This window comes from Cupressus sempervirens, chromosome 9, assembly GCF_028749045.1.
Source record: "Cupressus sempervirens isolate cs-2001-9-10 chromosome 9, ASM2874904v1, whole genome shotgun sequence".
NCBI lineage: Eukaryota > Viridiplantae > Streptophyta > Pinopsida > Cupressales > Cupressaceae > Cupressus > Cupressus sempervirens.
In genome coordinates, this window is record NC_143126.1 from 776,366,922 (window position 1) to 776,439,010 (window position 72,089).

The 72,089-nt window shown below is 33.6% G+C and overlaps 1 pseudogene; it reads left to right on the plus strand.

Annotated features, from left to right (window-relative positions):
* The first annotated feature begins 15,585 nt into the window (after nt 1–15,585).
* Nucleotides 15,586–27,706, plus strand: LOC149541027 (uncharacterized protein At4g15970-like; annotated as a pseudogene).
* Nucleotides 27,707–72,089: the final 44,383 nt, after the last annotated feature.

Sequence of the window (72,089 nt, forward strand, 5' to 3'; positions counted from 1 at the left end):
TTAAACCTATCATGAAATACTTGATTCTCAAACAACTTGATGCAACTTTGATTTTCATAGTGTATCATAGTAGTATCAACCTTCTAACTAGAAATAAGACCACTAACAAGTTTCGAAGCCATATAGCTTCACATGTTGCCATACTAGCTACTATGTATTTTGCTTCTACTGAACTCATAGTCATAGGCTTCTGCTTCTTGCTAAACCAAGATACAACTTCGGATCCCAAACTGAAACAACACCTTGAAGTGCTCCTTTTATCTATTGTAATACCAACCTAATCTACATCAGTATAGGCTATCAATTTGATACTTTCACCTCAAACATATATGATCTCATACTCAATTGTACCACATAAGTAACATAACACATGCTTAGTTGTTGTCCAATGCATTCTCTTTGGATAAACCATGAACTGACTAAGAGAGTTTACTGCAAATGCTATATCTAGCCTGGTCTTGACCAAATACATATTTGAACCAATCAACTGCCTATATAAGGTCGGATCTATATCCTTTTCCTTGGATGTATCTATCTTCGTCCAATTCGTGATCATGGGTGTAGAAATGGCTTTTCAATCCTCCATCCTGAATCTCTTCAAGATTTCACTACAATATTTCCCTTGACCAAGGAAAATCACTACATCTATCTAACATAACTCCATGTCTAGAAAGTAGTGCATAAGTCCCAAATCCTTCATCTCAGACTCTTTTGCAAGATCCCTCTTACAAACCTCTATGATTCCTAGTGAACCTATAAGAAATAAGTTGTGCACATAAAGAACAAGAATGAGAACCTCACACCCAACCACCAAGTAGTAGAGGTTAGCATCCACTTCAATCTTTACAAAGCTCATTTCATGCAAATATTTATCAATGTGCTCATACCACACTTTGGGAGCTTGCTTGAATTCGTACAAGGCTCTTTTCAATCTACACATGTGGGTCTCCTTGTTGTGTGCTACAAAGCCTTCTAGTTACTCTATTTATACCTCCTTCTTCAACTCACCATTAAGGAATGTTGTCTTGACATCTATTTGATGGATTTTCTATTCCATCTATATATATAGCAAATGAGATTATAGCTCATATAGAAGTATATCTAACCACTAAAGAAAATATCTCCTCATAGTTTATTCCCTCCTTCTAAGAGAATCCCTTTGCCATGAACTTTGCCTTGTATTTCTCGATACTATCATCTTCATTGTGCTTTATCTTATAGTTCCAATGTGATCCAACTACTACCCTATCTGTTGGTCTAGGAACTACCTCCCACACATCATTATGCATTATTGAGGAATATTCTTCAACCATAGAATCTCGCCATACTTGATGTTCTGCAACTTCCTGATAGTTGGAAGGCTCACTATCTACCAACTGGCTGACTAATGCCACATAGTCATTGAACTTGGTTGCTTGGCTCTGTTGTCTAGTACTCTTCCTAGGAGCTCCCACAAACTCTTGAGTATCCCTTTGTGTATCTTGAACCTCACAATTCTTACTACCAACTGTAGAGGATGAAATGTCAACCTCTACATATCTTCTTGATGTATTTCTTGTTGCACCAATTGCTTCACATTCTGTGAATCTTCACTGCTTGAACCTACACTTGTACTAATAACTATACTTGAGCTTTGCTACCCTTGACTAAGCCTTGGAGCTTATGTTGGTTGCTCAATCTGCTCATCTACTAGCAAATATATGGACCTTCTCAATTCCTTGTCCTCCATGAACTTGACATCATGTCTGGCAATAATTCTTTTGGTCTCGGAGATAAAAATCATATATGCCTTTGACATTTCATTGCACCCAACAAGTTACCATCTATCTACAGTCTAATCTAACTTTGTACATGTATCATTTGGGATATTACAATATGCCAAATCCTAAAATATAAAATTAAGATTTAAAGTAATTTGAAAATTTTTATTAAGGAAGATAAATTCATGTACATTTGGAAATATTTTTCAGATTTAATCTTAAAGTGGATAAGGAAGATAAGTTTTTGAAGTTTTTATGCTATAAATGGAATTTAGTATGCAATAATTTTATATTTATTTAAATATTAATAATTATAATTTATTAATAACTTATATTACACTTCTAATTACATAAAATGAAATGATATGAACTAATATATTTTTTGAAATGATAAGGACTAATATATTTTGTGAGAAGATCAACTATAGTCTATATTATCACAATTAATACACTATCAAATTTTTGCATTTACTTTAAGCTTGTTTCTTCCTCCCAACAATGGCACATATTATAGAAGATAAGATGCCAAAATTGAATGCCATTAAAGGATGACCACATTATACAAGTTACACATCATCAAATCCCAAAACAAGATAAATGATATCCATCAAAAATTTCTGGGGTATTTTAAAAGTAGATGTCAGTTAAAATCTTTTGCATTGTGTTAGGATCTAATTATAATTTTAGCTTCTCCCATGATCAAAATCATATAAATTTGAGTCAAAAAATTTAGTTGGGTATATTCACCTATGACCACTATTTTTTCTTAATTAGTCATGATTTTTGCTTTTGAGTTAAGATTTTAAATCATTTAATTGGACATACCCTAACTTTCTTCAAGTCAGAAGGAAAGGAAATTTGAGTCTAATAAGAATTTTTAATCAAACAAAATAGAATTGACGTGTGTCAGATAGTACAATTGGTAGAGACCATGTCTAGAGACATACCTATAATAGATTGCCATAGGCCTTATTTAACATTGGACTCGGCTATCCTCCCTACAAACTGTTCAATTGACCAATTTTCAAAAAATCAAAAACATCACGAATTTTTCTAAATTTTTTTGCATTTGATCTTCATGATCTGCATAGTTTGTAGTCAAAAATAACAAAAAAATTGGAAGAAAGTCACTATGTTTTTTCTTAATCTAGAAGAAAAAATTGACTTTATTTTTGGCTTTAGTGCATTTTGTCTACAGATTAGCCCATCCCTTTAACATTTGCATTGTCTTTTTCAATGGAAAGAAATAAACTTTTTTTCTTTTGAAACATTGCAAGAGCATACGTTGACAGAGGAAGTTAGACCAGTTCTCATGAATGCATTCTAGCTAATATGTTAGATATGTCATCTTTGACCTTTCAAGTTTCCTTAAAGAAGAGGTGAAAGGCTTTTACATTTCTATAAAATACATTGTATATTTCAAAACAAGAACACAATTAAAATGGAGACATAAAATAAGAACAACATAACAAAAGCTAAGACAAGCTATTTTAATGGTGGTTCTACAATTGCCTAATCCACTTTAAAAAAGGAAATCCATCTATGAATCAAATTTCTAATATTTCAAGACGACAACACAATTTGAGCAACATAGTTTAGATCCTTTCTTAATATGTAAAAAGTAAAAATTGTGCCAAAAGCTCCTTCTTTTTGCTTTGTTACAGGGAAATGACTGGTATACTCATTTGTCCATCATTTGCTAATTATGTCAACTGAAATTCCTTTTCACAATTACTAAGTTTTAACTTTGATTTTTTGTGCACTCAGAAAATTTTCTTATATCAGAAACAAACTAGTTGGATACTGAAAAAGGTGTGTGCTACTAGAAAAAGTGGTAAGTATCATAATGCCCTGCCATAGAGTTTCTTTCCTAACACAAAATAACTTGGAGAAGATCTTCTCAATGTCATAACTCGCTAGAGCTTGAAAATTAATCTTTCTTACATGTGTGCTTCACCTTTGGCTCATTTCGTGGAACCAAATTGACTGATTTCTCCATTCTCTACAACCAATGTATATCCAAGCAATGTGGATGTAACATTGCTAGAGCTGCATAGGAAAGATGACACTCCATTAAATGCTATACATAGCCATTAGCTCACAGAGAAAATCAACATTTAGTTTACTTCTTCCACTTCTCTTTGCATTACATCAGTGCCAATTTGTGTTCCAAATGTGTTGCAATCTTTGAAGGAAAATAAATTTATCTACTCTCAAAATATACAATTTTGTTAAAGTTAGATAATATCTCTTCAAACTCAATTGTGTATCTCATGCAAATCACTTTCTCAACTCTTACAACGAGTGTACTGAAACTTCATAATCTTTGTTTGTTCTGGAAAACTCAGATTTTCTTTTAACTACTCTAAGAACGTAATAGTATTTATAGCATAAAAAGTAATAAATATTAATTTGGGTATCTCTTTTCTTTTACAAGAAGTTGGAAGAAAAGGCATTTTCAAAATGTATAGGTTACCTTGTGTATTAGATATGAGTTCAAGTATTAGCACATGCACATTATTGTGCTTTAACCTTATATATGGTGGAGTAATACAAGAAAAAAGGGAGACAATATAGATCCTTCTAATTGAGTTTCAAATATGATTGATCTGTATTGCAGGAAGTTTCAGAATTGAGAGGATGGTGAAGTTTTAGAAGTGGGTAGAAGCCCAACTTGTTGCATAATGGAGAAATTCTTATGTGAATTACAAGAAGTTAAGAAGGACATCAAGAAAATTAGACGTAAAATTGTAAGCAGAGAACAACACCATGTCACCAACATAGTTGCATTTAATAAGCATTATCCTTCTTCTTTGGTAAAATTATATATAAACGGTTCCTCTTTAGTAAAATTGTGTACAAAAGGATATCTCTTGTCATATATTTTAATGTATAAGTTGATTGTATAAATTTATATTCATATGATTTGATCCTGTAAATTTATATTCATATGAATTTGTAACATTATTAAGAGATTAATCATCATCAAATCAGAAAAAATGGGGTAAAGAGGATATTGTGTATGAAACAAAGTTGGTTTGTGGGAAAAAAAAGTTTTACAGAGCCAAGAAAAAGGATAGCTAACTAGAGGTAAACGATTGCAAGTACAACTAGAGACGAGTCATAGACACCAAATGAGCTCTTTCCATGTGTAAAGTATATGACTGCTCAAGTAATCAGTAGATTGATATAGGTATTAGGACTACTAACATTCCATTTACTTAATTCATATCATTATTTTTCTCAAATGTATGCAATTGACTCTCACATAATGGTATATGAAGATACCGCCTTCTAACCAATGTTAGGCATTTAAACAAACAAATTACAACTATGGGCAACGTCTATCAGAGGCATTTGATTCTGGAAAAGTAAAAATTACCTCATATTTGATACTATGTGTATAAGAAATGACTAATTGGGTGAATTTTATTACCCATAATTCCTTTAAATGCCCACTCTTTGTTTCTATTAACTGTAAATGTTGACACAAGTTATGTTGGTAGTGGAATTGCATATGGGAGTCATGTTAAAAAATAGACAGCTGAACATTGTCATATGATTTCAAATATTCAATTGTAGGTTATAAATTGACCACAAATAATTTTCTCTATCAAACTTACAAGGTTTTAGAACATGAAGCTTTATCATATGGTCTAGATAATCTCATCTGCCAAACCTACAAGGTTTTAGAACATATCATATGATCTAGATGGATATTCTAATCCCAACAGCCACTTGTATGCATTGCTGATACTGTTCACTCACTTTTCTTACACATTGTTTATACAATTCACATACTTTTCTTACACAAAGGGTTTTTGAAGCTTAACTTAGATTCTTCAAAGATCGGTAAAATCTAAAATGGTAAAAAAAAATTAGTCTTCAAATTAATGTCAAATTGCATTAGTGGCAACCATTTTCATTCTAGTTATTGTTGAAAGGGTGTTCTACTCACATTCTTAAAAGGATGTTGTCTTATATTTGAAAAGGTATGATTGATTTAAAGATCTCATCTATTTCACAATCATTTGAAATTAGTATGGTAAAAATAACTTTTGAATGAACATATAAATGATGATTTTAAAAGCAGGTTATGAAAAATTTAACATATTTTGGTTTGACAATTGAATGAACCCCTAAACCTCCTGCAAATAAGTGCTAGAATTAGACTCTCTAACCATTTTCCAGTAATGCACCATGGTGGAAGCTAATTGCATCAGATACTTTAATCTCCAATAGTGCACTCATGCGATCGAAGAATGGCACATCTATGAGAGCATACAACAATGATTGAACGAGGTGGGCCTCGCCATTTTCCAAGTTAAATTATTCCTCCTTTACCTGGGTGCCTTCGTTTTCAAGCTTCACGCACATTTCATCGGCATTAACATGAGTTTCCATCAGAAGTCTTTGAGGGACAATTTCTTCGAAATTTCTCAACGAAGACAACGAAGTTTCCGTGATGAGACAACCACGAAACTCATGAGTCGTCGGCCATTATCTCTCCAAACGCATCACCATCTATGCAACGGTTCCTTCAAATTATCTTTTCCTGGATGCGAAACAAAACAATTGAGCAGCGTAGTGGTGATTTAGGGTTGAAAAATTGCAACAGTTTTAATGGCGCTGGATGACTACGAATTGAATCTGCAAACCGATATCGTCAACTGGAAATGTTCTCGCTATGCGGATTGCAACATGAAAGTCATTCGCAGGCCACGACACATCAAATTGGGAATGAGAGGCCTGGTATGGTCGATTCAAGCCCTTCCCTTGCAAAACCCTAGTGAATATTCCTTCAATATCATGCATGTCAAACGATCAGATCAAGCCACTCCGTTTTCATCAGAACCTGCCGCACCGCCCAGTTTGCCTGCAAAGTTTGAGATTCTGCTTGAAGAGTATAAGGCATTCATGGAGTCTATGCGCAAGATGGACGAAATGCTGGATAAATTGCATGCATTTTCCCTTTTGTTTTCCCTCGCCGGAGAAGATAAGCGGTGGTGGATTGTTGTTGACGCCGCGCTCATGGCGACGGCTTGTGAGTCTGCGAAAGAGGCGCTTCGCGAGGCAGCACAAGCAGCGGTGGCCATTCTCGTTGACCAAGTCAACTCTCCTATTTTCGGCGGCCTTCTCTGTGAAAAATCAACTATTGCAGTCACTAATTATTAATCTCCTATCATAAACGATTATTAAACTGCTGAAAATAAATTCTTAGCTAATATCGAAAAATAACACAACTGCAACTTCACTTATAAAATACGGAAAGAAATGCGCAACACAATGAACACAATATTTTTAGACAAATTGTCCCTGGAAAAACCCCTAAGGGAAAACCAGTTCTACAGATGAGGAATTATATTAAACTTCAGCAAATCAAGAGATACAAAATTTATTGCCTCTCACTGGCAGAACTCCGACAACCTCCTAATTTCTCCCGCTGATATTCCCCACTGCTATTCTCCCGCTAACACTGCGCCCTTGCTAACATTGCAAGACTGTTTGCTAACACTGTAAACTGCTTCTCCAAAGCTTCGTAAAACTTCTTTTCACTTTGTGAATTTGATCCTTTGCTAGATCCCTTCTTTGCTTTCCCTTTTTTGCTTTCCCTTTACCTACTAGGGCAACGTTCTCTTGTTCCACCTCATCTTTCTGACTCTTGTTGGCCCCATTGACAAGACTTAGTCTAAACTCCTCCTGAGTGAAATTAGTCCATAGTCGATCCCAACTCGATAAAGTATCTTGTCCACTGACAACTTGAACAAAGACACTCCATTGTTCGGTAAACCCATTGAGGGCTATTCTCACTAGCTCATCATCACTAGGGCTATCTCCAATAGCTGCTAACTCATCCTTGACAAGTCTGAGCCTGGTGAGGTAACTTGTGACATCTTCTCCCTGATTCATCCGGGTATTCTTTAGCTTCTCTCTGAGAATCAACTTTCTGTTGGTGGTAGCATTCTGGTACAGATTTAGAATGGCATCCCACATCTTCTTTGCTGTATCTAGCTCCGAGATATGTGGAACAATATGATCCTTGACACCATCAAGGATAATCCTCCTCACTTTGGCATCGTCCTTCCTATATGCTGCAAGCTATGTTGCATCCGTTGGTATAGGTACACCACTGGTAGCATAATCCTTGATACCATTCTCTTCCAACAATTAAGAAATTCTGGCCTTTTAGACACCAAAATTTGAGGCACCATCCAATCTATCCTGATCTCTCAAACCAGCTGAAGCCATCTCAAGGGTTTAAAGCAATAATAAATCTAAAGAGATCAAAATTTCTTTCCTAGGGAAAAACTCTTCTACCCTTAACAATGCTCTGATACCATGTGAAAAATCAACTATTGCAGTCACTGATTATTAATCTCCTATCATTGTGTTGCTCATTTATTTTTGTATTTTATAAGTGAAGTTGCAGTTTTGTTATTTTTCGATATTAGTTGGAAATTTATTTTCAGCAGTTTAATAATCATTTATGATAGGAGATTAATAATCAGTGACTGCAATAGTTGATTTTTCACTTATAAAATACAGAAAGAAATGATGAACACAATATTTTTAGACAAATTGTCCCTGGAAAAACCCCTAAGGGAAAACCAGTTCTACAGATGAGGAATTATATTAAACTTCATCAAATCAAGAGATACAAAATTCTTTGCCTCTCACTGGCAGAACTCCGACAACCTTCTAATTTCTCCCGCTGATATTCCCCACTGCTATTCCTGCGCTAACAATGTGCCCTTGCTAACATTGCAAGACTGTTTGCTAACACTGCAAACTGCTTCTCCAAAGCTTCTTAAAACTTGTTGTCCAAATGACCCAATGACCCCTTTTTATACTACTCCTGTTGATAAACCAACGACCAAGATTAAATCAAACCAACGGCTAAGATTAAGACAACTTGACAGCCAATAATAGAATTGGTTGCAAGCTATCCAAATGGGAATCTCTAAAATTAGTAAATAATAACCATTTACTAATTCTTGGCAAGTGGACAAACAGCTGTCCAAACCACCCATAAATACTACAGCTATTCATAGATAAGGATGAACAGCTATCCAAGCTACCCATAAATACTACTGCTATTTCTGGGTCAAAAATAACAGCTGTTCAACTAACAATAATTAACACTCCTTCTTAGCGAGGAAGCTGTTCTGCATGACACCCATCTCATCTCTGAAGAAGATAAATTTGGCCTTTCCCAAAGCCTTCGTCAGAATGTCTGCTACCTGCTCATCTGTAGGTATGTATTGTAGTCAAACAACTCCCCTTTGTACACAATCTCTGATGAAGTGATATCTGATATCTATATGTTTAGACCTATCATGAAACACTGGATTCTCAGACAACTTGATGCAACTCTGATTGTCACAATGTATCACAGTAGTCTCAACCTTCTAACCAAACAAGGCTACTAACAACTTTCGAAGCCATATAGCTTCACATGTCGCCATGCTAGCTGCTATGTATTCTACTTCTGCTGAACTTAGAGCCACAGACTTCTGCTTCTTGCTGAACCAAGATACAACTCCTGATCCCAGGCTAAAACAGCACCCTAAAGTGCTCCTTTAGTCTGTTGTACTTCCTGCCCAATCTACGTCAATATAGCCTATCAAACTGATACCTTCACCTCGAACATTTCTGATCCCATACTCGACTGTACTACGCAAGTAACGTAGCACATGCTTAGCTGCTATCCAATGCATTCTCTTTGGTTCAACCATGAATTGACTAAGAGAGTTAACTGCAAATGCTATATCTGGTCTAGTGTTGACCAAATACATAAGTGAACCAATCAACTGTCTATATAAAGTGGGATCTACATCTTTCTCCTTAGATGTATCTACCTTCCTCCAATTCGTGATCATGGGTGTAGACGTGGCTTTGCAATCCTCCATCCCAAATTTTTTCAAGATTTCAATGCAATATTTTCCTTGACTAAGGAAAATCTCCCCATCTTTCTGCCACACTTCCATGCCTAGAAAGTAGTGCATAAGTCCTAAATCCTTCATCTCGAACTCTTCTGCAAGGTTCCTCTTGCAATCCACTATGAGCCCTAGTGAACCTATAAGAAATAGATCGTCCACATAAAGAACAAGAATGAGAATCTCACCCCCAACCATCACATATTAGAGGTTAACATCTGCTTCACTCTTCACAAAGCCCATTTTTTACAAGTATGTATCAATGCGCTCATACCACGCTCTAGGAGCCTACTTGAGTCCGTATAATGCTTTCTTCAATCTGCACACGTGGGTCTCTTTGCTGCGTGCTACAAAGCCTTCTGGTTGTTCTATGTATACCTCCTCCTTCAACTCACCATTGAGGAATGTTGTCTTGACATCCATTTGATGGATTTTCCATCCCATCTGTGCTGCAAGTGAGATTATAGTTCGTATAGAAGTATACTTGGCAACTGGAGTAAATGTCTCCTCATAGTCTATTCCCTCCTTCTGAGAGAACCCCTTTGCCACGAACCTAGCCTTGTATTTCTCGATGCTACCATCTGCACCATGCTTTATCTTATAGATCCAGCATGATCCAACTACAGCTCTATTTTTTGGTCTAGGTACTACCTCCCACACATCATTCTGCATTATTGAAGAATATTCCTCAATCATAGCATCTCGCCATACCTGATGTTCTGCAGCTTCTTGATAGCTAGAAGGCTCACTATCAACCAACTGACTAACTAATGCCACATAGTCATTAAACTTGGTTGGTTGTCTTCGTTGTCTAGTACTCTTCCTAAGAGCTCCCACAAACTCTTGAGTATCCCTTTGTGTATTTGGAACCATATGATTCCTGCTGCCAACTATAGAGGATTAAATGTCAACCTGTAATGGGCACCCCTGGATGTCCAAAAAAACTAAACCAAATTGTTGAAAGGAATTATGTCAAACAGTTTGCATTCAACTTCTTATTTCTCCATTTAATGTTTTAAACCCCTTATAACTCCGGAAATCAAACGTTTATTTGTTTGTTGTGTTTCGTGCATGGAATTGGTATCACACAACATAAACAAGAAAGAAACTACAATGATATGCAAAGTGGAAATGAATTGCTGCTAATAAAATGTTATTTTCAGAATTCATAAAACCAAATACATGGCAGATTTATCAACTCACTAATTACTTCAGCAGTATTGACATAATACTCTAGCCCATGCTTTCGAACTTGCTGCTACAATACTTTGTCCTTCAATCAGTCCACTACCTTCATAATACCATTCCCTCAAAGCGGCATAAGCATCAGACAAGTAGTGAAGAAGATATGAGCAAAATACCAAATTTGCTTGTAGCCGAAAATGCAACTAAACTGCCTGATACTGAAGCTAATAACAAAGAATTCCAAAGGCCAAACCCCAAGGGAATGACATCTAGAATGTTATAAGAGAGGATAGATGTCCTCAAATGCCAAGAATGAAGCTGCAACTCACACACCAATTTCTTTTCATATTCAACCTGTCTAATGAAGCTACAAATGCTTCCTTTTATTCTATTCCCACGGGTCCGCTCAACTCATATGGGCAATGTGGGATAAAGATGTGTAATATAAAACATATATTAAAATACCCCTTATGTCTCCCTTGGGTACACATCACCATAAAATAAATATCAAAGTAACACTTTAATATTTTACAATTAAATTAGACGTTACTTTAATAAAACTTCAGGCATTAAAATGTATTAGCAATCGGACTCCGAATAATGCGAGTGATAGCTCATCGGAAAGCTCTCACCGAGGAGTATCGAATCCAATCACCAAAATTGACCTGCACTGTGTCCTGCCGACTTACTAAAAATAATAAGTATGCCTGAAACTGAGTAAATCAACTTCGTTTTGGCCCAAACTTGAAATGACTAGGCCAAAACACTCCAAGATCCCATTAAACCCTTCGTTAGCCCTCGGGACCATGTAGAACAAGGCTAACGCACACACACTTGGTCAACTGCTAAAATGGGGACATTACACAACCTCTAAGTCTTCTAGATGCATTTCCTGTTGCACCTGTTGCTCCATACTCTGTGAATCTTCACTAATTGAGTCTACACTCGTATTGGTAACTGTAATTGAGCTTTGTTGCCCTTGACTTGGTCTTGGAGCTTCTGTTGGCTGCTCACTCTGATCATTTGCTAGCAAATCTTTGGATCTCCTGAATTCCTTGTCCTCCATGAACTTGACATCCCGTCTGAAAATAATTCTTTTAGTCCCCGGAATGAAAATCCTATATGCCTTTGAGGTCTCATTGTACCCAAAAAAGTACCCCCTCTCTATAGTTTGATCTAACTTCGTATGTGTATCTCCAGGAATATGGCAATATGCCAAACTCTCAAATATCCTGAAGTGACTAACATCTAGCTTCTTCCCTATGAATGCCTCCTCTGGTGTCATCTTCCCTAGCACCTTGTGTAGAACTCTATTCTGAATGTAGACTATTGTATTACACGCCTCTGCCCATAAGTAACGGGGCATGTCCTGGTCATGTAGCATAGCTCTTGCTGCCTCCGATATAGGATGGTTCTTCCTCTCAGCAACTCCATTCTGCTATGGATTGTAAGGAACAGTCCATTCTCTCTTGATTCCTTCTCTGCTTCAGAACTCCTGGAAGACATTTCCTTTGTACTCACCTCCATTGTCTGATCGAAGAACCTTTATCTTCTTTCCTGTCGAGTTCTCCACAAGAGCCTTGAACTCTTGGAATCAACTGAAAACCTCATCCTTAGTCTTCAAGAAGTATATCCAGGTCTTTCTAGAGAAATCATCAATAAAAGTAACATAGTACTCATATCCTCTGAGAGATTTCGTCGACATTGGTCCACAAACATCTGAATGTACTAGATCAAGAACACCCTTAGATCTGGTGTCACTCTTTAGAAAAGATGCTTTCACAAACTTCCCCAACACACATCCCTTACATACATCGTCATGCTCTGTGCTCACCATTGGAACACCTGTCACGGTCTCATGAAGCAATCTAAGTGCTCCATGATGAATATGGCCCATCCTCCTATGCCATAGCTCTCCAAGATCTTTAGGATTACTGTTGCTCATAAGTGTCTTAGGAGTATCAAACTGCAATCTATAAAGGTGACCACTCCTAACTCCAATAGTTATGGGTGATTTCCAATCCTTGTGCTTAATCAACACATGTGTCCCTCTAAAGAGTACATTATACCCCCTATCCTGAAGAACAGATACAAAAATCAAATTCATACCTAAGCTTGGCACATATAACACATCATGAAGTGGAATTATCTTTCCATTCTCGCTCTGAAACTGAACAGTCTCTTTCCCAACAGGGTTGAGTTTAAACAAGTTTCCCATAGAAATATGGATGTTGGTGTCCTCCTCCTTGTAACTGGAGAAGTACTCTCTAACTCCTATCATATGAAATGACGCCCCACTATCTATATATCAAACACACTATGAGGTTGAGCTAACCATACAAGATATGAGTGCAAACTCATCTTCCATTCTACTGGAGAGTTCTTCTGCACTTGCTGAAGCTGCCACCTGCTTCTTACCCTTCTTCCTCTCTGAAAAATCACTGACATAGTGGCCAAACTCGTGACATTCAATGCACTTGACCTTAGAAAGGTCCTTCTTCTTCTTTTCACTTTGTGACTTTGATCCTTTGCTAGATCCCTTCTTTGCTTTCCCTTTACCTGCTAGTGCAACGTTCTCTTGTTCCACCTCATTTTTTTGACTCTTGTTGGCTCCATTGACAAGACTTAGTCTAAACTCCTCCTGAGTGAAATCAGTCCATAGTTGATCCCAACTTGGTAAAGTATCTCGTCCACTGACAACTTCAACAAAGATACTCCATTGTTTAGTAAACCCATTTAGGGCTATTCTCACTAGCTCATCATCACTAGGGCTATCTCCAACAGCTGCTAACTCATCCTTGACAAGTCTGAGCCTGGTGAGGTAACTTGTGACGTCTTCTCCCTAATTCATCCGGGTATTCTTTAGCTTCTCTCTGAGAATCAACTTCCTGTTGGTGGTAGCATTCTGGTATAGATTTAGAATGGCATCCCACATCTTCTTTGCTATATCTAGCTCCGAGATATGTGGAACAATATGATCCTTGACACCATCAAGGATAATCCTCCTCGCTTTGGCATCGTCCTTCCTATATGCTGCAAGTTGTGTTGCATTCGTTGGTATAGGTACACCACTGGTAGCATAATCCTTGATACCATTGTTTTCCAACAATAAAGAAATTTTGGCCTTCCAGACACCAAAATTTGAGGAACCATCCAATCTATCCTGATCTCTCAAACTAGTTGAAGCCATCTCAAGAGTTTAAAGCAATAATAAATCTAAAAAGATCAAAATTTCTTTCCTAGGGAAAAAACTCTTCTACCCTTAACAATGCTCTGATACCATGTGAAAAATCAACTATTGCAGTCATTGATTATTAATCTCCTATCATAAACAATTATTAAACTGCTGAAAATAAATTCTTAGCTAATATTGAAAAATAACACAACTGCAACTTCACTTATAAAATACGGAAAGAAATGCGCAACACAATGAACACAATATTTTCGGACAAATTGTCCCTGGAAAAACCCCTAAGAGAAAACCAATTCTACAGATGAGGAATTAAATTAAACTTCAGCAAATCAAGAGATACAAAATTCCTTGCCTCTCACTGGCAGAACTCCAATAACCTCCTAATTTCTCCCGCTGATATTCCCCACTACTATTCCCGCGCTAACACTACACCCTTGCTAACATTGCAAGACTGTTTGCTAACACTGCAAACTGCTTCTCCAAAGCTTCTTAAAACTTGTTGTCCAAATGACCCAATGACCCCTTTTTATACTACTCCTGTTGGTAAACCAACGACCAAGATTAAATCAAACCAACGACTGAGATTAAGACAACTCGACATTCAATAATAAAATTGGTGTCAAAGTGTTCAAAAGGGAATCTCTAAAATTAGTAAATAATAATCATTTACTAATTCTTGGCAAGTGGACAAACAGTTGTCCAAACCACCCATAAATACTACTGTTATTCATAGATAAGGACGAACAGTTATACAAGCTACCCATAAATACTACTGCTATTTCCGGATCAGAAATAACAGTTGTCCAACTAACAATAATTAACATTCTCGGACACTTGATCAAGTACCTTGCTTTTTTGGGGAGTATTTGTGTGATTTGTGGTCACGAACGGCTTTCGGATGTTCCGCGGAGTAGTACCTGCAGTGATATTTGCAAGGCTACAAAGCAACGTTACGAGGATGCAATTGCGAGGGTTCTGCCTGAGATGAAGATTTCAGAGACGGAAAGGGCAAGTAGGAGAGAGCGTTATGTGAGAAACTTGTACAAAAATACGATCGAGGGACGCTCAAGACTTGGGAATCTGTTGTGTATGGTCGTTGTGGATGAGCGTAGAGATGATGGTTTGGTTTGTTACGAAGAGGCAGTTGACAGAGCGACGAAAATGAAGCCGAGGAGAATAGCATTGGCTCTACAAATCCCAGTATCTGATTTATGGATCGACGATGCTGAGAGTTTGTAAAACCCTATAGCATGTAAGTAACAAATTTCTAAGTTAAATCCGGCAGATTTTAACCAGTTCAGAATGCCCGGTTTGTCCGCCATTTTCAAATTATCAGTTAAAATCTCATCTCCAGCCAAATCTCCCTTTAACATTTGTAATCGGTTTTGTGAAAAATTATGAACATTGTTGTAATGGGCAAAAACCCTTCTGCTGTTAGAATGTCAAAACATATCTTTCCCGTTTCATCTGCAATTAGGAGAAAACTTATTCTCAGCGTCTTTGGTCGTACATGAAATGCGGGATGATTTATTTGTCGTCCGTTTTACACTCGTACAGAGCAAATTTTGGCGACGGAACTATTCCCGACAATAAACGGCCATCGTATTTTCCTTTCAATAGCTTTTAGCTGCCACCTGGAAGCTAATCTTCAAATACGGACACTACATAGTAAACACTAATATTTATAGACCATTTAGTTGGCTAATAAAAATATTAGATATGCCAATGTCCGGAATCAAATTGACAATTTACTGATTTTAAAAATTAAAATTAAAATTATATTAAAACTATGTCTTAAATTTAAATTTATTTTAAAATTGCAGTTTTGATGCCGACATAGACATCGCCATTTGATATTTATTAATTATAAATGTATGAATCTATTAAGAAGAATATTTGATTTTTTTTATTAAAAAAGAAATTCAGAAGAACATTTTTTTCCATGGAAGATATATTTTATATATGTCTTTATGAGCTGAACACTTAAATGTAATAAGTGCTTATAGTTTCATTTGTTCTAATGAGAAACATGTTTTTATAGAGTATTATTAATGAAATATGAGTCAATAAATTCAAATCTATTAAATTTCCAAAATCAATCAATATTGTTAGTTTGTTTTCTACATTTGATTGTGTGTGAACAATTTTTTTGTTTTGTTCACACACAATCGAATCCAGAAAACAAACTAACAATAAATTTAGTTCAAAAATTATACAATTGAATCCTTGTAGCGACATCACAAAGATTAATATTTAAAGATATCATCTTCTCACAATTCATAGAGATATTGTACAATGTAATTCAATTCAATTATGTCTAAACAATCTATAATAGAATGATACAAAAACATATATACTACACACTAGCACTTACATTTATAATAGATTTATTGGGCTTAGATATATTCATGTATATTACCTTAAAACATATTATTCTATTGAAAAAAATATTTGAATTTTCTTTATCCCAAAAAAAATTAAGAGCGTTGTTTTCTAATTCATGATTTTATTTTGAATTAAAAATTTGGTTCTTTTTGAGCATTAAATCTACATGCAGTGAATGTTTAGTGTTTCATTCATTCTCATGAGTTCTTATTGTAGTTCCTTTTTAAGTAGATTGTGTTTTTTTATCAACATTTTGGATCACAACCTTTGATGATAAAAGAACCAATATTCATAAAATATCAATCAATTGACTCGATTCGAAAACTACACAATCTAATTTTAATAATAACATTTAATAAAATATTCATAAAATATGTAAAGATATCTTTATTCACAAATATTTAATAATAACATCACAAATATTTAATATGTAAAGATATCATTTAATATTTTATGATTAAGAGCTTGGTTTTGAATGTTGCATAGTTTGTATAAGGTCCCATCTCTGGTCCCTACGGTAATAGCACTTTTTAGATTTGAGTTTTTAGGCTAGTACAAAACTTTTTCTTTGTTGAATGTAACTTGAAATCCTTCATCAGTTAATCCAGAGATTGAAATTAGATTTCTTTTTATGCCAGGTACAAATAGAACATCTTTCAATTTTTATGTAACTCCAAACCTTGGTTGAATAGAACGTGTCCCAATACCTTTGACTGGATGAGTGGAGTTGTCTCCAATAGTAACTCCTTTAGATTTGTAATTTTTTAGCATTTCAAAATTTTCCCTGAATCCTATTATATGTTGGGAAGCACCACTATCTATTATCCACACACTTTTTAAAGAATTTATCTCACTTGGTAAAACAGTGTAGAATAATAGATTTTCATCTTTCTTACATTCGGCTAATGAGGCTAAGATTCTTTCCCTTTCAAGATATTTACTAAAGATATGTCTGAATTTATTACAATTATAACATTTAACTTTGGAGGAATCAGCTCGATTGAATTTATTATTCTTTTTCTTATAGTCATGTTTCTTTCCATTAAATTTCCTAATTTTTCCTTGATGATTAGGAGTTAAGAAAAGGGCTTGATTTTCTCTTCTAGATTTAATACAATACCTCTAGAGATTGATCTTGACTCTTCTAATGCACAATCAGTCTTTAGTTGATCAAATGATGGGATTGAGGGTCTACTGACAACTTGAATGAATGCTTTCCGTGATAGTGGTAATCCTCTAAGTGCTAATATAGAGTTCTTGATCTTCTACTTTGTTCCCAATGGAACTTAGTTGATTTTTAATTTTAGAGATCCTTCCAAAATATGATGAGGAGGAGAAAATGTTAATTTTAGAGATCATATATATATATATATATATATATATATATATATATATATATATATATATATATATATATATATATATATATATATATATATATATATATATATATATATATATATATATATATATATATATATATATATATATATATATATTACTAACTAAAGGCAGATGTTTGAATACACTTAACTACTAACCTTCTTAACACTTTCATTGTAAAGTGAGATCTTCATCAAAATTCTTTCAATTCAAACATTCAATCACTACATGACACCTTGATGTGGAGATGCAATGAGATCATGAAGATGAGTAGAGTTATATGTAAGATTTCCATGTTATTTCCATGTTATATGTAGATATGATCTTTGTCTCTTCATATTTTGCACATATGTATATTTACAAGAACATTTACATGCTAGGGTTTCACTCATAGAGTATATTCTTAGAATTTCCTATCTCTTTACATTCTAGATCTACTATACAGGGTTCATCAACACTAAATGTACACAGACAACATTATTTTTAATGGCTATTCATGGAGGTAGAAATCACTGAAACATGGGGTTGACTAAGTCAAACCCCTTCATAACCACACATACACACACACCAATACTATATTAAAATTTCTTTTTGCAACCACAAATTTGGAAATTACTTGCCAAGACCTTCTAAAAGAAGTTTGGTCAAATTTTCTATTGTGTCTTGGGAACATGTCCATCTTGTCACAAATTGCCATGACGCTTTACCACCAAGTCAAGTTATTCCTAGAGGTATGACTTGAAAATAACTTTTTTTTTTAACTTTCTATCATCATCACAAATATACAACTAGAAGTTCAGTCAGTTTTAAATCCATAATTGTTGGAGCAAAATGAAACATTCCCTTGCACATTTTGAGGTAAGTACTTTATCACTTATTTCATCTTTTAGTGTAGACCTATTTTTGTACCTTAATTGGGTTGATTGCATATATTTAGCACCTAGACCTATATTACACTTCTCACTAGTTCAATTTCACATTTACATTGGATATCTTTACTTAATTTACATTGCATGAAATATTTCTTTCTTACATATTTTCTTGATATAACTTGGGTTTAGTATTGGCATCCCTTTGTACCTTTATCTACAATTTTCTATTCTAACTTCAGTCATAAATTTAGAGTTATGTTTGGAAGTCCCTCATTCTCTTGTATTGAATGACTTAGGGAGAAAGTGTTAAACTTGTATGATTTATAGTCTTCATTTTTACACTCATTGATGCCATTTCCACCTTGAACAATTACCATAGTAAAATTTTATTTTCTTTACCAGTGTCTTCACAATTCTAAGAGGCATATGTCTACTATTTTCTTAATGAATTTTCATCTACTTGACCAAATTAAAATAAAGTTTATAATATTGTTGCACACTTGATTCTATACACTTACAAGATTTTTTTTTAAAATAAAAATTGATGCAAGTTATATGCAATGTATGAACAAGCACCTAATTTTCAAGATGTCACTGTTGGACTAACTGCTAGCCTTCCCTTTTGGGATTCGTGACATGGCTTAACTTCCTCTTATGTTCTATAAGTCTAATGGTTGTATCAGGCATTAATAAGTCGATCTTTTGGTGCAACGACAACTCTAGCTTGTAAAAAGTGGTATCAGAGCATGGTCATAGGTTTAAATCTCCTCAGGTATCATTGAGGGGGGAATTTTTGGACTAACTGCTAGCCTTCCTCTTTGGGATTTGTGACATGGCTTAACCACTTCCTATGTTCTATAAGTCTAGTAGTTGTATTGGGCATGAACAGGTCAATCTTTGGTGAAATGACAACTCTAGCTTGTAATAGTCACCATTTCAAAATCTTGTAAAAAAATAATCAACAATTTTTTTTTTTTTTAGATAAATAACTTGTAGCTCTCACTCTTACCTATCGTTCTATGAAAGTATTTCTCAAAATAACAAATCTAACTATATCTTTTTTGATGTGCATAGAATATACTAAGTTATGATTTTCTCAAAAATCAAGAGAATTTGTTTTTTCTATTGTACGTTTGATCCTCTTACCATATTAAATTAAAAAATTTGTAGTTTTCAAAATAGATTTATAGTGCACTACAATTCTTATTATTTGCAAAACTCCTAGTTTTTAGTGCATGACTTTGTATTTCTCTTTGGTATTTAATTATAAACCTAATTTCAAAAAATTAATGGCCACTTACACCCTTCTTTTTTCCTAGCATCTTGATGCACTTACCCACATGTTTTCCTGTATAAACTCCCATCCCCTCCCCAAACATCTCCCTCAAGCTCCTATTCAGGAAATATATTTCCCATGCGTTTCCAATTATAAACCCCTCCATATGAATGAGCATGGTATTGTATTTTCCCTTAAGTGAAGAACCTTTGGAGTTACCAAATATTGATTTTGTGGTGTTCATTTTTGACCCTCACTTCTTAAGCATCAAGATTTCTTCCATTAATGTTTTTAATGGTTCTTCTAATAAACTAGTCAACTATCCCACCATCTACAATCATGTGCATCTCAAACATGGATAATTTGAAGGGTCATTTTCTTTCCATTCAAACCTTTGATAAGTTGTCTATGTGCAATGAGATATACAAGAGTGAATAAGCTATGAATCATTGATCTAAAGTATAGATTCCAATTACAATACATAGTGCAAAATCTATGGATTGAAAAACCATATTAAGTAAAAAAATCAATAAAGAAGCATGAAAGCCAATAAGTAGTATCATCCCAATCAAAATCAATTTATGCAATTTTCATGAGATGCCAAGGGTCATTGAAGTAAAGGGAATTAAAAAAGAATAGCCTCAATAATATTTATTAAAAAATAAAAAAAATCATAAATCATAATTCTCAACATACTATAAAGGAATTTTAGAAGTTCAAATAACACAATTTGTTCTGGACACAAAAAAATACTCTATAGGAAGTTCAAAAGTTCTAGTCTAGTTTTGCTAGCTCTTTCACCTTTGTTCCATTTCTAACTTTGGGTTTCAAACTAGTTGTTAGATCCAAAATGTCTTAATAGAAGGTTCATAATTTCCCATTGAGTTATGACTATGTACTTTAAGATCAATGTTCCATTCAACCTGATATAGTCTCGCACCTCTAGTTCTAGAATTATTATTGAAATCCATAATGCACTTTTGAACTCAAACTTGTCCTAAAAGAGTGTCAGGTTGTAAAATTCTTGAATCATTCATTGGCCATTGTTTCATTATTGATGTTGGACTTTGTCACGAGTTTTGGAACTAGTGTTCGAAGAATGATTTTATATTCAAACTTGCTTTGGAGCTATCAGATTTTAAAATTCCTAAAAGATTTATTATCATTGTTCCATTCATAATGTGAGACTTCACCTTGAGTTCTATAATTAGTAGCATAATTTGAAGTGTGATTTTGAACTCAAACTTGTTTCAAGAACATTGTTGGTTTTTGAAACATGTGTGTTATTTTCTAATCAGACATGCAATAAATGAGTATGTCCAAACCCTTTACTTGATCTTGCCATATAATGTAGATGCAAATGATTGTATCCAATGTATTGATCATCCTATTTTATGGCATCCTTAAAATGTAAGATACATTATTTGGCATTATAGAAACATAAAACCAAGTAATGAAAATTTGTCCATTGTCAAGCTAAGACTAAAGTGTAAAATAGAGCTAGTCAACTAGGTGCTTAAATTTTATTTTTCTATTAAATGGATCAGCATTATGAATTTTAGGATGACCTCACAGTTAAACTGGTGAACTTTTTATAATAGAAAAGGACTAAAGATAAGATTTAGATTAATTAGATAAACCAATTGAACTAGACTTATATACATCTAAACATTAAAAAAATAAATTATTTAACTAAGAACAAGTAAAACTAAAAATGCAAATTCAACTTAGTTTATAAAACATTATCTTAAACTAAACACACTTTAAGCCTTTGATTTTGATGGTGATTTGTATTAATCATATGAAAAGGTTCTACACGCTAGGATTTTCCACAGCATGATATATATCTCCATCAGGCATCACTCGAAACTGAAAACAAGAACATCAGCAAATCAAACATCCGGAAAGAATTTGCGCCTTCCAATGAGGAAAAAGAGAATGCCACCAATTATTAGTTCCTGCCGAGGCAGAGAACTATTGCCTAGGTGTTGCATTAAACAACGATTAAACTTAGCTTCAACAGCTAATAATGATTCAGTTTTAAAAACATTTGGTCTCTCCTTCATAGTCTAGCTGGTGAAGTTGTATGAATTTTGAGTACCATATTTATTATATTAATCAAATGGCTTTTTCCTATTGAGTGATTGGATATCTCTATGGTCGCAGGTGGTCTGAGGCTAAATTTGAGTTTAACGATGCAGGAGAAGGCGCGACGATAGAGGACAGCTATCTGACAAAACAGTAAGCACAAATTCTGAGGTACGATGCAGGGTTATTGTAAGGGAAAACTACATTATGGGGTTTTAGGTTTTTCAAGCTATAGACAGTCTGTAACACCGCCATTTTGTCCAGCCATCCCTTTTGCTTTTGCCCTAAAAACTTGCTAAGTTAATGATGATTCATTTTACTTCAGTATGGAGTTGTTGACAGTTGTGAAAGACCCTACATGCAGAACTCGTGTCTGGAGAACATATGGACAAGTGTTGTGCTTGGAGATTTAATCTGCTTTCTATTTCCTCTGAATACAATTGATGTTATTAATTATACTTCTGTTCAATGGTTAGTAAGACAGTTATGTACTGTCTTCCACTACAGTCAGTTGAATTACTGCAAATGGATTTCATAATGTATATATCTTTGTTTTTGTTTTGGTAGAAAAATCCGGTACTGTTTTTTGTTTTGTTGTTTGTGAGAATTGACTGGACGTTTTTGAAAGAGAATGAGCTATCCCCAAAACCATGAACCAAAACTATTGTTTCTGCATGACATATAGGTCCCTCATCTCTTACAAGCATTTGATGTACTTCTTCTCGTACCGCACTTTGTACAAGGGTTGTGACATTTGTTCTGATGAAATTAACTTGATTTTTTTTGACAATACATCTTGCAGGTTGGAAGGTGCTCTAGCATTGGCATTGTGGAAGCTTGAAATGTGTATGTGACAGTGGCAAAAATGTGCGGACAAGTAGGGGGTTTGGCATTGTCACTTTGATTGTTGGCTTTAATACACAGATAAATACATTCTCCTTCCATGCAAGCAGTAAAGGGCTTTATGCTTCTTCATGTACATGCAATGGGAAATCATTCATCAACTATGTTTTCAGGGCTTTCAAACTTCACTTTTCAATTGGACAGTCATGTTTACTAGTTGAAAGAGTTTGGAATATTATAGTTAAGGGGGAGGATTACCTCTCATTTAATTGAATTATAAATCCAGATCTATGAAGAGAAAAAATGACTTTCCATAACATGTTTGATGAGAATTATTTGGATTTGTCAACTTTTTTTAAATTATTTTGCATTTTGGCATCTTATTGGATGATATTCTTGGAACTGATTTTGAAATTGGCTGCTGCTGATGACTGTCTAGATCTGTTCTAAATTATGGAGATTCCCCTTTCATTAAACTTAAGAGACATCCTTCTCTTTGCGAGACTCATGCGCAAAGAATTGATAATTCCCTTAAGCAACTTTCCAGTTTTACAAAGTAGTAAGGTTGTGGTTCCTCAAAATCTAGCATAGACTATCCATCATGATCACAAGGTTCTTAAAGTTCGGTATTCTCTTTTCTAACACGGGCTTGCAGTTAATTTAACAGCACTGCTGGTGGTTCACTAGTCTACAACAGTTTAATTATCCTGTCATCTGTTTTGTGAAAAGGAGCTGTGTGTTTTTTCTACTTCTCAAATGGTAATCCAGATTGCTGGTTTTTGTTTGGGGAGTATGGTGTTTTTCCCTGGGTTTGGTCGTTCAATTTATGATATTAATAGAAATTTCCATAATCTGCAAACGAATAAACACAGAATTGAAAGCAGATCTGATAGTGATAAAGTTATTGATAGTTCAATTCAAGTACCAAATCAATACGACTTTATAATCAATTGATTCATATGTTTCAATTGTACCACAAGTAGACGTAGTGCCACTTGCAGGTATGAGGTATCATCCACGACTAGCATACAGTCATTTATTCCCTCCCTCCCCTACATTGATAGAATTGCACTGTCTTTAATGTGAGTTTCTTTGTTTAGCATACAGTCATTTATTTATCATATGGGGACTGAATTCTCAACCTTTTAAATCTCATTTCCTTACTTTATTTGTGAACCTACAGTCATTTATTTATTACATGGGGACTGAATTTTCAATTTTTAAAATCTCGTTTCCTTACTTTATTTGTGAACCAATTAAATATAAATATGAGCAGCTACATATTGTTAATTTTATATAGATTCTAGATGGGAGGGTTTTTCTAATGGCATTTTCCTAATCCCATAACCGATGGAGATCCATTGTGAATTGGCAAATACATTTTCAATGTTGACTGTACTTTGTAGGCAAGATGTAGGTTTGCATTAACGCTAACATTTATTTGACAATGGTAGAGCCAAGCTTTTTTTGTTTGTACAATTAAAGATATTATGTTCCATAATCAATTCCATACCAAGAAATCCAAGAGAGTGGCGAAAGGAAGGAATGCAATCAAAAATTTATTTGATTACGCAGTAATGCAATCGAGCATTTATTTGATTTGTTTTTAAGTAAATAAGTGAATTAGAGCTGAATTGGAATCTAAATGTTGGTATTCTATTAATTCTGTACTAATAAAATTAAGGTATAAATAAAATTAAGGTATACAAAATGCGAATGTCATTTATAAAATAAAAAATTCCATTGTTTTCAAGAGTCAAGAAAATTGGTGAATAAAATATTTGTGATAACTATTCTAAGTGCCATCATCAAGTTCTAATCAATTTGTGGTGTTTAGTACATTCTTTCTGTTTTTTCCATTCTCTTATAAAATGGAAAGAGTTATTATAACATTGAGATATAAGAATATAACTGTCAATATCTATGTTTTACCATATTTATTATTAGTTAATTTATTTAATTATATAGACACAATCAATAAAGTAAAAGAAGGTAAAGCTAATGTAATAGTAATATAACCGTGGAAAATGAATTAGAGGAATTAGTAATATAACTGTGGAAAATGAATTAGAGCATTCCTATGGAAAATGTTACAATACAATATTTAACAATAAGAAAATTTTGAAATTTGTTACATATAATAAACAATAAACAACCGTGAAACGTCATCCATGAAACCAATAAACAACCGTGAAACATTATCCATGAAACTAGTTTTGGAAGGACCATCTTTGGAAGGAGAGTCTTTGGAATCAACAGATCCATACTACCTTGATTGATTGAAAATAAATGCTAAACAACTATGAAACTAGTCTTTGGAGTGACAATCCTTGGAATCAACTGACCCATACCACCTTGATTGTGAAAATCTTGCCCTTTCTAATCTGACATAACTCCTACCAAAATCAAATTCTACCATAGTTATGCACTTGGCAGGAACTATGTTGCCCTACAGTGCTTGTTGAATTTAGTTACACCCCAACCAAAATCAAATTCTACAATAGTTATGCACTTGGCAGGAACTATGTTGCCCTACAGTGCTTGTTGAATTTAGTTACACCCCATAAATTGGGCATCCACCCATGATGGCCCATCTGTTAATGTCCACTTTGTGAACAAAAGAGGCTATTTATGCATTTGTCAGTTGCCGGTTAATGCTTGCTCTTGTCACGAATCAGTTATTCTAAGGCTGATTAGGCTTTTCCAATTTGAAGATGAAAGGAGAAATCATATTTGATAAGCCAATCAGAGATATGTTTCTGATTATTTCTCTAACACTGGTTTTACTGGTGTGTTTCTATCTAACTAAGGGAACTTATTGGCCTCTATCTACAGAAACTGAAGCCACACCTCCACACCTCCATATGTAAGTTTAATTCAGATTAACATATCTTTTGTAATAATCTATGGTTTGAATCACACTATTTTCTAACTCGGTATTATTTTGGGTTTCTTTTCAGATAGAAGTTGCAAGTGATTCAGATGAGTTGGAGATTGCTTTGGCAAAAGCTTCAATGCCAAACAAGACTCTGATCCTCACACCAATGAATGGGGCATGGATGGACCCAAATAGTTTGATAGATCTTTTTCTTGAGAGTTTTAGGATTGGGGAAGGAACACATGACTTACTTAACCACCTCCTCATTATGGCCATGGATGCAAAAGCTTTCAACCGCTGCATAGAAATTCATCCTCATTGCTATGAGCTCAGGACTGAAGGAGTTGATTTTATCGAGGAGAAGTCCTTTGGGACAAAGGATTATATAAAGGTGACGCAGACTAAAATTCTCTTCTTCAAGACTGTGGTTGAGCGAGGATATAATTTTGTGTTTATTGTAAGTTTCCTCACATACCCCACGTTGTAGATGTTTATTGTAAAGATCATCAAAAAATTTGACATTGTTATTCTGATAATTGTAGTTTCATTAGATTGACTCTAGGATATTTGGCTTCGTATTTAAAGAAAGTTTACTAGTCTATGTGGTTGTTTTGGTATATTTGGTGTTTAAGTAGAAGTGATCTTTTTAATTAGCTATTAAGTTAAAAGTTTTGATTAGTCTATAAATATTTCAATTAATGTTTTTTATCTTTAATTTTATTCTAGTTTTTTATATACAAAATTTATAACATTGAAAATCATTCAAAGTTCTACTTCATTCAAAGTTCTACTATTTATCTTTGATGTGGTGAAGTGTGTATATTTCACCTTTAAATGTTCAAATTTTTAATAATAATAATAAATTTGATAAATTTTAAAATTTAAATTCTATTTTATCTAATAAATGAATTAGTATAGAAAATAAACTAATAAGAATAGAATTTGAAATAGAATTCCACACAGTCTTTCTCTTATTTATCAAAATAAAATAGTTAGAACTCTATATTGTTCATTATTCTAATAGATTAAAATTAAATGATATTTTTTTAGACAAATCTAATTAGATAGTATTGAATAATAGAAAATTTCACCAAATCTATTTTTTTTTAATACTAAAAATCAAAAAAAAAAAGAAACAAAGCAAAAAGCTCAACAAGAAGCTTTGTCCAATACAAGTAATCTCCTAATTTGTCTTTTTACCTTTGTCTGAGACATCTCATGTATTCATCTTCAAATTCCTTGTCTCATACTTTCACGCTCTTATAGTTTATCTATCTTAAAATATTTTACTAATTTTGTTCGAATATTATTTACAGGATGTAGATATAATGAATTTTACTAATTTTTCTTTACAGATGTAGATATAATGTATTTTACTAATTTTGTTCGAATATTATTTACAAGATGTAGATATAATGTGGTTACGAAATCCATTGGAGAGGTTCTCGGTTGAGGCAGATTTTCAAGTATCTTGTGATTTATATAAACATAATTCACGTAGTATCTCAAACGATCCAAATACAAATTTTCATTTGTTAAGATGAATGAAAGAATTGCTAAACTCTATGAACTTTGGCATGCATATACTACTATAAATCCTAATAGGCATGATCAAGATGTCTTTAATATGATGAAATATTCCTCAAATTTTACTCAAATTCTCATAGATGTTTTATTCCTTGATACAATTTACTTTAGTGGATTTTGTGAACTGAAGGCAAAATTAGAAGAAGTCTATACTATGCACCCCAATTGTTGTGTAGGTTTAAAGAAGAAGATGACTTATTTGAGAGACACTCTTGATGATTGGATTTTATTCAAATCTTTCAATCTGAATAACACTTTTGAATTAAAAGGAAGGAGAGAGGTGGGTTGGAGAAGTAGAATAGAATGTGGCCCTTTGTAAGTACGTTACTGAATATAAGAAAATGCTAGTATAACTAAATTTTAAAGGTGTTATTAATTGGTTGATAGAAATAAAAAATTTGGAATTTAATGGAAATTTATTATTATTATATATTTCTTTAAGATTATTATATGTTTATATTCACAATTTTTAAGTTATATGACTTGAATTTAATGTTATGATTTTTTAGAAAGAGGGAGATGTTGTATAAAATTATATTTATAATTATTTAATATTATTATGAGATGTATTTATACTTGAAAGAATTGGATAAACAAAATATCAGTAGAAAAATAAAATTACCAAATAACTATATAGATTTTTTTATGTACAAATTTCAATAGATGAAATATTCAATTTTCATAAGTAACATAATTTTTTTTTAAATAAAAAATAAAATCTTATGTCCTACTTCACATGGTGTATTACATGGTTTACAATCACTCATATTGAATTTGCAAAGTACATCAAGAGCATACTTAGTTTGAGAAAGCATGATCCTTCCTTCTTCTTGCCATACTTGCATACCCAAAAGTAGTGCATTAGTCCTAAATTAGTTATTTCGAAAACATGTTTGAGTTGATCTTTAATTTTCCCAATATCATGTGTGTAATCTCCTGTAATAATCAAGTCATCCACATACAATACAATGATAAAAAATTTATCATCACTATGTTTTACATACACGTCTAGATCAACTTTACTTCTTTTAAATCCAACATCTAGAAAGTACTTATTTATTTTTGAGCACCATGCCCGTGGTGCTTGTTGAAGACCATAGAGTGATTTTCTTAATCTACACACCAAATTTTCTTCACCATATTTAATAAATCCTGGTGGTTGTTGCATATAAATTTCTTCCTTTAAATCACCATGCAAAAATGCTCTTTTTACATCCATTTGAAAAAATTTCCAACCAAGCTTTGTAGCTAAAGAAACTATTGTATGAATGGAATTCATCTTAGCCACTCGAGCAAAGGTTTCAGTATAGTCTATACCTTCTTCTTGTGAGAAACCTTTAACCACTAACCTTGCTTTATATTTTTCAATAACTCCATCTAATGTGAACTTGGTTCTATAGGTCCACTTGCAACCAACCATATTTTTACCTTCTGGAAGTGTGATTAGTTCCCATGTTCCATTCTTTATCAAAGAATTGTACTCTTCTTGCATAGCTGCCTCCCATTCATCTTTTCCTTTTGCTTCTTTATACGTGCTTGGAGTGTCAACCTGCATCACCTTAGTCATAAGAGAATAGTTAGCAAATATATCTCTAGGACCTTCTTGATAAATTCCTTGGATGCTTCTAAATTTCCTTGGATTTTCATTATCAATTTCACTTGATTCTTCAACTTGAGTCTCTTCCCATGTAGTAGTTTGTACACCTTGACTTTGACCATTGGTAGAAATAGAATTTTCTTCATCAATCAAAATTGGGAAGAAAGATAATGTTGGAGAGTTATCATTCTTAATATCTTCATCAAACCATAAATTTCTTTTAATATAGATTTCATTAGTTCTAGGATTGTATAACCTATATCCTTTTGATTCCTCACTATATCCAACCATTATGCACTTCTCACTCTCCCTTTCAACTTTTCTCCTTCTTTCATCAAGAATGTGAGCATATGCTTTATAGCCAAAAATTCTAAAATGAGGCACTATAGGCTTTCTTCCACTCCATGCCTCTTTTGGTGTTATGTTCAAAACTGCCTTAGTAGGTGTTCTATTCAAGATATATACGACAGTTGAACTGCTTCGGCCCAAAATTTAGCTTCTAGATTTCTAGCATGAAGTATACACCTAGCCATTTCTATTATAGTTCTATTTTTTCTTTCAGCAATCCCATTTTTTTGGGGTGAATAAGAGGCCACTAATTCTTTCTTTATGCCATGTTCTTTACAAAAATCTAAAAAATCTTTATTCATGTATTCAATCTCTCTATCAGTTCTTATTATTTTAAATAGTTTCCACTTTGTTTTTCAGTCAAAGCTTTAAACTCCTTAAAATTTTGAAACACTTCATCTTTATTTTGTAGAAAATACACCTGAATTCTTCTACTATAATCATCTATAAAGGTGAGGGCATACCTTGATCCTCCAATTAAAGGTATTTTAAAAGCACCCATTACATCACTACGAACTAGATGTAGAGAAGTTTTTGCTCTCCATGATTTACCTTGAGGGAAACTTTCCACATGTTGTTTTCCCATTGCACATCCTTCACATACCTTGGGACTTAATGATATCTTTGGAGGCCCATGCACCATTTGTAATCTCTCCATAAGTTTGAGACTTTGAAAATTGACGTGCCCGAAATGCTCATGCCACAACTTGCTCATATCATCATATTGGGCAATAGCACATGTATGTTTATCTCCACATTTAGAAGTAAATTCTTGAAACTTATATAATCCATTCTCCATTTTACCAATTGCAATAACTCTATAATTATCATTGACATCCTTGATTAAACACTTATCATTGTAGAATTCTATTTTATATCCTTGACTTGCAATTTGAGATACTAAAAGTAGATTTTTTTTAAATTCATGGACTAGCTTTACATTTTTGAATAAACCATTATCAACTTTGACATTGAGTATGTGCAGGATCATGGTGTGCCAAAAAGTGGCGATATGAAAAATATGTAATTCTGAAATTCCAAAAAATATTTTAAAATCTATTCCAACTTTTTTCCCACCCACCCTAATATTAAATAAAAATAATTAATATCTTTATAAGGTCTACTATATCTTTTGATACCAATCTTATATGCTCAACTTTAAAAACAACCTTAAAATGTGTTTTTGGCCTTTTTTTATGTGATTTTTACTTCAAACATGTAGCTGATGACTTTTTTTCCACCAAAATTTGATGAATGAAAAGGGTTTCTTAAGAATGTTCTTATCTTTCCATAAATGTAAGGTTTGTCAAATTATGAGTTTAGTAAATAATTATTAATTATTTTCCAATGGAGTTATGTATAAAGTGCTGACTAACACACTACTTGAAAAACAACTATAACTTTCAAATGGTAAAATATTTTTTAAACCCAAAATATGCATCACATTCTATGTTTCTTCCACTATAAGGAAAAAAATGAAAAATTAAATTTTCTAGAGTTTTGAATTAGTTAAGGTGGTCAGACACGAGAGTTTTTTAATTCTAAAAATACTAAAGTAAAAAATTAATGATTAATTATTAATTTAGAATAAAAATACCCAAAAATATGTGTCACATCTAGGCATGACTCTACTACTTATATCTATAATATTATTTAAAAATATTATCATTTGATTTTGATTAAGGTGGTCAGACATATGTCTACTTCTTATTTTTGTTCTAAAATTTTTGTAATATTGCATTAAAATTCAAAATTTTGACCAATCAATTTTTATTTGTTTGAGATAAGCCCTAGTAGTGTACAAACTAGAATCAATTTCCTAGATATTCTTTTCTCTCAACTTTTTGATATAAAGTTAATAACAAGTAGAAAATTGCACGTCAAGTTGACATAACCCTAATTTTTTTTTTTTATTGCCACTTAAGAGAATAGTTTGGTTGACCATGATCTTGCACATACCCCATTACTAGTCCCTTTAACTTCTAAAGCACTATTATCTCCCAAATATGTTTTCTCTACAGTATTTTCACTTATTAATCAATTCAAATTGTTCCCTATTATGAGTCATGTGTTTTTGTAGCACTAGAATCAATAACCCAATCATCTTTGAAAGTATTATTTTCTTTAAGTACAACACACAATGCATTTATTTTAGAATCACCAAATTTGGGAGAATACTTATCTTCTTCTCTGAATCTCTTTTCTTCTTGAAACATTCATTTCTTTATGGCCCATTTTGCCACAATAATTACATTTCCATTTACTTCTATTATGATCTATAGATGAAACACCTTTATTTTCATACTTCAAATTTATTTCTTTAAATTGATTATCTTGTGACTTCTTATAATATTGCTTTCCTTTCATTGCAAATGCTTGAGATTCACTATCAAATGATTCTTTTTCTTTAACTTGTCTTTTCTCTTCTTGAACTAACTTAGCACACAATTCTTCAAATTTAATACTTTTTAATTTATTTGCAGTATATAAACCCCTTACAAATGATTGTTAAGATCCTAGAAGACTTTGTAATATAATTTGCACAAAATTTCTATCATCTATATCTTTTCCAAGAGAAGCAAGCTCATTCTTCTTTTCCTTTAACTTACTTAAATGTGGGACTATCTCTTGTGAGCTTGATAATTTCATTTTATATAACTCAGTAGTGAGAGATAAAATCCATATATCGCCTAAATTTTGATATAGATCCTTCAAAATCTCCCATACTCTGACTCCACTTCTCTCATTATGAAGTTCTAGAAAAACCTCTTCTGAAAGTGTAAGCTTGATTAGTGCTACTACCTTCTTGTCCCTTTTATTCCAATTATCTTGATCCTTTCCTTGATTTGTAGGCCTTTGTTCACTACCAGTCACAATATCATAACAATTTTGAAGAGTTAGAGTGATTTCAACATGAGATACCCAATCATAATAATTTTTCCCATTTAATTTAAGTATGGGAAAAGTAACACCAAGTGATTCCATAGTCAAATTCTCTCCATTTTGGATAAGAATGAAAGAAATTTCAAAAAGCTTTGATGCCCAAATTGAAATTGAAAAGTTCTCATGAAATTATGAAAGAATTCTTTCCCTTGCTATAGTTTTTTTACTTTGATGTAGTTTTCTTTTGCCCCAAAACAAATTGCTGCTCACTCCTTGGTTACAGCCTGCAAGTGTAAAGATTCACACACAAAAAACACATATATTCACAGCCTAGAAACTAAGCTAGCTCTAATACCATGATAAAATTGAATTAAAAATAGAGCAAGAACAATAGAAAAAATAGAGATAAAAGAGAGCAACAAATAGACTAGAATAGAATGGAACAGGGCAGGGCAGAGATGCACAAAGTAAACTAAATCTTTATTCAGCAAACACTATCAAGTTTTTTGTTACTTACATGAAGCAAGGGGCTGGGTATTTATAGCCATATTTTAGACCTCCAAAAAGTTCTAATAGGCTATAGTGGAGAGAAAGGAGAAACCAGGACAATTTAGGACGTTTCTAGACTGCATATTAAATGCCTAACTACCAAGAGATAAATAAACATTATTTATTCTAACAAGTTATAATTGATATAATATTCTTTGATTTCTAAAGAGACATGGTGGAAAATTCAAAATATAAAAAATTCAAACTATAGTAATTAGACTTATTCAAAATTTGCATAAACAAAACTAATGAAATTGTAAGTATTAAAAAAATAAAAAAATCATAATCAATGAATTTATAATTGTTAAAAAAATGAACATCTCAAACATCTTTTGATTGAAAATACTAAAATTTTGAGATTTTTGATTCCTTATAAAAACTTCATATAACTAAAAAAAATTGAACTCCAAGTTCATCACTATGTTTCCTCAAATTCATTTTCTCTCAAGGAATGCATGTTATATGATTTACAAAAAAATTAATTAATTGGTGTAGATCAAAATTCCACAACCTTAGTCGCATGAGAAATATTAGTTTGTGTATGAGAAATAATGTAGAGGACTATTGATACAAATAAGAACTCCCCTAATGCAATTTGAGGTCCATTTTGGTCAACTTTGTTCTATGTCCCCGAAACGTGTCCATTTTCCTATAAAGTATCTAGACACTTTACTGGTGGATAAATGAGTGGGGGGTGAATCACTTATCTTAGGTCCTTCAACAAAATTAACCTTTAAATATTTTATAAATTAATCCTATTAATAAGATCTGAGAATTAAACAACATTCAATTGACCAACAACAATGTGATTTAACCTATCATGGTAGCATAGATAGCAGTATGCATACATAAAGTAGATGTAACCCTATTAAGGGATTTTCACCAAAGATCAATGAGATTTGTCAACCTTCAATGAGTGGTATCATACTTTTCCTAGGATGGCTCTAGAATTATGAGAATCTAGGTACACATAAAGATTAAGTTATATATTTGATATAAATGTGGAAGCCTATTAAGGATCCTACAATATAACTTGGTCACACATAAAAATATCATTGAGAGATGGGAAACAAGGGATCTTCTCTTCTTAAAAAACCTATAGGAAATCCACATGGCGATCAACCATGGATCCTTGTCTTTGATTTTATTTCTTTGCTCACAAATACTTACAAGGAAACCACACACAACCCCTTAAAGACTCAAGCTTTCTCAAAATAATATCTTGAATGACATGAAGGACATAAAGTGCTCAAACCGAGAGTATTGATAAAATGGATGGTGACCCACTCCAAGATATGCAATGAGGAGACAAGTAGTGGGATGCACATTTCTACTCACATATTTACGAGAAAGAATAAATGGCATAGGTTATTAAAATGATACTTTAAGAGATGAAAAATGTAGTATTTAGAATTAGTTCAAGAATTTTCAAAAGGAAATGAAGCTTGGAAATGGATCCCTAAATCAATTATTAAGAAATACTTGGAGACAACTTGTTTATAGTTGATATTGACTAATCCTTGATGAAAGCTATAGAACCTAGTACAATATGGATCATGCCTATGGGGTATGAAGTTGATGCACAAATTACTGAAATACATGTTAAACATCTATTCACTAAAACTATTGGCACTAAAGGGGAGAGATTTGAAACCTTTTAAGAGAAATACCTAAATTTGTATAATGAGTTGAGAAGATCAAATAGAAAGAGGAAGATTAGAAGAGAGGTTGAGAATTTAGCAGCTCGAGCATGGATATTTTGATACAAGCAGTTAGTGAAGAAAGTAAGAGACTAAGAAAAAAAGAGCTATGTAAGCTATAAAAAATTGAGCTCATTTGGGCTTCTTGGTTCTCATATAGGTTTGCCAAAGCTTTCTTATAGTAACTTTGTGTTTCTTGTACTCCTTTTTTGTGCACGATATAAGTGTAATTTGGTCTAGTTTGAGTATTTGCTTCCCCATATTGATTTTATGTCATTTTTGTTGTATCTTGTGTACTTACTCTTATTTCATAAATTGCCTAGATCTAATCTTTATATGGTTACTTGGTGTGATGAGGTACCCATTTCTAGTTTTATTTCTTGATGGGAGACTCATTAAATGAAGGTAATAATGGGGACATGGAAATTGATAAAATAGAAGAAAACAAAAAAGTTGAATAGAATAAATTGCAAAAAAATAAAATTAATGACAAACCATCTTACAAGGTGGTTCTTATAGAAGATTTGGTGGTTGACTGTCCACCTTGTATTAGCTTTAATGGGTAATTACATAGAGTTATTAGAATGGGAAATGGGGCAGATTTGGGGACACAAACACATTGAGATGGATTGGAAAGTTGAAGCATTGACCAAAATTGATAAAGTTGAAGGATAATAAAATTGTAAGTATCCCTCTGCTTATTTGAAGATTCTCTCATTGTCTCCCATGAAGGATAGTAAAATTGTAAGTATCCCTCTACTTATTTGAAGATTCTCTCATTGTCTCCCAATGAACATATGATCAAAGCAATTAAGGGTGAGAAATCTAGACTCGGGAATGTGATAGTTATTGCATCGACGCTGACCAATTATTATCTAGGAAATTATTTGACAACTAGGTCACAAATGTGTGGAGAAAAATATTAGGCATTCAAGTTTCTTTCTATTGAATAATATAGAGGGGTTTATTTATTGTGTTGTTTAAATCACATTCCATGCAAGAACAAGTACTTAAAAAGGGGTACTAGAATGTAGGACAATGTATGTTTAGATTTTCCATGATCACCTAAGGGTGACATAGAAACTATTGTTTTAGAGATTCACCTAATTGGATTGAAGCTAAAAGCCTTCCACTAAAACTTTTCCCATTTATTCCATAGATTCTGAAACCCCTAGGGAATATGCTGAAAGTTGAGAGCTCTAGGGTGACATTATCATACCTTAATGCAAGAGTTTTAATTACATTGCAACCAAAATTTTAATTCCCAGATAGAATTTTGATTGATGTTGAAATAGATAAGTATAACCTATAAATTTCTCTTTTAGGGAACTAATATGTATGTTTACGTTGCAAAAAAAAAGGATGTGCACCAAACAAGATTTCCTCGTATTGAGTAAAATCTCAAGAAAGACCAACTTTACACAAAATAATGCCTATGCAATAGATACCTCTCAAAATTCAAAAGAAGAAGATAAAGGGGATGGTGAAGGGAAATCCCCTATTGTTTCAAACCATAGAGAGGTCCCAAATAATGATTCTATTGGAAATTTTAATACTTCAACCAATCCTCTATTTGGATTCGATCTTGATGGCATTCTAAATCCAATGAGTGGAGAAATTTTATCTTATGAGTCTAAAGATTATCCTTTATGAAACCCTAGACTTAAGGAGTCTAGTATTTCTACTCCTAGTAGGAAAAATGCATAACAACTTTCTCTCAAACTATAACAGAAAGGGTTGAAATGTTAGAGTAAAAGTATTTACTTATTAATTAAATCATATTGATTTAATTCTTAAGTCACTTATTAACTCTATTTCACTCAAGATAAACTTTAGGCGTATAATAATTAATTCTTATCATGCAACCTAGGTTGGTTACCTCTTAGGGTTTTGATTCTTTTATAAGGATTGATATATTTGTAATTTATTCATTCACTTTCGATAATAACAATCTCTCTTTTTGCTTATCAAAAATGTCTCATTTGTGGATTTCGAAATTCCAACTTCCATACTTGTTGCTTATCTCTTTCTACGGCATGTGTTTGCATGAAGGTGATTCTTGGGAGCTGTGGGGTTGATCTTTCATCAACTTCAACATGGTATTAGAGCTCCAAAACTTCGTGCCCCTATTCTATTTATGAGAATTTTATCTTGGCTTTTAGATCTATGCCCTTTTTCAAAGGATTTCATTTTTTAGTGGATTTTTGTATTGGATCTGAGGGTCACTATTTTTTTGGTGCACTTGGAGCCTAAATGACCTTGGCGTTGAGCTCAGATCGCCCCAAAAACCTTATTTTCATATAAAATTTGTCCAATTTGGACATAGTTGGAATCTAAGGCAAAAAATATTGCTTCTAGATTTTGGCACGTTTCTCAGTGTGACAATTTGATGATTTTTCTATGGAAATCAAGATTTCTTGGAACAAAAATTGAGATTTTTTGGCACGCAAATTAAGATTTTTTAGCACGTAAATCAAGATTTTTGGCACTCAAATCAAAATTTTTGGTTCATAAATCAAAATGTTTTCTGTGCAAATTGAGACACTTTTGTTATGAAGTGGCACACTTCCTAAGGTAATTTCTAGCACTGGTGGGTACACTTTTTGAGGTACTCTGGCACAGATCCTAAGGCAGTGACACTTTTTGCCTTTCCAATGCTTTTTTGACCTACATGTGGTTGTTTGCCCATAACTTGCTCATATGGACTCCATATTTTGTAAATGAGCTAGTTCTAAGCTCATTCTAGTGGTCCAAGTTATTTTCAACTTTGGTTCTCTTTTGATAGTTATTTTGGTTGTCAAAGTCTGGAGTTTTGTACTCCAAGAGACATATCTAGAGACATTCTATTTTCCAAATTCTACTCCAGGCACATCCCATTCAATTTATTTCTTTTTTGCATTGTAGTGGATATCTTGGTTGTTTCAAGTTTGGAGATCGATTTTGTTATTTCAGATGATTTTGAATGGATTGTACTATTTATTGTATCATCTTTATGTCTCTTTTGATAAGTTGTTGACATCCTTTTGTAGTATTTTTGCAAATGTGCTAAGATAAAGTGCCACTCTATTGTATTTTGAGATGTTGCACATCTTCATGTTTTGTTGTACTCACACGATAGGGTATGTGCAGGATCATGGTAAACCAAACTATGGCCTTAAGTGGCAATGAAAAACTAGCAAATCAGGGTTATGTTAACTTAACATGTAATTTTAAAGTACTTATGGGATTTATATCAAAAAGTTCTAAGAAAAGAATCTATAGAAAATTGAATGTAATTTCTAAACTACTAGGCCTTATCTGGAGAAATGATAATTTGATTTGCCAAAATTTTGGATTTCAATATAGTACTACAAAAATTTTAGGGCGAAAATAAAATGTAGGCATATGTCTGACCACCTTAATCAAAATTAAAGGATAATTTTTTTCTATAATTATAAATTTAATAAAAGTACACTCATGGTCGGATGTGGCGCATATTTTTGGGCATTTTTATTCCAAACAAATAATTAAATATGAATTTTCTACTATAATTTTTTTAGAATTAAAAAAATCCCATATCAGACCACCTTAACTAATTGAAAACTTTACCAAATGATTTTTTTCTCCTTATACTAGGCAAAGCATAGAATGTGACGCAACTTTTGAATTTCAAAACTGTTATGTCATTTGATAGTTATAGCTCTTTTTCAATCAGTATGTCAATTAGCAATTTACAAACATCTTCATTAAAAATTAACTAATAAAAACTTATCGAACTTAGAATTTGACATCAATTATATCGATGGAATCTTGACTGTTTTAAAAAAACCCTTTTCGTTTCATTGAATTTTGATGAAAATAATATTGTCTGATGCCTACTCGAAGTCTAAATATTAGTGAAACTTGTCTTAAACATATTTTTTGAGTTGAACAAATAGGTTTGACAAATTGGGTACCCGAAAAGTGGCGGCCAAAATTCTTTCAAACATTCATAGCCTAGCCCAAATTTGGAAATTTTGAAAATTTTGAAGGGAAACAACCCAAATTTTGGAGGGAAACCAAAATTTGGGAAAGTGTGGGCATTATTATTATTAACTATTATTGTTATATATGATTATGGTTTGTTGGTGTAAATAAGTATTTACTTATTACATTTACTTAAGTTTACTTAGGTTACTGCATTATTTTATTATTTTTATTTGGGAGACACTTACGAGTTTGTGCACCTTTGTGAGTTGTCATGTAGACAACATAGGAGTACGCAACTCTATTTAAGCACATGGTGTCTAGAACATTGTTTTGCATGTCACACCCTTGTAGGCTTATCCTCTCATCACCGCACTTACTTTCGTGCTTAATGGAGGATAACCCATATCTAGTGGACATGTGTTTGGTTGTATGACATATCATGGTGTTGATTATGAGACATTCTAGATGTATCTCAAAAGCCTTTATATACAGTCACTCCTAGTGTACTCTAATGAACCAGTTATTGAATACATTGTTATTATGATCATACTTTCTCTCTCTTTGGTCTACTGTGTGCTTTTGTTTGAGTTCTTAGTTCCTGGGTGAATTTTTCTCTTAGGCAACTTCTTACATGGTATCAGAGCATAGAGTTTTTCTCATCACATAGCCGTTCGAGACCATGCTTTCTTCATCACCTCAGTTTGAATCTGGAATGCTGGAAAAATTGAGAGTGTCTAGAGCCAGATCTGACCTCGCCATTGCATCTAAAACACTGAACCGATGAAAATCAACTATAAGCATGCCTACCTTGGCTCAAAGTCGACTGTGAGGTAAATTTTTTTTGCAAATCAGAACCTGGAGGCCCCGATTTGCGGTATGGGTATGATCATTTTTTGCAGATTCATTTGATTTAATTTAGATCTGCACATTTTATTTTTCTCTCCTATTTTATTTTTTGTAATGAATCTTTACAGAAATTCAGAGAAATTTTTTTTTTGGTAGACCCGGGTAGTGACACCCCAGATCTACCATTTTTGGAGAATATTTTATATTTCGTAGGGCATATTTTATTGGTTCGGCCGTTGCACCATTCCGTTTCCATACCGCAGATTAAATCTGCCTAGGTTCAAACACCAGTGGCTAAACCTCTTCGTTCGACAGTTACATAGCTGGCACTACATAACCTAGCAGTGTCTCTTCTAAATCCGGTGGCCACAACTCTTTTGTTTTTCGTCCGCGGGTTCACAGTATTAAAGAGCACAAAGTCTACTGCCCACTGCATGTGGGATTAAAATCCCAACAATCGGCAATTGTATTTATGTTCCTGGCAGTGACTTCCATTTTCTAGGGTAGTTTTTAGTTTCTCCAGTGCTACAGATTTACCGCCCCCTGCACGATAGAGGATCCCAGCAGGCGACTGCCTTTTTCGGCACCCTGTAGACCTACCTTTTCGGTAGAGTTCTTACCACCCGCATTTTGTTTTGGAGTTTAAAAACTCATGCCCGAATCGGGTATTAAAAACACCTGGCAACAAAGACTTTCTGCCATGCGGCAGTTTTTAGTTGCTCTTCCTTGCATGGAACCACCACGTGTACACCAGCCAGCTGTCACCCTACAGGAATGACTGCCCTTGCCACGTGCAACCAAGTTAGCAATAGCAGGGACTACTGCATCACCTGTGGAACCCTCTTTGACACGTCAGTGTACACAAATTGACATGTGTTATTTCGTATAGTACGAAAGGCATAGTCATTTGCCACATCATCCGAGGGTGCCTATTTTTTGCTGACATTAGCAAAACACTATGTTAAAATTGATGGTCATTTGATTGTCAAAATTAGGCATTTTACAACTGTAATCAGGGCTGTTTGACCATCAAATTTAGACTCACAATTTTCCTTCCAAATTGCTTTTCAGTTTGGTAGCCTGACTTTGCGAGCCCTTATCTCAAACATTCGGACTCTGATTCAGGTGCAATTTTTTTTTAAATTAGGTAGAATTTTTTGAATTTTCAAGTGGTGGTGTTTTTTCTAGTTTTGGTGCATAGATTGTGCAGAAATTGCATTTTTTGTGGACTATACTTGCATAATCTTGCATTTTGCAACTTCAGAAGCTCCGTACGAGCACATCTAGTCACTTTTTCAAGTTCCATTTTTTTTTAAAAGTGTCTATTTTTTTGTCTACTTTCTAGATCTAGAGTCAAATTCTAGGGTTGTGTGGACCAATTTCTCACTTTTAGAATTAGGCGTTCTTTGGCATTGTAAAGCTTTGATTCTTTTTCAGAATTGTTGTAAATCTGAGCTAAAGTGCTTAAGTGACAGATTCTAGCCTTATAAGGCAGTTGTAAAAGCAAAATCAGAAAGTCCACTTTGTTTATTTTTGACAAGTGGCCCATTGTAAATGCACTACTTATAAAGTGCCAACAACATCTCTTTTGGGGGGTCTTTTGATTGAGTGAAAAGGGAGGGTGTGTACTATGTTTTTGTGTCTCTCTATTCTGCTCTTTTCATTTCTGCATCATGGGTTTTAAATGTCCTCCTCTAACTTCATGCAACTATTCTACATGGAAAGATATTGCATGGAGTAGATTAATGGAAAAAGGATATAGTCTTTATGTTGATGGTACAATTACCAAACCTACTGATGCTAAAGAACTCATTGATTGGCAAAGACAAGACCGACAAGCTTTAGGTGTAATTAGGAGTTGTGTCCATGGGGATCTTCTCTTTCACATTAAAAATTGTTCAGAATCTAAGGAAGCTAGGGATAAACTTGAATAGTTGTATGGTAAAGCGGATGAAGAAAAGCGATTTCAGATTAAGGATGATCTACTTCTCTTGGATCCTAAGAATTATGACACAATTCAGGATTATATCATTAAAGTCAATGAGTATAGGGCTAAAAGATTGTGGAAATCCTATGAAGGATGATAGGTTGATTCATCACATCTTGAAGAAGCTACCTTCTGAGTACGCCAACTTTTTTTTGAGTTTCAATACTCGTAGGTTGACCATGGGATCTTCTTACCAAAAGCCTTCCTTTGATGGATTCGCAGACATGTTGATTGTTGAACAATCTCACTTGGTGGATTTTGGACTTCTCAAGTCATCTAAGACCAAAGCCTTGGTGGCTAGTGATGATCACAAATCTAGTCAAGGGGGGAAAAGCAACAACAACAAGAAGTAGTGGAAGTAGAAAACACAATTTGAGACACAACAATCCTCCTCTCAATAAAGCGGTTCTTCTTCAAACAAGAAAGGAAGTAATGAAAAGAAAGACAAACTCTTTTGTGCATATTGCAAAAAGACAAATCATGACGAGCATCATTGCAAGACAAAAAGAATCGATGAGTTAGAAAATCTACTCAAGAAGAACAAGATTCAAGTGCCGGGTACTTCCAAGGATTCTATTCCTACCTCTTTGAAGGGTAAAGGTCAAGCACTTATGGCAAACACAAATTCTTCTTTGGAATGGATACTTGACTCAGGTGGCTCCTACCACATGGGTTCTTCAAGGGAAGACTTTTCTTCATTGAAGCAGTCAAAGGTACCACACATCTTCGTGGGAGATGATACTAAGATGGAAGTTGAAGGGAAAGGACATGTAGAAATGGAAGATAGGGAATTCAAAGATGTTCTCTACATTCCAAATCTAAAGTCCAATATCCTATCATTTTACCAAATCACTCACCTTGGAGATGGTCATAAGGTTGAGTTCCTTCCAGATTCAGTGATGGTGCAAAGTCTCAAAGATGATTCATTGATATTAGTTGGGAAAGTCAATGATGACAAGAGGCTTTATTCCTTCTCCCACTTTGTGCCTAAGAGTTCTTCTCAAGCCTTGTTAACTCACTCTACTTCACAAATCAACTTATGGCATGAGCGGTTTGGTCACCTTGACTTCCGCTCTCTTCAGCAACTTTGCTCAAAATGCATGGTCAAAGGTCTACCTAATATCAACTTTTTAAAGGGAGAATGTTCATCTTGTTCAGTGGATATGAATCTCAAGGATAAGTATGATAAAGGGAAGTCTTCTCGAGCTCCAGTTGTTCTTTAGCTAGTTCACATGGTATTAGCAGGACCCTTTGCAATGACTTCAGTTAGCCAAGGCCGCTACATACTCACATTTGTTATAGACTTTTTGAGATTCACTTAGGTCTTCTTCCTTCATCATAAGAATGAAGTGGTTCATAAGCTTCAAGACTTCAAGACTCATGTTGAACACAAGTCAAGGAAAGCCATCAAAGTACTAAGGGTGAACAATGAGAACAAATATGTTGATAGAAGACTTAAGAACTTTTGCAGAATTGAGGGGATTGATCTTCAGAACTCACCAGCATTCAGTTTGCACAAGACAGATGTTGTAGCTATGAGGATTAGGACTCTCAAGACCATGGCCAGTTTCATGATAAAGGCCAAGTCTTTCGATCCTACACTTGAAGTTAAAGCCATTAGTAGTGCTACTCACATACTTAACAGGTCTCCTCATCCAGCCTTAGATGGCAAGACTCCTTTTGAGCCATGGTGTGGCAAAAAACTGGTTGTGAGTCACTTTAGAGTCTTTGGTTGTCTAGCATGGGCTAACCTTTCCACCAGGAGTTGCAAGGCACCGACACCTAGGCCTTGTACCTTAATCGGTTATGAAGACAATGTGAAGGCTTACAGACTTATGAATCCAGAGACACATGAGATTTTTGTGGAGAAGGATGTTCACTTTGAGGAAAGTTCTCCTAGCTTGTCCTCTACTCCTCTCCACACTTCATACACAGTGGAAACTGATAGTGACACTAGCGATAGTGCTTCAATAGGTTCAGACACGTGGTGTTCTATCGACAGTTGTAGTGAGAGGTCACATCAATCTAGTCTACGTGCTTACATTGCCACAATGAAAGATCCTTCACATCATGGTACATCTCATCATCCAGCTCCAACTTCAGTTGACTTGGGAGATAGACTTGAGGACTTACATCTTCTCATTGATGATGATTCTTCTACAATTGTTACGAGGGCTCACTCTGACCCTCATGTCCATTCTCTACATGATCAATCTTCACAAGTTGGTGTGATTGTGGATCCTTATGAATAGCAACTAGTGGAAGTCTCTTTGTCAGTTGAGGAGATAGATGGTTCAGTGGAACAGGTTCAACAGACATCCTTGATAGATCTGCATTCGTTCTTTTTAGCACAGTTGGAAGGGATGAACTTCAGCATCAACACAGGGATACTTGAGCAAGTTTCAGGGCCACCATACATCTTTAGGAGTGTACCTTTGCCATTGTCTCTTCCTAAGGGGAGGAACACTATTTTGCATTCATGGACCAATTTCTTCATCGGAGCAGCTTTCACTTGTTGGCATTCTTCTTTTGGGGGGGGGGAGCCTATTCTATCTCTCTTCCTTCTTTCATTCTCTTATGTATATACTAGATGTATGTCGTAATGGTGGGGTCTTGATTACTCCATCCATCGATGCATCCTTCTTTATCTCTCTTTTTGGGGGAGGGTTTTTCCCTTGAGGTTTTCCCTCTTTCCCTACTTTATGGGAGATTGCATTTTCATTATGTACATGGGTACCTAATATGGCCTAGTAGCCGAGACCCATTATGCATTTTCATCCTAGTTTCATAAGCTTAAGGGGATTACCCTAAGTTTCACTTAAGGGGGGGTGTTGGTGTAAATAAGTATTTACTTATTACACTTACTTAAGTTTACTTAGGTTAATGCATTATTTAATTATTGTGCATTATTTTATTATTTTTATTTGTGAGACACTTAGGAGTTTGTACACCTTTGTGAGTTTTCATGTAGAGAAAACAGGAGTATGCAACTCTATTTAAGCACATGGTGTCTACAACATTGTTTTGTGTGTCACACGCTTGTAGGCTTATCCTCTCATCACCGCACTTACTTCCGTGCTTAATGGAGGATAACCCATATCTAGTGGACATGTGTTTGGTTGTATGACACATCATGGTGTTGATTATGAGACATTCTATATGTATCTCAGAGGCCTTTACATACAGCCACTCCTAGTGCACCCTAATAAACCAGTTATTGAATACATTGTTATTCTGATCATACTCTCTCTCTCTCTTTGGTCTATCGTGTGCTTGTGTTTGAGTTCTTAGTTCCTGGGTGAATTTTTCCCTTAGACAAATTCTTATATGGTTATTATTATTATTATATAGTAATATTATATTATTATTATATATAGTAATATATATGATTATTATGATTATTAAATATAATATATTAATAAATATGATTAATATTACTAAATATAATATAATAATATATGATAATTATTATTATTATTATTAAATATATATAGTAATATTATATGATTATATATATATATATATATATATATATATGATTATTATTATTTAAAATGATATAGTAATATATATGATTATTATTGTTATATAATATAATAATATATTATTATTATATTAAAATATGTAGTATTATATTATTATTAAATATAATATTATCATGAAATGTGTCAAAAGGGTCATAGGTTATCTTATGATGCCTTTCGATGTATTCAAACCAACCAAGTAGATCCCTAGGGGTCCTAGGACCCCTAGGGACATATGTTGTCTATTGATCTCAGATTGGTTTTGACAAATGAGTGTCTACACACTTAAGTTATTTACTTAGTTAATGTCAAACAAGTAGTACATGCCAAGTACAACATGTATATTATAGAGCATGTCAAGTCAATAGTGAGTGTCGAGCCACTCATGTGTCGAGTCACTCAAGTGTCCAGCAGACAATGTATGTCGAGTGATTCAGGAGCCAAGTAGGTAGTACATGTCAAGTGATACAGATGCTGAGTCTCAGTGTAGAAATTAGTATATGTCAAGCATCAGAGACTTCAGATGTTGAGTGAGATAGTTTTGTTATAGTTTTTTCTAATGGCACAAACAACTATGTAAGCCATTTTTGAGCTGACTTAAGGATGAATTATGATATTTGGGGATAAGGATGAATCTTATGTTGGATTCCAATAAAATTACATGCAACCAATTAGAAAAAAGGGAAGGATTTAAGTGAAAAATGGATGAATCACAGCCATTGATTCATACCTAACCCTATGTCACCTAAGTTTTCTTAAGGAGGAAAAACCCTAAACTATCTAGACTGTTGAAGAAGAGCATAGAGAAGTTTGCATGTGGAAACAAAGCATTCATGGTGACTAAGGAGTTATGAAGTGAGATTGCATTGTTGAATCAATTAGAGTAGAACTGAGGAAGGAGAAGAGCATACAACAAAGAGACTTATGATCAAGAAGGATCAAGAATACAATAGTTTAGAAGTGATCTTTCATCAGGCAATCAAGTGCTAACCGCAAGATCATTGCTAAATCATTCTAGTAGGTGAATCACTCAAATCTCTTAATAGAGTAGTCCTAATAGGTTGTATTTAAATCCTTTAATAGGGTGCTTACATAATTGTGAGTTAAAGTCCTTTACCAAGGCACACTTCTAACAGGGTGTTGAAATCCTTTAACAGGGTAGATCATGTCATGATCAAAACATTGTAACCTTCATTAGATACACTTTATTACTGTAGTAGTGAACATTTTTGGGTGTCATCCCCACCCCAATTTTACCTTCTCACTTGGAGGGTTTTTCGATAACTATATCTGGTGTCATATGTGTGTGAATGCTTATATGTTTACATGATTTAGATGTATGTGCTTTACATGTTATTTCATTTTACTTATTAAATGTATGAGATGGATGTGTGGTGAAAGTTTTCATGGGTCCAAGTTTAAACTACTAATTCACCGCTCCCCATGCTCTCAGAAGTTTACCTTTCCTATTATAATTCCAACAATTGGTATTAGAGCCTTGTTCTCTAAAAGAAAAGCTTTGCAGCTTTGAGGAAAGATCTTGAAATAGAAGTCTACAAGTTGGGAAATACTATTGAGAATTAGGATATTGAAATACATCTCATTCTACATCAATTGAATGAAGCAAGAGAAGAACTAAAGAAATCCTTGAAGAGATGGAAGGAAATTGCTATTGCGGACAATGACACACAATACAAAGAGATAGAAACTACTAAGCTATTTGCTAATGGAGACTCCAATAAATTTGATGCTGTAGTTGTAGATCTAATAGACAAGAATAGAGCCCAAATTGAAGAAATAAAAAATCTCAAGTTAGAGCAAGAATCACAAGCCATACTGCTATGTGAGGTGACTGAATAGAAGAAGAAAGCCATAGAAGATAAAGCCATGATTGAAGAGGACAAAATAATTTTAACCAATAGATTGGAAGGAAAATCATTAGAGCTAACCAAGATTTCCAACATGCAATTGGATACTCTAAGTCAAATGATGAATGCCAACTATGAATTGAATGTCAAGGACACTGAGGTAACAACATTTAAACTACAGAATGAGCAATTATAAAGTGACCTAAGTTTCAATAAGCCTTATGAAGCCATCAAATGCTTTGACAAACTATTAAGATAATTAAAACATAATATCTCATTACCATTTTGTTTTTATATGTTGGTCAAGCTCAAATAACGATCTCACTTCAATAGTTATATATATATATATATATATATATAATATTATTAATCTTAAATTACTAATTATTATCAGAGAGAATACATGATATAGCTATTGAATTTGAATATCTCTATAGAGACTCAATTATTATATACATAGATAATTATTTCATTATTGTAGTTCTCAAACTATAAGTTCAAATTGAGATAGCTAAATCATAAGCTATTGAAATCATATTCTAGTTGATATCAACATTGTCTAGTCATTAATGTCCCCATGAACAAGAAGTCTAATCATTTTGCATTTTATTTCAACCAATTATTATACATCTAGTACTCTAATTTCTAATAATGTTTTTGATTTATGCTTGAATTATACCCATTTCATCTTAATTACCATAATTTACCGTAAGAAAATATATTTTTTATTTTTTCATATTTAATATATAAATGAAATTAGAATATTTGACAATATTTAAAAATATTTATATAATAAGTTTGTTAAAGATTTTTTTTTTTAACATCCTTAACAATTCTTTATGCATAAGCAAAATATTTTCTAAACAATTTTCTCTGGGATAAAATTTAAGTAGGTCTAGTTAGTTATAATTTTGTAGGTATTACTAAAAAAACAAGAGATCCAAAGCATCATAGTTCCTGTCAATTGTATAGTATTGTAATATATTTAGAGTTACAAATATATGGAGTTACTAGAATAATAAATTTTTTAAAAAAGATTAAAAACATATAGTTGAATTTATTTGTAATAAAATATTATGGTAAGACTTGAGGTCTTATCATCATGAAACAAAATGCATGGAACCATATGAATTCGATGCAATAGGTAAGGGTGTTCATAGTTCATGCCAATTGTATAATAGTGTAGTGTATTTAGAGTTACAAATATATACAGTTAGTGGAATGATGCAAGTTTAAAATAGATTTAAAAGAATAGTGGAATTTATTTGTAATAAAATATTATGTTCAAATTTGAGTTCTTATCATCATGAAATAAAATGTGTGATCATAAGAATTCTATGCGATAATTAAAGGTGCCAAGATTACAATGTAGGAGAAACATTGGAAGACATAGTTCCAATAAACTAAATGTTGACTTTTATATAGCAAGAATGAAAAATATAAAAAAAAATGAAAGAGAAAATTACTTTTGCAAAATAGCACACATAATATTTGTAAAGAATGTAAAATATTTTTCATAAAAATTCAACCATAATCTTAGTTTTTTTTTTTGAATCTCTGAGTTAAAACATGGTTTGTTCAATCAAATTTAATATTATATACAAATAACTTTCATAAATCTATTGGATATTGGTCAACATGGAATTCCTCACAAGTTCCTAGCTTAGGTGCTTCTAGGGGCCTTGTTGTATTATGGAATCCTAAGACTATCAAGACTCAACATCTCCATCAAGGAACTAATTGGAAAATGTTATCCAATCAACACTATGAACTTTCATTCCATTTGATTAATGTTTATGGCCCTATTCCTACGTCAGATAAACAAAGTTTATGGTTTACTCTTACAGGTTTTATCTAGCAATCAGTAGGTGTCAAATTTATTATTGTTGGTGACTTTAATGCCATTCTTCATCCCAAGGATAAGTATGGAGGGATTATTCCCCCTCCTAGAGCTACTCGGGACTTTAATGACATTTTTGGCAATAATGCTCTATTTGATGTTCACCCACGAGCTGGATCTTTCACTTGGACTAATAGAAGAGTTGGGTTCCACTAGATTGCAATTAGATTGGATAGATTCTTTTGTTCACAATGTTGGAAATTAGCAAATTATACTATCCAATCAGATATATTACCATATTTAGAATCTAACCATTTCCCTATTCAATTGTCCATTCTTCCATCAGATTCTCCTCTTACTAGTTCTTCTACACTATCTTTTAAGTTTGAAAGTGTATGGTATCGTCATCACCACTTTGATGGCCTCTTAAAAAAATGATGGAAGGATGCTCCACTAGAGCCAGGAACCAAAATGTTTCACTTTCACAAGAAAATGCAGTATGCCAAAGGCCTTATCAAGATCTAGAATAAACATGTTTTTAAAAATATTTTTGAGGAGAAAAAGGTGGTAGAAAAAAACTAGCTAAGATTAATGAACACATTTTACTCCATGGTTTAAATGTTGATATGCATTCAAGACAGAAGAATTTGCAAGAGGAGTGGTCTAAATTATGTAAGCAAGAAGAAGAGTGTTGGAGACAAAAGTCTAGAGAATTGTGGCTTCAACAAGGGGATTAGAATACTAAGTTTTTTCATGCATCTACCAAACAAAAGAAGGCTAATAACACAATCTTTACAATTCATGACCATCTAGGAAATTTGATTTCTGATGCTAAGGGCATTCAAATTGAGAATGTAAGGTTCTTCTCTAATCTACTTTCCCCTTCACCGTAGGATCCACCCTCTTCTCACCTTGTGGATGAGATCTTGGATTCCATTCCTTCTTTGATTATGCAACAAGAAAATCTAATTCTTATGGCCCCATTTACTCTTTTTGAGATATGTTTTGTAGTCTTTTCTATGCTTGTTGATAAGGCACTAGGCCCTGATGGATTCACTGCATTATTTTTTCAAAAAAAATCGGGATGACATTTGTTTTGAATTGCTTGAGGTTCTTGAATAATTCAGGAAAAATGTTTCCATTTTGAAGAACTTAAATACCACCAATATTTCTCTCATCCCAAAGGTTAATGATCCCTATTCTTTTGCTGATTTCTGTCCTATTTCTTTATGTAACACTATCTATAAGATTATCACAAAGGCTATTTATTTGCAACTTAAGCCCATTATTCCAAAAATTATATCAACAAAACAAGGGAGTTTTGTTCCTGGTCAAGAAAAAACTGAGGGGGCTATAATAGCCCATGAGACCCTTCATTCCATCAAAGAACATTATATTGCAGCCTTTGTGATGAAGGCTTACGATAAATTGAATTGGTCTTTTCTTCTTCTAGACCTTCATCAGTTTAGTTTTTCTTCTAGGTGGTGTAAATGGATTAAAGCTTGCATTTCAAGTGCACATTTTTCCATTCTCATTAATGGTGCACTAGTAGGTTTATTTTCCTCTTCCCAAGGAGTTCATCAAGGTGACCCTCTTTCTCCATGCTTGTTTATCATTATGGTAGAGGTCTTTAGTAGACTTATTAACTCTTTTAATCAAAAAGAGTTGTGGTAACATATAAATATTGTAGGTACATCTTTGTCCATAATCCATTCTCTTTTTGTTGATGATACTTTACTCTATGGATCATCTAAATATCAAGAAGCATAAAGTATGAAGAAAGCCATTGACCTATATACACAATTTCTAGGTTAATGTATCAATGTAACTAAATCTAAATTTATGTTTTTAATACATCCCAATTGGTTACTCAAAGAATATTCCATCTTGTTGGGTTTTCTCGTGATCATTTACCTTCTACTTATCTTGGTGTTCCCTTTTTATGTGATTAAACAAACCCTCTTATTGGAAATCTATGATTGATCATATCAATAGTAGAATTAGTGCTTGGAAGGTTCACTGGTTATTCCTCTCAGGTAGAATTTTTCTTATCAAAACTATTCTTTCTACCATTCCTAATTATTACTTCTCCATTGTACAAACCTCCAGAGGTATCATCTCTCAAATTGAAACTTTAATCTGCACCTTTCTTTGGTTAGATAATATGAATGGTCAAAAGAAAATACCACTAATTTCTATTCATGACATGTCAACCTCTTATAGAGTAGGAGGTGTTTGACTTCCCAACATTACCAATATGAATAAAGCTTTTGATGCTAAACTTGTTTGGTAAATGTATGAAAAAACTTCTGCCAAAAGGTGTCGCCTTTTACAAAAGAAATATTTAGATAACTTGGAACCTTCTAGAGTTCTTACTATGCTAGACCCGCCAAAGGGGTCTACCATTTTGGATTTCATGATGGCTTCTCGAGAAGTTATTACTTCATTCATATCATGGCAAATGAACAACAAGGATAGTGTCAATTTTTAGTTTGATTCATGGAATGGGTTCCCCCCCCGCCCTGCCACTATTGATTCTTTAAATGATTTCTCAAACATAGTGATTCAAGCTTGGGGGACATCTTTTTCTACTTATGTATCAGTTATTCATAGATTCACAGAGCTAGTCATTTGACAAGACCCCTCAATTCTTCTTATATCCCACAATCAGGCTACTTCTTTCAAACAAGTACTAACTAAAAGGAATGCTTTTATGTCTAATCAAATGGATTGCCTCTTTTGGGTTCTAGCTAAAGATGGAAAATACTTTATTAAACTAGGATACTTAGCTCTCCAACACAACCAATTTAATCAGACCACATATCATGCTTTTGAATTCTGCTAGAATAGCTCAATTCTACAAAAAGAAGGATGCTTTGCATGGCTTGCACACTAAAGAACCAAATTTTAACTAGTGATCATCTTCATAGTTTGAGCATTTCTAATCCCTTTCACTATGCTCTCTATCTACAAGTTATAGAAACAATAGATCACCTCCTCTTAAACTACCCTTTTGTCTAAGATTGTTGGCATTTTTTCCTTAATAAGCTTAATTTCTATATGCCATTACCTAATTCTCTATGGGATTTATTCCAAGCATGGCCAATCTTATACTCTAAATCAATATTTCCATGTCTTTGGAACTGCATCCCTACATCTGTAGTATGGGCAATTTTGTGGGAAAGAAAGAAGAATTTTTTTAGACAAACATCATCTCCAATCCCTCAATTTTTGGAAGGATTAGAGAGATTAATTGTTGAGCTTGTTAATGCTTGAGTAAGTAAATATAAGGATAAACATGTTTTTTCTCCTTAGGATGGCTATGTTATTCATTAGTGGAAGAGTTTACTTTTTTCTCATCTTCCTACTCCAATGTGTCCATCCAAGATTCCTCTTATCCTAGCACAAACCAAGTGGATTCCTCCAAGTGAGGGTTATTTCAAACTCAATTTTTATGGGACCTCTAGAGGAAATCCAATCAAATCTGGTTATGGCATAGTCATTAGAGATTTTTAAGTTCATGCAATTACAAGAAAATCATCTTCTCTCCCTCAGTGTACTAATAACAAAGTTGAGGCCTTGGCCTTGCTTTTTGGTTTGGAACTTGTAAAATCACTTTCTATATCTAAGTTACATGTTGAAGGGGATTCATCCATTATTATTAATGCATGTATTAAATGTCATGTATAGAATTGGTTCATAGAGTATATATTACATCAAGTATGGTATCTTCTTGATTCAATCTCTAAATGTTACATCATGCATACTTATAGCAAAAAGAGGGGTAAAAATTTATTAAGACAGAAAGGAATATAACAAGGAGCTCGATCCTGAGCAACAAGATAATCAAATTCTTGCACCATCTCAAAGGACAGTTGCCTCCTATCCCTAATATTCCAACCTGGATCATGACTAAATGCCCATTTGGCTAAACAATCAGTAGTTCTATTTCATTCATGAGCAATATACGTGAACCTAATGAATTGAAAAGAGGAAGAGAAGAAAAGAATCTGCTTAACAACAGTAGCCAGCTGCCAGCTAATATCCTCAAGCTCTTGCGAAGAAAGCATGTTCACCACTACCTGGGAATCAGACTCACAGATAATCTTACTCCATCCCCGCAAGCAACACTGTTCCACAGCATGTAAAATAGCCTGAGCTTCCATGAGATTTTTAGTATAATCACCCTTATGAACTAAGAAGAAAAATTTAACATCCCCAGAACTACAACGAGCCACTCCGCCAATACTAGCTGGACCAGGATTCCCATGGGAAGAACCATCAGTGTTAATTTTTAGAACTCCACAAGGAGGAGGAGTCCAGTGCCCATCTCGGTTAACCCGACCCTTCCTCTGATGATGAAGCTACCTGGACATAGAAGGAAACCTATGAGCTACAGCCCCATCCTGCAGATGAAAATTGAGGCGATTACAGATAGCAAGATCAACTGGATCCATACCCCCATCAAGCTCACACTCCACAAGAATAGTTTCTTGAAGAGAATGTGATATTTTCCACCAAAGATGCAAAACACCAAGCTGAACATCTTGGAATATGCGATGATTCCTCTCCAACCAGATATGCCAAAGCATGAAAGATGGGCCAGCAATCCAAGCAGCATGGAGAAAAGAAGACTTGGAGGGAGCAGTACCCAAGCGGGCCCAAAACTCAGGCAAAGAGGAAGCACGCTGACAAGAGCAACCCCAAGCGCGCCACCAAAGGTGCCATATCTGAGTAGAATAGGAGCAATGGAAGAACAGATGGGAGATAGACTCCTCTCCATTACCACACAAAACATAATAAGAGGGGCCCTGAAATCCACGTTTACAAAGATTATCCCAGGTAAGACAATGGTTGTGAGCCACTAGCCACATGAAAAAATTGCACTTGGACCAAGAAAATTTATTCCAAACTTGCTTCCACCAAGGGACCTCAACATCCCCAAATAATTGTCTAGTTATCTCCTGATTTCCCTATCCGCTCTTGAGGCATGGATCCGCCACTCATGGCAGGTGGAAGGTGATATGGAGATCATGTTGGTGGGGAATAGTTATTTTTTTGTTGTATTCTGTTGCATGTCTGATCGGGATCGTGCTTTGAAGGAGGCTATTATTTCTACAACCATGTGGGGTTATTTGTGAAACCTTGGCATTCAGGTTTTAATTCTGCTGAAGATCTCCCTTCAATAGTGTCAGTTTGGGTTTGTTTGCCTCGTCTTCCCTTGGAATTTTGGCGTGAAGACATCCTTTGACAAATTGCTGCTTTGTTGGGGAAGCCAGCTACGATCGCACATCAATCCTTCGATAAAAAGGTTATTTCTTATGCTAGAATTTGTGTTGAAATTAATTTGAATAACCCATTACCAGATTCTTTGGAAATTTGTATGGGGGATTTTTCTTGGGTGCAGCAGTTAGATTATGAATCTCTCCCTTTCCGTTGCCAGATTTTTCATGAGTATGGTCATTTACTGCGTCAGTGCCCCCGTAACTCAAGTTTCAAATGAGTGGATGGTTCTACAGCTGGCAATACTGGTGGTTTGTTAGATACTACAGGGAAAGGACAATCTCAAATGGCTAATACTACCAAGGGGATGAATCCACAAGATGCTACAGGTAAGGGTAAGGCTCAAATGCAGGATAAGGATGGATTTACCCCTATTCGCCCTTGTGCTAAGGGCCGTGGTCAAAAGAGGCCTTTGAAAGAAAGATTATCTGATTCAGGTTTTAACCACTTTGAGGTACTAGATAGTATGGTTCTAGAGGAGGGTATTCCTCCTCCTATCTCTTCTGATCCAGTTTGCCCAGATGAGAGATCTGTTCCTAATGATGCTTGTGGGGCATCTCAAGTTGTAGTATATCAGAACTGTGAGGTCCTTGTAGCTCCTATGACAAAGGCTCTGGTGACTCCTGCAATGTTGGAGGATAATGATGTTGTTTTAGCTGATTTGGATAAGGATGTGCTACCATCAGGTAAGGGCAAGGGTTCTCCTCTCCCCTTGGGGTTGATGTCTTGACCCTTTAAGCAGGCTTCTTCTACTCCTCCTCTAAGGAGTGGGCGCAAAACAGACCAAGAGAAGATTAAGTCTAGTTATAGAGAAGGCAATCTTTTAGTTGATTGTCTAGCTAATTTGGGTATTGACGAGGTTTATATTAACTCCTTACTTTCCCTACTTAACTTCCTTGATCTCCCCAACTTGGTTAATATTGTGACAAAATAATATGTTTAGAATAAGATTGACTCATTCTCATATTTTATTTAATAATATATCATGACTTCTCTATGATTTCACATGTTTTTTCTTTTATGGATTTCACTTGTTCTTTTGAGATATTGTATGTAGGTCATGGTCTTGGATTGCACTTGCATCATATGGCTTTCTAATATCATGGTCTCAATTGGAGTTTTAGATGTAGATCAGTGATGACAATGTTTATGATAGTTTTTGGCTGGGCTATTGGTTTTGTCTCTAGCACCAAACAATGAATTCTATTCATATGAGTTTTGGGCTCTTTGTAATCACTATATTATCGAATTGGGAATCTTTAGGACAAGATTCATTAGTGTTGAAAGATACTCTCTCTTGATGCAGTATTTTTTCTTCTCTATCTTTTTTGTATCAGGCAATGACCAAAGTTTTTCTTTTCTAGTTCTTTTCTCCGAGAGCTATTTTGAACCATTTAGTATTAATATAAATATAATGTTTCACCCAATATACATACATACATACATATATTATTTATTTATTTATTTTTAATTTTTTTCCAACTTGCTTATGCTTCAGTCCGGAACAATGAATGAGCCTTCAAATTTCAGTTGTAATTGACAAAAATTGTTTCTCCAAACAAGCACATGATTTTATAGGTGATAAATAAACTACATTCTAGAATTTAGCTTATGGATTTGGAGTATTTAATTGCATTGAAGATAGCTAGAAATTTATTGAATTTTAAGTTTTAGGAATTCTTTTTTCTTCTTACATTTATGACTCGCAACCAATTAAAACATTGATAATTATCATGTTTTGAAATTTATAAATACATGAAATTTATCAAACATTATAATCATTTAATGAATTTAAAAAATATTTAAAGTTAATTGGTCTAAATTTTATGAATAATTACAGCTAACAAATGCCTGCTATAAAGGAACTAATAAAACTAGTAGTTGCATGTTTTGTACATGCGACAAAAAATTGATTTTTTTTAAATCAGTAATTGACCGAAGCCGAGATTAATTATTTCTATTTTTTATAATTAATTATTTTTATGTGTTAAGTGAATTCAAACCCAAGACCTCTGACATAAGAGGCTCACAAGTTAGCATTGTGTTATAGGCTCTTGCCTAAGATAGATATTTTATTTGTATCTATAAAAGTTATATGACACATTAATAACAAAATTTTGCTGAGAAAAGTTCCAATGATTTCATTTTTTTTATTAATAGGAGTTAAATATTTAAGAATATATATTTTATCTAATTTGAAAATCAAATTATTCTTCCCAACTATAAAATGTAGTAATTTTTTTTATTTAATAAAAATGTATATTCTCAAATTTTTTTTCATTCTTGTAATTCAAAAATTCTATCACTAACTAAATTCTACTTAATGTATGAAAACTAAAATAATCAATATAGCAATTGTTATTCACATTCCAAATAATTATGGTCATGTTGACTACTCCCAAAATATCTACGTCTTTGACTCTTATAAATGGTTTGCTCTCAATATTGTCCAAAATAGAACAAAAAAAAGAATCATCAATAAAATTAAAAAACATATTCTATCACAATTCTATCATCAGTACACACAAATAACTTGTTTGTGCAATTCTAGATCTTGCTGGAGAAACAAAACTTATAGAAAAATACAAACAAAACATAAAGTCATTGAAAATATTTTTTTATCAACCAGAATTACAACATGTGTGAATTGCAATGAATAAATAAAGGAAGAAGCAAAAATTTGAATGTAATTTCTGAAGAGGTGGAGAAAACAATTAATAGTTCACATTTAACATAAATTTCTCCATAAGTAATGGGAAAAAACCATTGTTGCTAATCTAGAATTAACAGATAATTGTTCCAAATTTAGGATCTAATTGTTCATTATTTTTTACATCATTAAAAAATAAATGTTTTGTTTTGTTCATCTAGAAATTGTAAAATGGAGAGGTCTTAGATAATTGGAATATTCCAAATTTGGGAAAGGAAATTTAACAACTTTCTAATTGTTCATTTTTTTAACATCATTAAAAAAATAAAAGACCTTTTTTTGTTCATCTGGAAATTGTAAATTTAAAAAAATTTCTAATTGTTCATTATTTTCTACATCATTAAAAAAATAAAAGGTCTTTTTTTGTTCATCTGGAAATTGTAAATTTAACAACTTTCTAATTGTTCATTATTTTTTACATCATTAAAAAAATATAAGGTCTTTTTTTGTTCATCTAGGAATTGTAAAATGGAGAGGTCTTACTGCTTAAAAAGTTTAGGAAAAAAAGATACTTTAAAGTTTTAAATATTATTAGCTTTTATAAACCTTGATCAAGGAATCTAGACTTTTCAAAAGATTCATTTAGAATTGTTCATGTTCAAATTCTTCTCATATTATGGACAAATGTCTTCAAAATAAATTAAGAAATAAAAGATTGACTGCATGGATCATGTCCATTTCAATCATAGATGGAAAATGTGATGCATCCATCATACACTACAACATTCTGATTTCTTCAAAGTCCCCTAAACTGCATCATTTATAATTTTCTTATTATTAAAATACTAGTATTATTAAGATGATAACAATTGAAACTTTGGACTTGTATAAATAAATGATATAAATAGTATCATTTTCAATTGAAGACTTGTGAAGATTTGTAAATTTCTTAATAGTGATCGATAAAAAAAATTATACGAAGATTCGATTAGAATATTTTTAATTAACACAAGTTATTAAATTTAATGATTTATCATCAAAATAATTTTATTTAAAAAAAATTAATCATACACAAGTTTTAAAATTGAACGAAACAAATTAATTTTTAATAATCTATCATTTAAGAACTATATATTTATTAAAATATAATATTAAACAATGAAAATTAAAGAACAATGTTTAGTTTAAATATTTTTTAAGGATTTCAAATTTTTTATTTAAATTCCACGCATTACCTCTGTGCCACACCACAACCTAATAATATTCTAATTTTGAAGTCTAGTGCATAATGGTGACATTTTTTTATGTTCAATAGCCAAAATGAGTAACCTTTTGTTGTTGAGATGAGGCAAAAAAATTTGGTCATTCTAAATATATATTTAGTAAATATCATATTAAAAGTAGCTTACATTAGTCCCATACATATACGATGGGTATGTAATTTTATTATATATATTTATATTGTGTAAGTTTATTATATACATCTAATGTTTCAAACAAAAATTGAATATCCACTAAGATAAAATATTTACCAGTGTCTCCTTTTTTTTCTTCATTTCTTAATTGCTCTCTCTCTCTTAAAATATTATCAAATGAGAGGGCCAAATAAATTTAACCCTAAATTATTGCTCTCCTACTTCAAATCTCATCTTAGCTCTAAAACTGAAAATATAAATCAAAAACCAATTTCTTTCTCCTCTATATTTGGAGACCTCGATAAATAGAGTGATGAATTGGGCTCTCTAAAAAGGAACTATAAATTCGAAAAAAAAAACATAAGAGAAAAGAATACCCATGCCTTTGGCTTTTCCTTCAAAGCTTTTCACATAGATCTCAAAATATGTCAATGGAAAACAACAAATTGGCATGGCTAAAATTATCACACCTTTCTTGAAAAAAAATGTACAAAACAAATAATTGAACTCCAAATTTTCTTGTAAAGGTGGTAAAATCTCTTCTTTTTTGTATTTCCTTGGGTCTTTAAGGCCCCACAATCACTTCATTGTTTAGTTATTTAAATTCTATTAACAACATCCTACAAATTTATTATGTAATTTCAACATTAAAGAGTACACTAATAAGATTAGATCCCAACATCTAGGGGAAGAAAAAAATCAACATGTAGGGGAAGAAAAAAAAAAAGGTAGCTTAGGGAATATAATTTAAAGCATACGTTCTACCATTTTATAATACATTCATACTTGCAACTATGGTCTAGAAAATTCTAGGGAAAAAAAAACATTTGTTCTACCATTCAAGGAGCCTACAAATAGTTGAGAATGGTTAATGGTTTTGTAAGCAGAGTCTTGTGTGGCCCCATAAATTTTAACAACCACAAAATATTTTCCACCATAGCTTCTTGTGGATCTTCAAGTCTTTCATCCAGCATATTCTTTACCGAAGCTCACTTCCATTATTACTTTGAGTTGCATTAAACCAAGCCTCCTTGAACCCTTCTCTGACTGGATGTTTTATGCTTATTGCTTCCAATGCCAACACTCCAAAGCTATACAAATCCTATTTCTCCATTGTGCACAAAATTAAAACTCAAATTATAAGTTTGGAAGAATTTTCTATGGAAAGCATTCCAAAAAAGTTTCGAACGATCTAAACATTAAATTATTTTTTTTTAAAGATTGGAAAGGGGTCTTTGTAGCTTTTGCAATGGATATGCAAGACTATTAACACGTATTAGAAACTTGCCCGTGAAACTAAATATCTTTTAGAAATTTTTAAAAGTCAGTTGACGGGATCAAAAAATTAAAAATCAACAAGTCTTACAAATTTTTCATTAAAAAACCAATTTTGAGAAACAAAGCTCCCACAATAAGCCTATTAGCTTAATTAATAACATAATACAAAAGAATATCTTCAATTTAAATACTTTTCATATATGTATTAAAAAATATTTGTGAAAAGTATCAAAATAGCTTTATTGCTATGTGAAATTCTTTTCCTCAAGTCTAATTTACTTGTAGCGAAATAGGCATGTACACTAGTTGTTTTAAATTAGTTTATTAATAAAATAATGTATTCTACAATTTTTTCAAAAAAAGATGGAATAATACTATGAAAATGAAAAGACGCGAAAAAATAGAGGAATAACAAATAAGGAAATGGGGGATATCAAAGAGAAGAAGAGGAGGGGAGGGAGAGGGAAAAGGAGAAGGGGAAGACGAAGGGATCTGAAAAAAGTTGGATAAAGGAGGATGCCATGAAGAGCTGGAGGGGTAGCTTCCCAATTTCTTGGATATTGCTATGAAAACCGAATGAGGTGGACATGGAAGGCTAGAGAAATTGGAGGAATTAATCCTCTCAATTTCTTGGATGCTGCAAGGAAAGTAGAGTGCAACAGACAAGAAGGCCCATGAAATCTGCTACTTATAATTACCGAACTATTTAAAACCAATCACACAGACTGGGGTCTAGCAAATTTCTGAGGCAGAGAAAAATTATAATCTACTCGAGTTTTCAACATGGGCAACAATGAGTACATATTGGATTTGCAAACTGAAATCGCCATATGGCAGAGCTCATGGGCCTCCGATGACTCCATTAAATTTGATGTCAAATGTGGGCGTATTGAGATCATCCAAATGAAGGTGCTGGCCTGGTCAGTTGAAGCCCAGTGCATGCCCAATTGCAAAGATTACACTTTCAAAATCATTGATGTCAATCCACCCAGATCCCTTCTTCATTTGCAAGCCAAATTGGATCTTCTGCTTGCAGCGCTCCAGAGGTACGTTAGGTGTATGTTCAGGGTGGAGGAATTGCTGGATAAATTGTATGCTTGTTCCTGCTTCTTGTCACGGGCAGAAAATGAGAAGCATTGGTGGATTCTTGTAGATACCGAGATCATGGCTGTGAAAGCGGCGACGGCTCTTCTTGTTGAGCTCATGCAGCCACTGGCGTTTTTACCTCGGGTGCAAAATATTATTAAAGAGGAGGTCTGCTGGGCCACCAGTTTTTTTGGTACAGAGCAGGACTGGAATATTGGCGTCGCGTAGGCGGCCATTAATGGCGGAAATGTGCTTCAGTGGTGTAAAGTTCGGGTCTTGGAGATGGAGAGCACATTTTCTAGCTTCGAATTCGAAGTTGCACTGCAAGACTTATTGCAGGGGAATGATGTGATTTATAAAATTGGGCTTGTGAATAGGTCCACGCTAAAGGTGAGTGTGCATTTGGGAGAGAAGATAAGCGTGGTTTGCTCACAGGAGGGAGTCGAATCCGAGACATCTGTGGGGTTGCGTTCGCTTTTGCTGCACATGATCAGAAACTACATCGAGACCGCCCCTAAGGGCGAAGATGGTGCTGAGAATGTCGTGGAAGGTGTTATAGAGCGTGTGGTGGGTTATCTGGCATTTGTGCTGAGAGTATGCGAGGTCTATGGGAGCCATCGCATTTATCAAGAGGATTCGTGGAGCAGCATGAGGATTTGCAGGGAACGGTTTAAACATCACACACTAAGCTTAATTCCTACATCAAAAGTGTTAAATAGTCAAAGTTGACTTAAACATCACACACTAAGTTTAATTCTTAGACCAAAAGTGTTAAATAGTTAAAGTTGACTTTTTTTTCCCAAGCTTAATTCTTTCTTTAGTGTGTGATGTTTAAGGGTGGCCGAATTTGCAGCAACATTTACAAGCCTCGCAAATATGTGTGCGGGGGTTCTTTACCAAAGTTGAGATGGCCCATTGATCATAATCATGGTCTTGGGAGAGGAGAAGAAAATGTGAGGACAAATTTCCCGAGCAATAAAGAGGTGGCACGAGGAGGACTTGCCAGTTTGGTTCTCAGAGATTGATGTTGAAGTGGGTTTCAATTCGTGATAAGGTGAAAGTTGTTTTAAATGGGACAGGGTGAATGTGATGGAAAGCTATATGTTAATACTCTTACATTTAGTTATGAACATTGATGTACCTTAGTAATGGTACCTTAGTTTTATTGTGATATTGATATACTTCAATAATGATACCTTTGTCGTGGTCTTATGATATCAAATTGTCCATGCTAATAAATATGAAGAGTACATCTATTGTTTTCTTCTCTTTTCTTTGGTTTCAACATGGAATTTGTGAGTGAAATTTTTCTTTTATTTGTTGGTTGTTTATCTTTTATATACTTTTTAGGTTTTGATGTTGAAATTGGTTGGAGTCGAAATATGGAGAAAGTTCCTTTAGATGAGATACGACGGATGCGATGGATACCAATATGTTAGTACTGTTACATTTTGTTAAAGACATATGAACATTGATGTACCTTGATAATGATACCCTAGTCTTATTGTGATACTTTAACTCAATATACATTAATTGTTTTGGGTTAAATCTATTATTAAATTTAAATTTATGTTTATCAACTTTATATTAAATTGATGATTAATATTCCTATTGTCTTTGATTCCTTCACAACAACAAAAATGGATCAAAACAAACAAGAAATATTTAACATCAATAAATAAATAATTAAAATTTGTCCTTTGAAAATTATAGGTCAATAATCATTGTAGTTATTATTCCTTCACAATTATAGAAAAAAATCAAAAGAAACAACAAAATACTAACTTTATTAAAGAATAATTAGCAATAAACTCTTAGACTTTACATCTAACATGGACTTGGGATCTATCTTGGTTAATAAATATTTGTAATGATGCAAGGCAATTGAAGTTATGTGTACAAAGTGCATCTAGCAATCATTGTTCTTTATGTCAATGTGATTGCATTCATGAAAAAAATGCATGTCTTCTAAACAATGATAGTCATGTTCCATGAAACATTATCCTTTTATTTTATTGGTGTGCCAAACACTTGGAAGGTTTCCACCAATTGTTTGCACTTGAGTTCAAGTAAAAAAAGATTACTATGAAAATTTTTGCAGTTCACATTTATGTATTGGTGTTTCTATTGTTAAATGGTTTTTGGACAAATTTTAAAAATATATTTTTGTGGGAGTCAGGAAAGCTAAGAATGGTGCCATATTCAAATCTAACACCATTGCTATATAGTACTATTTTTTCTTTGATGAGACCTTATTTAGGAACCCTAATATTGATTGGATAGTTATGCTTTTTAATAGGAGTCGTCATATCAAATTTTTAATTTATTCAGACTCTTCTACCAAAAAAATTGTAGCTAAATTCTTTAAATTTGAAATGTCTATTGTACTTGATGGATGATGCACTTTAAATTATTTTATAATTTCTAAACTAATTACCTAAATAACCAATTTAACACACACACACACACACACACTATATATATATATATCCCCTTTATTTCTCTCTTCCTCTCCGTCCACCAATACTTCTATCTCCTAGCTCTCTCTTAATCCCTCTCTATCCCATAGATTATTCTCTTCTATCTTTTCTTTCTATTCATATATTTTTCACTCTCTCTTCCACTCTCTTTATTTTAAATTTGAAGTCTGATTATCGTCTTGGTTTAGTCATACTTGAATCTTTGCACCTATATTAAATAAATGCACATTTCATTTCAATCTATTACTTCTATATATTAAAAAAATATTTTATTACAAAATTTTAACCTTCCCTAATTCTTCAAAATAGCCCTTGTACATGACCAATATAGGGTTGATAATTTAAATTTATAGGTACTTGAACAGCGTAACATGAAAAATTCAAATGAAGTAATGTAACGTATTTGAAAGCAAGATGTGGCATTTACCTAGTGTGAATTTTTGTTTACACTTCAGTACAATTATATAACTTATCGTGCAATTTGTGAAGGCTATTTGGATGATGGATGATGGCCCTTCACACACACTTTCTATCTTCATGAGTTGTAAAACTCCACTCAATCAGAATTGATCCTAGCTGAAGTAAAATGTAGTGGCAAAAATAGTGAAATCGATCAACAGAGGAGGTTTTTTCAATCACTAAGATGCCTTCCACATAAGAACCCAACTGAATCTTTTGATAATTTTCCTATAAAAGCAAAATGTACACTTTCTTCACCTTGACAAGGCAAATGCAACATTGATATACACATGAATCCTTTTTACTTTTATTGTCGGATAGGATAAGATAGTTAGCCACTCTTCACTAAGTACACATGAATCCTTTTAACTTTTATTGTCAAAGAGGATAGGATAGTTAGATGATGTTCACTTGTATAAGAAGCTACAATGATGGGTAAATGTGCGCCTTGCCACCTACGTATGCAACTTAATTTTGATGGTTGCAAGTTACCATGAAATTTCGAAGACACCAACAAGAAAGCAAGGGAAGGACATAATAGCATGTTGTGAATTAGTGCAGAAGCTAATCTCCCACAAAAAAAAATTAAAGCCAAAACAAAGTCTAAACTTTTTTTTTTCAAATTCATGAAAACATAATGACTTTTTTTCAATTTTTCTGTTGTTTTCAACTACAAACTATGTAGATCATGAAAATCAAATGCTGAAAATTTTCAAAAAAATTCATGATGTTTTTGATCTTTTGAAAATTGGTCAACTGTATATTTTGCGGGAGGATAGCCACATTCATGAATTAGTAACATGACACTTTTACACTATTATGTAACATTATATTTTTAATTTACGATTATGTATATTCAAATTTTAAGTAGGTTGAGATGACATGTGATGTCATGAAGAATAATGATTTGCTAACACTGTAAATGCTTCTACAACTTGTGTTCATCAAATGTCCCCATTACCCTCTATTATACTACTCGTGTTGGAAAACCAACAGTCAAGATTATTTCTCAATCAATGGTCGAGATTAAAAACAACTTAACAACCCTAACCAAGTTGGTTTCTAGTTACTTCTAAAAGGAGTCAATTATTCCACTCTAACTAATTAGTTAGGAAAACTATTATTTACTAAATAATAGCATGTGGACAAAAAACTATTCAAAGCTAACAAACTAACACTCCCTCTTAACAAGGAATTTGTTCTACATAACACGCAACTTATCTTTGAAGAAGATGAGTTTAGCCCTTTCTAATGCCTTAGATAGAATGTTTGCTACCTGCTCCTTTGTAGGTATGTACTGTAGCTAAACAACCCCCCATTATACACAATCTTTGATGAAGCAATATATGATGTCTATATGTTTAGACCTATCATGAAATACTGGATTTTCAAACAACTTGATGCAAATTTGATTGTCATAGTGTATCACAGTAGTATCAACCTTCTAACTAGAAATAATACCACTAACAAGTTTCGAAGCCATATAGCTTCACACGTTGTCATGCTTGCTAATATGTATTCTGCTTCTACTGAACTCATGGTCATAGGCTTCTGCTTCTTGCTGAACCAAGATACAACTTTGGATCCCAAACTGAAACAACACCTTGAAGTGCTCCTTTTGTCTATTGTACTACTAATGCAGGAGCATCTTGCATGGGAAAATTATTGAAAATAATAATAATAATAATAATTTTAAAAAAAAATTGTGGAGGAGAGAGAAAGTGACAAAAATTAGAGGAGAAATAATAAAAATAAATAAAAAGGAGAAAAAATGGAAAAAAGGAGAAAAGAAGAAATTTCTATTTTCGAGGTGCATAGGTGGCATAATAGAAAAAAATAAAAAATAAATGGTTGTCCTTCCACTGATCAAGGTGTGTGGGTAGAATTATAGAAAGTTATGAATATTGTAGAAAGTTGTGGATATTGTAGAAGGTTATGGAAGTTGTAGAAGGTTGTGAATTTTGTGTAGGTGGAATTCTAGAAGGTTGTGGATAAGTCATGTATTGGGTGGTAAGTGCCTATTTAAGCAAGGCATATGAGCATTTCTAATCAAGCTCGAAAATCTCGAGAAGGTGAAGCTTGAGAAGTGGAAGCTCGAGAAGGAGAAGCTTGAGAAGGAGAAGCTCGGGAAGTAGAAGCTTTGGAAGGAAAGCTTGAATGTGTGAAAGTTGGAAAGCTTGGAAGGCTTCAAGGTGTGAAAGAGAAGGAGGAAGTGAAGAGTGAGTTTTCCTGAGTCTATGGATAGAGCACCAAATGTGAGGCAGTCTACAGCAGGATTGTGATGGAGTTGTGAGTGTGTAGACAAAGCGCCGAAAGTGAGGTAGTTTACACTTGGATCTTGGATAAGGTTGGAGAAGAGCTAGTGACTGTGGTTTAGAAACAAGGACATTACCTAGTGGCTTGCGAGCACAAGTTGAGATCTTGGAGGTTTTTACCAGAGTGCGGATCTGGACTAGCTTGGGTTTGGATTGGATCTTGAGAGATCTTACAAAAATGTTAATGTAATTGCTATTGGATTTTCAAGTATAATAAAAGTGTTCTTTGGGAAGCATTTTATTGGTCTTCATATTGTTGCATTCTTGGTTGTGAGTTGGTAAGGGTGGTGTGGCCCTTTGTCAGTGGTATCAAAGAAGTACTTCATCAAGTGGTATCAGAGTGTACCTTTGTCAATGGTATCAAAGCATACCTTCATCAGTGGTATTAGAGTGTACCTTCATTAGTGGTATCAGAGTAGGAGTTTCTAAGTGTACAAGTAGATCATCGAAGTGTGAGGCAGTTTGTACCAAGACCTTGGTTGGGTAAAGTTTATTAGAGTGGGAGTTCCTGAGCGTGTAAACAGATCACCGAAGCTGAGGTAGTTTGCACCAGGACCTTGGGAGGACATGCAGATTGATCGATTGATGCAAAGATGGAAGACTGAACTTGTTGAGGCATGATTGTGGAGAGCTGGTGGATTGAAAATCCATTGTCCTAGACTTGTGATGTGGTTCTTGATTTTTTTGTGCGAGGTGGCAGGTTGCGATCTGACTTGCAAACAATTCGAGGTTGTCACAAGGAGCATAGGAAGCATTTGTTGCAAAGGGTTTACGAAGATCTTGGAACATGGCTTCAAGAGGATTGGACCCTAAGATGATTGTGAAAATCCATGATATAGTGGAGAGGAATTTTTCTAAGATGTTTTCTCGGTTGGATGCTAGATTGGTTGATCAAGCTAAGAAGGTCAAGGTGAAAGAGGATGGTTTTGCTGATCAGTTTGTGGAGCTTGATGCAGAACCTATAGAGAAACTAGAGGTTGTTGTTGAAGATATTCCTAACCTTGCTAATGTTGGGATGGAGATTGGTTTTCATGATCAAATGGTTGAGTCTGACATGGAGATTGTGGAGCACTCAGTCGTGGATGATCTAGTTGTTGGTGGTGACTTGTATCTTGCAAAGCATCTTGTTGTGAGCAATGAGGTTGCTGGTGTTGAGAGTTTGGCATGTGTTGATGGAGATCTACATGTGGTTGCTGATGTGGAGTTTGTTATTGCTAGTATGGATGCACTAGTTGTTGATCTGAATGGTAGTTTGCTAATGCAACACTATGTTCAATTTTTTCTTGGGAGTGAGCATGCTAATTGGATGGTTGAGATTCTAGTGTTTGATAGAGTGATGCAAAAGTGGAAGATTTGTATGGTGGTTTTGTTGTCCCTGTTGAGGTGGAAACCTTTGGTGAAGATGAAGATGGTTGTATACTTTTCTTTTTGGCATCAAAGTGTGGGACACACTTTTCTATCTACCAGGGGAGTCTGGTGCAGGAGCATCTTGCATGCGAAAATTATTGAATAATAATAATAATAATTTTTTTAAAAAAAAAAAAATTGTGGAGGAGAGAGAAAGTGACAAAAATTAGAGGAGAATTTGTTTTAAAAAAAAAAGGGGGCGGAAATGGAAAAAAGGAGAAAAGGAGAAATTTCTATTTTCGAGGTGCATAGGTGGCATAATAGAAAAAAATAAAAAATAAATGGTTGTCCTTCCACTTATCGAGGTGTGTGGGTAGAATTCTAGAAAGTTATGAATATTGTAGAAAGTTGTGGATATTGTAGAAGGTTATGGAAGTTGTAGAAGGTTGTGGATTTTGTGTAGGTGGAATTCTAGAAGGTTGTGGATAAGTCATGTATTAGGTGGTAAGTGCCTATTTAAGCAAGGAATATGAGCATTTCTAATCAAGTTCGAAAAGCTTGAGAGGGTGAAGCTTGAGAAGTGGAAGCTCGAGAAGGAGAAGCTCGAGAATGAGAAGCTCGAGAAGTAGAAGCTTTGGAAGGAAAGCTCGAATGTGTGAAAGTTGGAAAGATTGGAAGGCTTCAAGGTGTGAAAGAGAAGGAGGAAGTGAAGAGTGAGTTTTTCTAAGTCTGTGGACAAAGCGCCGAATGTGAGGCAGTTTATAGTAGGATTGTGATGGAGTTGTGAGTATGTAGACAGAGCATTGAATGTGAGGTAGTTTACACTTGGATCTTGGATAAGGTTGGAGAATATGAGCTAGTTACTGTGGTTTAGAAACAAGGAGGTTGCTTGGTGGCTTGCGAGCACAAGTTGAGATCTTGGAGGTTTCTACCAGAGTGTGGATCTGGACTAGCTTGGGCTTGGATTGGATCTTGAGAGATCTTGTAGAAATGTTAATGTAATTGCTATTGGATTTTCAAGCATAATAAAAGTGTTCTTTGGGAAGCATTTTATTGGTCTTCATATTGTTGCATTCTTGGTTGTGAGTTAGTAAGGGTGGTGTGGCCCTTCATCAGTGGTATCAAAGAAGTACTTCGTCAAGTGGTATTAGAGTGTACCTTCATCAATGGTATCAGAGCGTACCTTCATCAGTGGTATTAGAGCGTACCTTCATTAGGTCTTGTTGTCCCTGTTGAGGTGGAAACCTTTGGTGAAGATGAAGATGGTTGTAGACCTTTCTTTTTGGTGTCAAAGCGTGGGACACATTTTTCTAGCTACCGGGGGAGTCTAATGTAGGAGCATCTTGCATGGAAAAAAAAAGTTTCTAGAGGAGAGAGAAAGTGACGAAAATTAGAGGAGAAATAATAAAAAAAATTAAAAAGGGGAAAAAGGAGAAAAGAAAGGAAAAGGGGACTTCTATTTTTGAGGTGCATAGGTGGCATAATAGAAAAAATAAAAAATAAATGGTTGTCATTTTATTTAATCCCAAATTGAAACAACACCTTGAAGTGCTCCTTTTGTCTATTGTACTACCTACCCAATCTGCATGAGTATAGGCTATCAATCTCATACCTTCACCTTGAACATATATGATCTCATACTCAATTGTACCATGTAAATAACACACCACATGCTTAGTTGTTGTCCAATGCATTCTCTTTGTTTAAACCATGAACTAACTAAGAGATTACTGCAAATGCTATATCTAGCCTAGTGTTGACCAAATACATATGTGAACCAATCAACTGCCTACATAAGGTCAAATCTACATCCTTTTCCTTGGATGTATTCACCATCATCCAATTCATGATCATGGGTGTAGACATGGCTTTTCAATCCTCCATCTTGAATCTCTTCAAGATTTCACTACAATATTTCCCTTGACCAGGGAAGATCACTCTATTTATCTAACATACCTCCATGTCTAGAAAGTAGTGCATAAGTCCCAAATCCTTCATCTTAGACTCTTTAGCAAGATCCCTCTTGCAATCCTCTATGAGTCCTAGTGAACCTATAAGAAATAAGTGGTGCACATAAAGAAGAGGAATGAGAACCTCAGCCCTAACCACCAAGTAGTAGAGGTTAGCATCCACCTCACTCTTTAGAAAGCCCATTTCCTACAAGTATGTATCAATGTGCTCATATCACACTCTAGGAGCCTACTTAAATCCATACAAGGATCTTTCTAATCTACACAAGTGGGTCTCCTTGTTGTGTGCTACAAAGCCTTTTGGTTGCTCTATTTATACCTCCTTCTTCAGCTCACCGTTAAGGAATGTTTTCTTGACATCTATTTGATGGATTTTCCATCCCATCTATATACTGCAAATGAGATTATAGGTCGTATAGAAGTATACCTAACCACTGGAGAAAATGTCTCTGCATAGATTATTCCCTCCTTCTAAGAGAACCCCTTTGACATGAACCTTGCCTTGTATTTCTTGATACTACCATCTACATTGTGCTTTATCTTATAGATCTAATGTGATCCAACTCCTACCCTATCTTTTGGTCTAGGAACTACCTCCCACACATCATTATGCATTATTGAGGAATATTTCTCAACCATAGAATCTTGTCATACTTGATGTTCTATAACCTCCTGATAGTTGGAAGGCTCACTATCTATCAACTGACTAACTAATGCCACATAGTCATTGAACTTGGTTGGTTGTCTCTATTGTCTAGTACTCTTCCTAGGAGCTCCCACAAACTCCTGAGTATCCCTTTGTGTATCTTGAACCTCACAATTCCTACTACCAACTATAGAGGATGAAATGTCAACCTCTATGTCTTCTTGATGTATTTCCTATTGCACCAGTTGCTTCACATTTTTTGAATCTTCACCAGTTGAGCCTACACTTGTACTAATAACTATACTTGAGCATTGCTACCCTTGACTAGGCCTTGGAGCTTCTGTTGATTGCTCAATCTACTTATCTACTGGAAAATATATGGACCTTCTAAATTCCCTGCCCTCCATGAACTTGACATCATGTCTGACAATAATTATTTTGGTCTTGGGGATAAAAATCATATATGCCTTTGAGGTTTCATTGTACCCAACAAGGTAGCATCTCTCTGTTGTCTAATCTAACTTCGTACATGTATCATTTGGGATATTACAATATGCCAAATCCTCAAATAAAAAATTAAGATTTAAAGTACTTTGAAAAAAATTGTTAAGGAAGATAAATTCATGTACATTTGGAAATATTTTTGAGATTTAATCTAAAAGTGGATAAGGAAGATAAGTTTTTGAAGTTTTTATGCTATAAATGGAATTTAGTGTGCAATAATTTTATATTAATTTAAATATTAATAATTATAATTTATTAGTAACGTATATTACACTTCAAATTACATAAAATGAAATGATATGAACTAATATATTTTGTGAAATGATAAGGACTAATATATTTTGTGAGAAGATCAACTATAATCTATATTATCACAATTAATACACTATCAAATTTCTACATTTACTTTAAGCTTGTTTCTTCCTCCCAACAATGGCCTATATTATAGAAGATAAGATGCCAAAATTGAATGTCATTGAAGGATGACCACATTATACAAGTTACATGCCATCAGATCCCAAAGCAAGACAAATGATATCCAACGAAAATTTCTAGGGGATATTAAAAGTAGATGTCATTTACAATTTTTTTCTTTGTGTTAGGATCTGATTATAATTTTAGCTTCTCCCATGATCAAAACCATATAAATTTTAGTCAAAAATTTTTTTTGGGTATATTCACCTATGACCACTATTTTTTCTTAATTAATCATGATTTTTGCTCCTGAATTAAGATTTTAAACAATTTAATTGGACATAACCTAACTTTCTTCAAGCCAAAAGGAAAGAAAATTTGAGTCTAATAAGAATTTTTAATCAAACAAAATAAAATTGACATGTGTTAGATAGTACAATTGGCAAAGACCATGTCTAGTGACATCTACCTATAATAGACTGCCATAGGCCTTAGTTAACATTGGACATGACTATCCTCCCTACAAACTGTATAGTTGATCAATTTTCAAAAACTTGAAAACATCATGAATTTTTCTAAAAATTTCAGCATTCAATCTTCATGATCTGCATAGTTTGTAATTGAAACTAACAATTTTTTTTGAAGAAATTCACTACATTTTTTGTGAATCTAGGAAAAAAAAAAGTTTGACTTTATTTTTTTCTTTAGTACATTTTGTCTGGAGATTAGCCCATCCCTTTAACATTAGAGTTGTCTTTTTAAATGGAAAGAAATGAACTTTTTTTCTTTTGAAACATTGCAAGAGCATATGTTGATAGAGGAAGTTGGGCCAGTTCTCACGAATGCATTCCAGTTAATATGTTAGATTTGTCATCTTTGACCTTTTAGGTTTCCTTGAAGAAGAGGTAAAAGACTTTTGCATTTCCATAAAATACATTGTATATTTCAAAACAAGAACACAATTAAAATGGAAACATAAAATAAGAACAACATAACAAAAGCTAAGACAAGCAATTTTAATGGTGGTTCTACAGTTGCCTAATCCCTTTAGAAAAGAAAATCCATCTATGAATCAAATTTCTAATATTCCAAGACAACAACACAATTCGAGCAACATAGTTTAGATCCTTGCTTAGTATGTAAATAGTTCAAAATGTGCCAAAAGCTCCTTCTTTTTGCTTTATTGCTAGGAAATGAACTGTATACTCATTTGTCCATCATTTGTTAATTATGTCAACCGAAATTCCTTTTCACAATTACTAAGTTTTAACTTTGATTTGTTGTGCACTCAAAAAATTGTCTTATATCGGAAATAGACTAGTTGGATACTGCAAAATGTGTGTGCTACTAGAAAATGTAGTAACTATCATAATGCCCTACCACAAAGTTTCTTTCCTAACACAAAATAGCTTGGAGAGGATCTTCTCGATGTCATAACTCACTAAAACTTGAAAATTAATCCTACTTACATGTGTGCTTCACCTTTGGCTCATTTTGTGGAACCAAATTGATTGATTTCTCCATTCTCTACAACCAGTATATATCCAAGCAATGTGGATGTAACATTGCTAGAGCTGCATAGGAAAGATGACACTCCATTAAATGCTATATATAGCTATTAGCTCACTGAGAAAATCAACATTTGGTTTACTTGTTCCATTTCTCTATGCATTACATTAGTTCCAATTTATGTTCCAAATGTGTTGTAATCTTTGAAGGAAAATAAATTTATTTACTCTCAAAATATACCATTTTGTTGAGGTTA